The sequence below is a fragment of the Lagopus muta genome, chromosome 3, assembly GCF_023343835.1.
Source record: "Lagopus muta isolate bLagMut1 chromosome 3, bLagMut1 primary, whole genome shotgun sequence".
In the NCBI taxonomy this organism is placed as follows: Eukaryota; Metazoa; Chordata; class Aves; order Galliformes; family Phasianidae; genus Lagopus; species Lagopus muta.
This window is the reverse complement of record NC_064435.1, coordinates 60,825,762-60,897,850: the sequence shown is the minus strand read 5'-3', so window position 1 is coordinate 60,897,850 and position 72,089 is coordinate 60,825,762. Positions and strand designations below refer to the sequence as shown.

The 72,089-nt window shown below is 36.1% G+C and overlaps 1 long non-coding RNA gene across 1 annotated transcript; it reads right to left on the bottom strand.

Moving 5' to 3' along the window:
- Nucleotides 1-18,385: 18,385 nt before the first annotated feature.
- Nucleotides 18,386-45,991, bottom strand: LOC125691454 (uncharacterized). The gene is made up of 3 exons (XR_007376137.1): nt 45,911-45,991; nt 43,742-43,793; nt 18,386-18,690 (listed from the first exon to the last, which is right to left on the bottom strand). It is a non-coding gene; the product is annotated as an uncharacterized LOC125691454 (long non-coding RNA).
- Nucleotides 45,992-72,089: the final 26,098 nt, after the last annotated feature.

The window sequence follows — 72,089 nt, the reverse complement described above, 5'->3', positions numbered from 1 at the left end:
TGTTCCTTATACTTTTAGAGTACTAGTAAACCTTATATTTCATAATCAGATCTCGGTGTTTAAGCTCCAACAAAGTTTTGGAGCAAATTATACTTGCAACATTATATTTAAATGGAGAAAAAAATTGAAAAAAAGGAGGCAGTTGCACCCCCAGTAGTGTTCACTATAAATTGTGATTGCATATGGTCACGTCTCACCTACAGCCCCCGAATGTGTTCCTCATTGAGAGCAGTCTGATAGAGGTACCTCATAGGGATGATTAGCATTGGGTTTATAGATCTACCATACACATGCTTTGAATTCCTAAGAAAACTCAGAAAGATCACCTTCTCATCACACATCATCATCTGAATTTGACAGACACACCACTTTGCTTATAATTAAAAACTTTGAATGTTAATTTCCCAAATTCCCACATCAGGAGGATGAAATTTAATCTCCATATATGTCACAGTGAACTGAGACTGAGATTTGATATGCTGCACCATGTATATGCAAATGAAAAGGAAATGGCAACATTTCAGTATAACACTGTACAATGCTTGCCCATCAGAGGGGGGTTTATATTACAGAGTATTTCAGTAGCATAGGGTCAATTTTGAAACTGACAGAGCATTGCTTTCTTTAAGGTCACAACATTCATCAACAACCTATAGATAGCAATGAGTCAGCTTGTAACACTCAGGAACAAAAGATTGCTGGAACAAGTCAAGTGCCAGGGGCAGCAGCAGAGACCAAGCAGAAACAGTGAGTTAGCAGGATGCCCAGCCAGGTAAAAATCTATTGCTTGAGAATAACTATCCACTTATCCAATTGCCTGCTGTGAAACAGATTTAAGAAGGAGCAAAAACTAGGGAATGACTATGAACATATCTTGGGTCCATAATAGGGAATTGCTGTTACCTAGAAAAGAAGAAGTACTGAAAAATTGAAGCTTTCATTAACAACCTTTAATAAGGTGAACTTTTTGGTAATTTAACAAAGACAAAAACAAAACAAACAAACAGAACAACAACAACAACAATAAAACAAAACTATTCGATTTCTTGAAGTTTACAGAGGAAAGCTAGCATGAGTATTTAACCTGCACCTTGTCAACTCTCCCTATGGAAATTATCTTTCTTCTTTGGGGAGTGAGCACTCAGCAATGGTAAATGACTGTGCTATCTTTTTCCACAGTCCCGTATATGAAATAGCTACATTTTTGCCCATGATTAATGAGATAAGTTCAAATAAAGGTTATGTATTTAACTAAACCTCAACAGTAGAGTTATGAGACACATTTAATATTTTTTTTCATCAGAAGCTACATGCTGTTCTAATTTGCTGATTGTCAAATTATGTCATCCAACTACAGACTGTTTTTGTTGATATTCAGGAGGACTACTTAGATGTCTTATTTAAATAGCAAGATAGAGAGAAACTATGTGATATATAATGGAAAAACAATGATCTAAACTACAAAATATGGTTATCAGGCATTGCCAATAAATCCCCCTGTTAAGTGAACAAATATGATCTGAGACTATCCATATCATTCTTATATGCAAGACCACAGTTAAATTAATAAATCTCCTACTGGTATAGATTTACTGCATAAACAGGCAGTAGACTAGAAAGGTTATACAGTCTTCACCTTTTTGCTTTATTTGGGAGAGAAGTTCATGGGAAGAAACTGTTTTTACTTTTTCTTCTCATTTGCTCTAATTTTTTTCTCTCTCACACCAATAGAGATAACTCAGTAATTTCAATTTTTTCGAAGGGCTTGTCAACTCATGTCATTTGTTCAGACATCTTGCTACCAGATGCAGAATGGATACAAGTAAAAAATGAAACAAATTATAACATTTTCCCTATGGAATGGAGTGCAGCACTAATGAATCAGTTAAGGGTTTTATGATAATAATTTTTTGGCTTATGCCTGCACTGCAATCTACAGAGCTATGCAGGTTACTAGACCAAGATTTATTTGAAACTACTGAGCCATGGCAGTACCAGGCCTTGTAGGGGCAAGGTGAACACAACTCCCTCTTGCTCTACGTATTATCTGTAACAGTATGGAATATTGCTAGCATATCAGTAGGATTTTCAGAAAGTTGGAAAGAGCTAGATGATCTTCTTTCTCACCTATTTATAGTTTCCATTGCTCATGAAAGAGGGTCAGATTATGCATTCCGTGGATTTCTCCAGCTTAACAGGAGATATTTCATAAATGAAAACAGTATGAGCCACAGTCAAAAAATGGGCAATTATAAACATTGTATTTGTGTACCCTTCTGCGTTTGCATGTATGATACATGAATGCACAACTGTAAGTGAAGCATATTTTAGGTTTTTTTTGTGGTAATAGTCTGTTTTGAGCAAGAAAATAGTAGCTTGTCTTTGCCGAAGAACATGGAAAAAAAAACATGTATTTGGGATGGTGATTACACCATATAATACACAATCGGAGTTTGGGATCATGGAAGAAAGATTGCTGAAGAACATCCTAGTGTCACTGAAGCAAAAACTAACTACTCAACTTTGAAAGCTTTTGTTTTAAGTAAAGAATACTTTGTCTTTCAGGAGTGATAAAAAGAGCTGCAAAAGAGTACAAACACAGTATTGAAATAGTCAACTGTTTACACTTTAGAAAATCTTTGAATTTCTATTGTGCCTGTAAAAATATGAGATATGTTCACAATTTCTTTGCTCTAAATCAAAAAGGATGTCAACGGGATAAGACAACTCATAGAATCACAGAATCATAAAATAACAGAATGGCTTGAGTTGCAGAGGACCTTATAGCTCACTCAGTCCCAACCCCCTGCCCCCCACCAGCTCAGGCTGCTCAGGGCGCCACTCAACCAGACTTCATGCACCTCCAGGGATGGGGCATCCACAGCTTCTCCAGGCAGCCTGTGCCAGGGCCTCACTGCTCTCTCAGTGAAAATTTCCTTATAATTTCTAACTTAAATCTCCCTTTCTTTAGTTTTAAACCATTCTCCTTTGTCTTATCAGACCATGTAAAAAGTCAATCTCCCTCCTGCTAGTAATCTCCCTTTTGGTACTAAAAGACCACAACGAGGTCTCCCCTTAACCTTCTCTTCTCCAAGCTAAATGAGCCCAAATCACTCAACCTTTCTTCACGAGAGAGTGGCTCCAGTTCTCTGTTCTCTTTTGTGGCCCTTCTCTGGACCTGTTCCAATAGTTTTATGTGCTTTCTTGTGCTGGGGGCCTCAGGCCTGGATGCAGTACTCCACATGGGTACTCGCAAGGGCAGAGTTGAGGGGGATGATCACCTCCATCTCCCTGCTGCCCACCACTCTTTTTATGCAGCCCAGAATACTGTTGGCCTTTTGGGCTGCAAGCACACACTGTTGGTTTGTGTCAAACTTTTCACCCACCAGAACCCCTAAGCCCTTCTTCTCAGGGTTGCTCTTGAGGAGTTCTTCTCCCAGTCTGGGTTTGACCCAGGCAAAGTGAAGCACCTTACACTTGGCCTTGTTGAATCTTGCTGGGTTCATTTGGGCCCAATTATCCAGCTTGTCCAGCTCCCTTTGAATGGCATCTCTTCCTCTATCACATGAACTGCACCACTCAGCTTGGTGTCATCAGCAAACTTATTGAGACACTCAATCCCATCATCTACGTCATTAATAAAGATTGCATCTTGGCTTTTCCATCACTTCATATCTGGAAGGAATCCCTGTTTTCTTCTCAAGAAGAATATACACAACTGAAGTAGGATAGCTTGCAATTCTGTTATATTTCTCTTTCTGCTTTCTTCTTATTTTTCATTAGAATGAATTTGCAGATTTGAAAGTCTTGTGAGAATGGGAATTCTTTTAGCTAGACTGAAAATACTAACTGAAAATAATCTTGGAAGAGACTTGGAAATTTAAAAATACTTGATAACATTCCATAGGCTTCTAGAAACTGTAGAAAATACAGTCTTGAAAGTCAAAATCAGAAATTTGTTATTTATTCCTTTTCTCTGATTTCTAATTTTCTCCTGACAAAGCTCATAACAACAAAACACTGAGTGCTTTTCATGAAATGCTTTCTTTTTTTTTTTTTTTTTAGCTTTTTGTAAGTATAGCTGGAAGTACATGTGACAACAAGTCTGGCTATTCAGTGTGAATATTTTAAAACTCACAAACTCAAATGATAAAAATTGGAAAAATAACTGCTTTAATATGCTAAATTTTACACTGCTTTGTAGTCTGCATATAATGAGCTAACCATATTTCAAATGAAATTGAACAACTGCAGTTATGTGCACTATTGTCATTCAAACTTAATGGAATAACAATGTGAAAACAAAAATGTAATAGAATTTTAAAGGACATTATGCAACTCAATTCTATATGTATCCTACCCTTCCACAGAATATGGATATTTTAAAAGGCATATTTAGTACTCTGAACATACAGGCAGCATTATACAAAATATTCTGTAAATCTGAAGATATAGTATAAGATTGTCTGGTTCTAGAAATATCAGTGTCTTCTTAAAAGAGGAAAATTAACAGCTCGTCCAAAGGCAAAGAGTGGGATATACAATTATTAACTCACATCACAAATACAAAAACTTCAGCATGTAGAAACTTTAAGAACACAGTTCCATATATATGTATATCAAACCTTAAATATTGATTTCATTGTTTACTAGACATTGTTAATTCTTAAATGCTTTGTCCAATTTCCATTGCCAGTCCCTATTCACTACTCATTGTGTAAGGACTCAGAAGAAAAACAGAAATATTGACATTACAGAGGAGCTTAAGTTGAAAACAGGACTATTTCAATGCATAAAACTATTAGAATATCTATAAAATTCTACAGTTATTACACAAAAAACAGGAATATGGATTAACTCAGGACTTTAGTTAAAACAATCATGCACTGATCAGTATTTTCCAAAATAAGAGGAATCTAAGTTATTTTATTTTCTAGAGAAAATTCTCCATAGACACACATAAAATAGCAAGATTTGAATAAGTCATTATCTAGTGGAGTAATTAAATTCATTGTTTCAAACTTTCTCATAAATTTAAATAATCATTGTTCACACTATTTCAAGTGCGTTTACACAAGAAACATCTTAAAGAACTAATCCCATGTGATCACTGAAGTAAATATAGCTGAAGCTCACTGTAAGTGTGATTTTTTATTCTGTACAACAAAATGTTGTAACATGAAATTCTTCTTGTGATGAATTTAAGAAGAAAACAGCAAAAAAGATTCCGTATTAATGTTGCTATGGTAATTCATTTAGGCATAAATAAAAACACAAATGTTGCTAAGGAGGCCTGTGCATGGTGTTATAGAAGAGAAAAAGTGTGCTATGACCCATACATTAATTTACCCTTTCCAACATGTATTTTTAATAAAAATTACAGATTTCTCTTGTTACATGTAGGTGCATCTTAAGAGATAAATTATTGAAGCAATTTCGCTTGAAACATGATTGAGACATTTTAAAGGAAAGGAGAGAGCTTTAAACCACTAGGTTGGATTGATGTAAATTGATTTGTCCAAGATTATTTGTTTAAATAATAGAGGTAATAGAAGGAAGGCCCTGGGTCTCATGGAAGTGATGCTCTGAGACATCCCATTCCATCATCATACTCAGAGTAGGTTCACAACAGGGCATACCCCATTTAAGCAGGGAAAATTCAATTAGGATCATTCTGTGGACTTAAGGATCCCAGTGGGGATCAGGATAAGCAATATTCAGATTTCATTGTCTCTCAGAACTATATGCTGATGAAAGACTTTTTTTTGCTCTGCCTTGTGCTTTCCCTTGTGTTTTCCCAAATTCACATTATATAATTTTGATATCTGAAAAAACAAACAAACAAACAAAAAAGTCCAAAACCAACCAAGCAACCAACCAAAAAAAAACCAAGCAGATCCTATTTGTTTCTGGTATACTTTATTAAGTAACTTCAAATAATTTAACAAATGGCAATAATTAATTCCTAACAATAGTGCCAAAATAAATGAAAAAAATTTACAAACCCATTGAAAATTGCAAGTTTGACACTGTGTATGTAACTAGAATTAAAATATATATATATACACATATACAGACATAAAAAGTAATTAAGGAAGAGGCATCAATTAAAAAAAAAATCAAACAATTAAATAGTTTGTGGGGTCAGATGTAGTTTTTCCTGCAGTATTCTTTCAAAGAGGTACACAGTTCATCTCAGAAATGAAATTACAGCAATAACTTAGGGTATCTGGGAAAAGCTAAGAAGACTTTATCATTTTAAGCAGACTAAAGAACTAAAGAACTAAAGCTGGCAAAGTGAAAATTCTAAAATCATGAGTCAGATCACCAAAATCATGTGAGTGACTAAATAACTGATTAAATGAGATACTGTGTTTGATCTGTCCTTGTGATTTTTAGCCTTTTTTTCCTTCCATGTCACCATGAAAAGAGTATCAGTTGTTCAAAATATTAAAAAGCTGGTCTTGGTCCCTGCAGCAAGAGCTGTTATAACTCAGTGATCCAGTTCCCTGTCAGACCGTGATTATCAGGTCATTACTTCTCAGAAACACAAATACCAGTTAGCTACCCAGAATTCTTTTCTACCACTCAAGAGCAATGGAGGAAAATACCCATTTCTTGCAGCAATTTTCATGGATACCTCTTCCACCAGAGCAGCATAGGCATGTATTCAGAGCATCCTCTCTTGATGTAAAATCTTATGCTCAGTAGTCTTCCTAGTTCTTCTGGCTCACAGCAAAGTTCTTAAACCTTCTCTGACATTTGATTTTCGAAAGCTGTAGAAAGGGCCAGCAGGAGAATGTGCTGCCCTACTAAAGGACAAAAAATGTTTGTACTGCATATCCAATATTTGAATTCTGTATTCCTCTATCAGACAGGTTTACAGAGACATTAATGGCAGCAAGCCATGCTTTGATATACTTTTCATTGTCAGTACTAACCCTCTGCCACTGGCACAACCTATAGAAAAGAAAGAAATGAGAAATATAAGAGGTATAGCTCTATGCTTTCATCATATGCACAGTTTGTCAATTTATCATTCAGCTATAAATAAGAGCAAATATGAACAGTAATTTCTAATACCCATCTGGCTTGTCATTACCAGAATTTTTGCAAAATATCTATGGTCTTAACTGAGATTTGTTTAGTTCCACTGACTTACCCTCATTAAGGACTTTCAAAACACCCCAAGATAAATTCTCTGTAATTTAAATACTGTCATGCTGCAATTTAGGAAAGCACCTTTAGTTCTCTGATAGGAGTTTGCACTTGTGATAAAAGTAGGAGCTTTTTTACTGCATAGGTTTCATTCCTGGCTGTTGGGTCAATACCCAAAGAAAACAGAGATATAGCAGACAGATAACATTTTGCTTCTGACAGTCTATTGGACGAGCTGGCTGCATAGTGGACTCTGACAGATAAAGAAAACACTCCTTGTGCATTGCATTTTAATTATCTGGGAACTGAGAACCAGTCAATATCTTCAGCCTGCAGCTTTCCATTCCTTCATCCATACTTGCTCACATCACAAGATTTTACTTGCCTGTTTTCTTGTTCTCTTCTTTCATTCCAGAATTACATTCAAATTTATTACACATCTCTAGATTTAGCAGTGCCAGTTTTTGCAGTGACTGATACTTTTATGGAAAGATCTTACCTCTGGAATTTTGTACACAACCTTTGAAATATCTGATATTTGAATCTCAGGTTAGTAAGACTATCAGAGCTGGAACTGAAGATTATCATAAAATCCTAGTCTTACTCTCCATACATTAAAATGGTAAAATAGGTCTTACAGAAAGCTAGCAAGGAGACAAGATCAAATACTTGAGTTCAATATCTGATTGCAACTTTATACATCCCATTTGAAAATTCTCACCGATGGTTTGGTTGATGGTGAGCAAAGGGTGTGAATCCAGGGCTGGACATGGCTGCTCGCAAGGTGAAGCCTCCGCTGTGATGGTGCTGGGCAAGGGGCAGGCATAGGATGGGGTGCATGCAGCCAGCAGTCTGTGGGTTGGCAATGCCTGTGCTTAACGTTTATAGTACTTCTCATAATGTGAACATCTCAAGTTCAAGAGTTCTTTGATAAACGGAAAAGCTGATAGTTTTGTGTTCACAAAGGTTATTACAGTGTGAAAGTAATGGTTTTATGAAAATGTGCTCAAAAACTTGTCTGAACACACTGTCCATTTTCTTTAGACTTCTTCAGCTGTGGTCCCCAGCACCTTTACATTTTCAAATTCAGTTTTTGAGTAACATAGAAATTTTACTACAGACCTAAGTACAATGAATATAAGCTTGCATTGCATAAGCAGTTTATACTTTTATTTAAATTTACTGTAAAAATTGTCACAGAAAGCAGTAGTGGATCTTGCTATAAGAGATAGAATTTTAATAAAGGTCTTTAAAATTATTATAGAATTTTAATAAAGGTCTTTAAAATTATTATTACATTTCTAATAGTATATATTCACTCAAGCTTCAACAACACTTGCACTAGTTTAAGCCATTTCAACTGCTGACTGAAATCAGTCGCAATACTACAGCATGGAGTTCCTTGAAGGCTAACTTACTTTGCTCTCACTACAGTGTACAGTGCAGGCATAACTTTACTTTTCTGAAGTCTTGGGTACATGATTAGAAACAACATTGTATGCAATGTCTGCAATCTATGTGTAGACATCATGGTTAAATGTCAAAAAAAGATGCACAGTTACAGTTTTGCACAAGAAGTCTTGCATCAAAAGTGTGTATCCATAAAGGGAAAGGTTTTACTTAAGGATTTTTCTTTGCTTTGTGGTGAAGTCTTACATGCTGCAACAATGAAAGTTCAGCATATGAGGAAATGGAAGAACACTACTGACACACAAACATGTTAACACAGGGTATACTGTTGCTGCTACTATTTGTGTTCAGTAAAAAGATCACTTTAAAATAATGGTGCACGGCAATAATATTCTTTAAAGAGTAAATGTATTCACCAAGGATATGTAACTTGATATATTTAGGGATATCTGAGCACTTCATTGTTTGCATAGCACATTTTAAACTTGGATTTTAGAATCTCTGTGGGCAGTAACTTGCTGGGAGCAATGTTCCTTTGTGTGTAATTCTCACAAAAACTGCTGAATTCGGTCATTACTGGAGCTAAGAAAAACTGCTGCCTTGTTATTTTTGGTATTTTTCAAAGGGGATGACAGTATAGGACCGAATGACCATATTTTTTTTATATTACTATGGAGTTTAATTGAGATTACAGAGGATTCTTAAGTGATGGTAACAGTACGGGAGGCACTGCTAGTCAGTGTTTTTTAAAAATATTACTAACACACAATGAAAAAAATGTCCAAGAAAAAAAAAAAACAAAAACAAAATGAAGGGGTTTGAAGGAGCAGGAGGGAAAAAAAAAAAAAAAAAAAAAAAAAAAAAAAGAGAAGAGAAAAGAAAAAGAGATTTATAGTACATTACCATGTGGTTTGAATACTTTGCTAATCACAGGAAAAAAAAAAAAGATATAAAACACCATATCATTCCCAATGATGTCAATTATTTACTACTAGGACTGAAAGATATTGTATTTGGGAAAATTTATGACAGATTTACAAAAACTGGACCTACTAGAACCTGGAATTAACTTATGAAAAATAAAAACAAAATATAATTGCTGAAACAATTAATTGGTTCTAAATTTTCTGGTATTTTTTATTACTCCTTTAATAAAACAAATTCTTTTTAGAACTTCTGAAAATGTTAATGCAGAGAAAACACCGTCAACAGGAGCATCCTTCCTACTCTTCAATCTTTCTTTTCAAGTGTACCCCCCCCAAGATTTTGAAAGCTGAGACACTGCCAGGCATGTTATAGCAGCCAGCAACCACAGCATGGAACTGAGACACTAACAGTTAAAAATAGGAAAAGAAATTGTTATCATTTGATTACAGTCCAAAAGCTCACATTACTGCCATACAAATTATGCCCATGTATTTGTCTTTCTGCTTTCCTCCTGAGTTCATCAGAGCAACCACAATGTAAGAAAAAAATAATTCTTTTAAGCTGTCCTTGCTCCTGATACTGTTTATCCCATCATTTTTGATCCCCATTGTGGTATGTCACTTTTGTGTCTAGCTTAGAAGCTCTAATAGATGAAGTTCCTCCTTTCTGTTTCCACAGTATCCCTGTAAAGACTGGAGGAGGAAAAAGGTAAATTCTTTAAAGCAAAAATGTTAACAAAGCTGCTATCTCTGTTCTTTGCTAGCAAGAAGAGGGGGAAGTATGCCAAATGAGCCATTCCATTCTTCCATCTATATTGCTAATCATACTAGTTTTCAAATATAAAACGAAGCCCTTTTATGTTTTTTGGTAGCTCTCTACTTACTACTACTTGAATTAATGGCCATAATGTAATATTGATTGTTCTGCAGCTATAATTTGTTGAATGAAAACAGAAAAAGGTGTGAATCTTGCCTGTTAAAAAAAAAAAGAAAAAGATTTGACTCCCTTCCATTTCTTTTGCTAAAGAGAAACTTTCTGCTGAACAGAGGACTGATTGAAAACTTATTTGGGGACACGTAAGGACTTTAATGTCCTCTTCTGGCAAGTTCCAAAATCGTTGATATCTTCATTTATAGGCCCTGACTCCGCACAAAATATCTCTTCTTTCAGAGCAGTAACCTGCAGTTTTCATAGAGAAAGTATCTTCCTCTGAAGTTGAATTACAGGAGAGAGCCATGCACATCTCAGCCCAAAAGAATGCTTTTCATCCCAGGACAAGCACAGGCCTGGTGTACTCAAACTTGGAGCCTCTCAAGGCCTCTCACTTATGGTCAGAAAAATTATTATGTAATTATGATACCTTTCCATCTTTTTTTTTTTTCCAAGTTTTCAGCTATAGCTGAAGAAATGTTCACTGTTTCATATTCACACATAACTTTTTGGTTCCTTCTTCCATATTTAATTTTATTTATCAACTAGCATTAGAAGAAAAGATTTAAGTTATGATATACTACTGAAGAACTCAATAAATCAGAAAGGACACCTCTCAAGGCTTAACTTTCACATCTTTTCTTCAGTCTGTGAGCCTCACAGCATGAAATGGTTGTTTCTTTCCTTCCTTCCTGACAGACAAACCTGATGTGACTCTGAGGTAACATGATTAACTTGAAACTCTTTGGTGTTATTTTCACAGTCATTTTTACAGTACATTCATTCTTTTTTTCTAGAAAGAACTGCAAACAGGAGGATAGGTATCATACAGTAATTTGAACAAACTAAAAGCCCAGAAATGTTATGCAAAAATTTTGGCAGCCAGGAGAGAAACCTTGCATAAGAGATTCTGAGCTATGTCTGTTTGTAAGACAGAACTTAGAGGGGAAAAAAGCTACACTTTTCTTTGTTTTATTTTTTCAGTTTTCAATTCTCTAGTTAATAGCATTGGATTTTCTTTCTCTCTCCTCCCTGCACTCCCTCCTCCCTTTCATCCCCTTCAACTAGATTCAGGCTGCCTGATCAAAACAAATTACAGGACAGCCTTATAAATTAGTTACAGTAGACTAATGTCTAATGGTGACATGCCTGTTTTGCCATGGTGATGCTCATCCTCCAGAGGTAATGTCACCTAGGTTGTCAGACAAGCAACAGCATTTTCATAAATAATCCATGTGATGCTAATACAGGATGATTTGTGATGCCTTATAATAAGTTTGGTTGGTTTTGATTGAGTTTCTCGCAAGGTACTGTATAGTTAATAGTGACCTGATCTGACTTGATTCTGCTTTCTGAGAAGACTAATCTAAAATATTGGTGTGCAGGATGAAAGCACTATGTTATCCAGACACAGTTATACTTGTAATACACAAGTAAGACTGTAATATTTGGCATGTATCTCTGGTTAAATCAAAAACTCACAAATGCATTAAAATACATATAGAGTTAAAAAAATTCTATCTGATACTTTTCAAGCATAGGTTTACTGGGTGAGAAGAGAAAACAAAGAGAGTTGAATCTCTTCCCCTCAGTTACTATGGCCCCATACAGTTTGCATGCTTCAGTTCACATGACACTGACCTGTCATTCAACGGCACAGCCCTCTCTCACACTCCCTGCCCAACCAGATCAATCTAGGCCCAGTTTTGCCATTTCAAAATTGAAAACATCCAAGCTGATCTCTAAACAACAGCTAAAACTACAGGAAAAGGATCCACTGTGGTTAATCTAACGAGGCTATATATCCTATCTGTAGAATAGCACCTCCTTTTCAACTCAAAAAGGCGAAAGTGCAAATACAGAATTGTAATCTAAACAAGTTTCTAGCCGTGGTTAACAAATATGAGACACATGCTCATTGCAATACTTGAAAAATATTAGGATGTTCCCCTCCAGAAACAATGAACTGGAGATCACCACCAAATTACCCACATCTCCTTGCAGCAGGCTTTAGTTCTACTAAAACTACTAGTTAAAAATAGCCCAGGCTTTTCACATGCGCTGCAATTACTTCTCCCCTTTGTTTAACAGGATATACTGTATAATGTAGAGAAAGACATCCCAGGAAACTGCACTAGCTTCTCTGTTGTCCCACAGAGCTGGCTAATACTATGAAAACAATGTGGTTGTCATTTTGAAGACAGTATTGACCATAAATGTAGTGCTTAGTGCTTCTGCAGCACTTTCTACTATGTCTGAAGTGTGGCATGGCTCAACGCAGCACTGGGAAAGAAATACTAGGTCTTTAAAAGCCATGACATACTTTCTTGAGAGTCAGGGAGTATGTGTGCATGTGCAAGAGAAAATGGACTTAGAAACCAAAAAACAGAAAAAAAGCAGGAAGATAGAAGATGCGAAAACAGAGAGCTCTGTTTAGGAGGATGAATTAGGAAGAATTCAGTATACATCGCTCTACCATATGAAAAGAACCTCTTATTTGTCAGATTTCAAATATTCTCTGTATTTTTACAACACAGTTTATGATGCAAATACTCTAATACTCATATACAGAAATCAAAGGGCTTCCTTAAAAAAAAAAAAACACACCCAAACTGAAAGAGCTCCCGCAAATATGCCCTAGCATTCTTCTCACACTCTGATCAAAGGCAACAATATAATGCCAAAATAAGACAATAATTCAATTCTGAAATCAAGCTATAGAATAACATCCAAGGATGCAGGGATCAGCACAACTGTCTATTTAATAAGAGCAGAAAGAGACTTCTAATACTACTGCAATTTGATCTCTTGGTCATGCAGCTTCCCATATTGGTGGCATACCCAAGTCACAGTGCTTCAGTAATGTATTTGCAATTGTTCACTTTTAACTCATAATTTGCAGTACGTTGGGAGATTTATCAACCAACAAGCATTCCTGGAGAAATGGACAGGAGAAATTTACCCTTTGGTAAACTGTTGATGAAATTTGTTCTCTGAAAAAAAAAAAAAAAGCCAGTGCTTTTTGTGCAGAGGAAAAAAAAATAATTCAAATTTTCAGAATTTGAGCTCTACCATGCTTCCCATCTGGCTCTGGATCATTTAGACTTCACAAGGCAAGTCATGGATGAAACTAAAAAACTTCCTCCTTGAACCTAAAGTGTGATTTCAATTAGACAATATCTACCTCTAAATTAGACTACTTGACTCAATGTGCCCTCCCAGTCTGAGTGCAGGTATGTGAGTATTGTAAAGGAAAACAGTTGTCCCATAAATGTTCCATTCTATGATGCCTTCAGATGATAAACACTCTTACTACAACAACATTGCAAACTGAGCAACCTGAAAAGATTTCATTTTCCATGCCAGTCCAGTGTCAAGACTGTTCCATTCCTGCCAAAGGCACAGAATCCTATTTCAGCCACCAGTCCCTACCTTAGCTATGCCGTAGTTGTGCATCACAGCTCCCTCATAGATCCATCTGTGTCAAACATGGTCACTGTTTACTCAAAACCTGACGATGGGCTGACTTTCTGGCTTGACATTCCACTTGCTTCATCACCATGCAAGAACTGAATTTTGGGGTGCCCAGCTATGCCACAGCTTAATCTAATCCCTGACTGGGGTGGGAGGGCCGTGGCTCATGATGTTTTTCCCTACCAAACACATGATGACATCCCACTGCTCCCAGTCCATGGCCACTGCCCTGCCTAGTTCTCAGGCAGAGAGAGCTTAATTTCAGTGGGTTATCTCTGGCCATTTCTAGTATCTGTGTCTAAAAGCCACCTGTGTAAGTTTTACAGTAGAAGCTCTTTTGAATTATTTGGAAATATTCAGGTCTTGAGTTCAGTAGCATTTTTCTCTTTCTGGGTCCAGGCAGTAATGAGCACCCCTCACAGATCATCCTAATATTTTCCATTTATTTTATCTCTACAGTATAGCTTTCAGTTCCTTTGAAGATCTCCTCTCCAAGTACCTCTGTGACTGAAAACACCAGCTGGAGGGTCAGGCACTTGCTCAGATGATAATTTCTTTGGTCAGAACATGAGCAATTTGGCTGCAACAGGATTTCCCTGAACAACTGGTTATTTCACCACATAAAACTTCCCTAAATATCAGATCTGGTATAAATGATAATCAAGAGAATGAAAATTTCTACTTAGTAAATATTTTTGAGGAAACCAAAGGTTTGCTTTTAGTTTTTTTTGTGTGTATAGACTTGGCTTCCATGGCTTCCCCAGTGGAACAGATGTTCTTTGCTTTGGTCATTCAAGATTCAGCATGAGACAGTCAGCATCATTTAAGCTAGAGCTGATGTATCACAAAGTTAGAGATAACTCTATTAACCAATGTTCTGTGTACATGCAAACAGCCTTTGGAGAATTTCAATTCCTTTGTTATTCCATTCTTTCAATACCGTCATGATAATTGCATTGCTTATTGCACTTTTACACTGGTGATTTAAACCTATGACAAAGATACATAGATGTCACCTACACAGTCATAGAATCCCTCTGTCTACCGATACCCTTACCCCATCATGGAAGGCCACCACATTGGTCAAGCACAACCTTCCTGTGGTGAAGCCATGCTGGCTGTCTTGGATCATCCGCTCATCCTTCATATGTCTTAACATGTCTTCCAAGAGGATCTGTTCCATGATCTTCTCAGGCACAGATGTAAGGCTCACTGGCCTCTAGTTCCTCAGGTCCTCCTTCCTCCTTTTCTTGTAAATGGGAGTGATGTTTCCCTTTTTCCAGACCCTAGGGGCTTCCTCTGACAGCCGGGACTTTTAAAATATTTGAGAGCAGCTCAGCAACCACATCATCCAACTCTTTTAGGACGCTGGGATACATGCTATCTAGCTCCATGGACTTGTACACATTCAGTCTCATGAGCCATCCTCAGACAGCCATTGTGTTATGTATGACAGCAGTCTGAATCAGTAAATTCTTTCTCCCAGAAACAAAACAGATGACATCCAGTGAAAGAACTGGAGATCTAGTAAGAAAGGATTTGTGGGAAGCTGGTCACGTCTTCAAGTAGGCTTATGCTAAAGATTTTCCTGACAGTAGCATACCACAGCCATTCAGAACAAGAACATGGAAGATGACAGTACAGAAATACAGTTACTGAAGCAGAAAAAATGGGCAAGATAGCAAGATAGACTGCAGGCTTTATCCATCAGTCATTAACAGGGCAGCGTTAGCTGTTCTTTGCTAATCGATGATCATTGGTAATGGATTTTCTTGTTTCTCACTATTTTTTAAAAAGAAAAGTCATATGTTAATCATATTCCCAACACAAGTGTTCAACAGTCTTCCTCCTCCTCATTAGCACCCATTCATGAGATGCATATCCATATCTCAATATTAGCTCGACCTTGACAAAGGTATGAGGCTTCTGTCTTTCCCTGACATAATTTAAATACATAATAAAGAGCTACTGATTTCTCTAGCTACAAAAAGCCTCTCATAACAATTAATTAAGTGTTCTAGAAAGAAGCAAAATAGGAATTTTCTGCATGGCATTTGTGTGGCATATTCACAGACTACTCATATCTTCTCTTTTCCATCCCTAGATTAACTTAGATGGGATATTGTTTTCCAATTGGTACTTTTTTGGGTGCCTTCTCAGGATGAATTGAATACAAAGGCCCAAAGCACTCGCATGTCTTCTCATTGGAGAAAACACAGAATGCAATTAAGGTACTGTTTACTCAGGAAGAGAATACTGCTGATGTTTCCTCGGAATTTCTGATTCTGTAAATTTTGATCTATTTGCCAGGTTTCATTTTGTATGTGAAATGGCAGCTGTTCTACAGCAAAGACTGGAAAACAGAAATTTTCCAAAAGAGAGTCTGCTACAACTAAACTATTCAGTTTTATAGATATGAAGAACATCAAATCAGCTATTTAGCAGATCACTGTTTCAAGAAACATCGCAGCTAATTTTTTCTCAGTATTCTTATTGAAATTCTGGGACTAGAGACAAGATAAATCACTGGGTCTCTTCTTACTCCGAAAATGAAATCTCTATATACCAGAAGGCCCGGATTTCCATCAAACTTTTCTAAGTGGTTCTAGAAATTATCCCTATATTTTCTTGTTTTTTTTTCCTTACTCCTCTTTTAATCCTCTCCTTCCATTTCTATTTTGAAGTCTGCAAGATGTTTTCAGTGAGGAATGCCAATAATCAAAAACTCCCCAGTGTAAGTATGGATTTTCAAAATCAGGTTCAGTGCAAAGATAGGTACAACTTGAGTCATTTGATTATAAAAAAATTACGGTACTTTACAGTAATGAAGTAGTAATAGAAGCCAACATAAAAATCCTGATCCTAAACAAGGTATTTTCCAAAAATAGAGGGCATTTACACATTAATGCTGAACAATACCAAATTTATGACTCCTTTTAAAACTATCAAGTATACTGCGCTTTTTTTGTAAGAAATCAAATCAAAATTGAAGAGCCATGCTATATTTATTATTTACTTCTTGAGGGGAATAAAGCTCCTACAGGTTTGCAAAGATTTTGACAAACATAAAGAAAATAAATGCTAGTTTTTCTTAAACAACATTTTTAACCAATCGGAAATCATTCCCTGAATATAAAATATGACTGGATAAAATTGCTTCGCTGTTATTGTCATTTGGAAAAGCAAACAATAGAAGCTTATTTTCAGTCAGCTGTGAGCCAGTGGTTGTTTCAGTGATGTAACCGTATCTTCTGTATTCATGAGTGAAGATAAATACAGACATTCTTAATCCTTTAGTGTAAAATATAATAATGCAGTCTTCCCTCCCTATTTTTGTTCATCTCTGCACAAACACAGAGAGATACCTTCAACTATAAGAAGTACAGTCTTGTTATGTTCCTTTTGCATTACAGATACATTAGAGCTCTGCTTAGGCTTCATAATTGAGTTATAGCAGTCATCCACATATTAGATTCTAGGCTGAGCTTTGGCAAGACTAAATAATAGATTGAAAAATACAATTATTGCTTACCTACAGAATTCCATTGGTTGGGAGGTAAAGCATATATATCAGAAAAGTTGTGTTGTTTTTTTTTTTCCCCAGGCCTATTCAATAAATGAACGTTACACCAGGATTCTTACACAGAGAATCTTTGAAATGGGTTTTGTATTGATTTTTGTAACTACCCTGTTAGATGACGTTATCCCTTAGTGTGTCATGTTTAGATGGGTCTGCCCGGAGCAGGTCACTGAGGTGATAACTGTCATTTGGAGGGACAGAAAAGCAATCATAGCTTTTTCATTACTTACTGTTTTCCCCCTGCAAGTATGGGATCATTTGACATATTATGGCTTCTGTGATTTAAGCTGCATTCTGAAATTAAGTGCTAGAATATCAAGCTGTGGGTTTAGAAAAATAAACTTCATGTCAAAGGAACCACATGCCCTGTAGGTCATAACTATGATCCAGAAGAAGTAAGAGTTTTCAGAATAAAAACAAAACGAAAACAAACAAATGCATTTTGTAAGAGGCAAAATGATACAAAATTATTGAAGTAGTTGCAGACTGTACTTCCGGTAGTAAATAAATAAATAAATAAATAAATTGATAAGCAATTTAAAACATGAATCTCCTAATTTTTCAAGCTAAAACAAAAATGTGAAAACATCAATTCATCAATTTCACATACAATTTTTTGTGTGTATTTTTACAAACAAGTAACAAAGTCAATTCCTCTCTCCTCTAATGATTCTTCTATATTTGCTGCGTAAGAACTGTTCATCTTTTTTAGGGATAGCCCATAAACTGTTGGACTTTTTTCATTTTTTTCTGATGAAAATCACATTCAGTTCAAAAATCAAATCACTTATCTCTTACATAATACTTACTTTTATTTTTTGCAGTCTATAGTTCTCCAAAAGCTCAAACTATTACAAAATGTCATAAAATTGTTTATATATTATATGATCATTGGATAGGTTGCACTATCAATACTGGAAGCAAGAACTGAAAAGCAGTATTTCAAAATACTCTACATATCTGCCAGATTACAAAATTTTGCTCTGATGATCTTTCATTAACATTGAAAGTTTTGCCATATTGACAAAGTTTTAGCCCAAAAAAGGACTGTACCTGTTGGTTCAGCTGCCCTCTTGGAGTAGAATATCTTGATCTGAACTTTAGGAGAAGCTTTAGGAGAGGAATCCTGGTCACATGCAGACTGTGTTAAGGTTTTAACCTTGAGGTTTTGTCCTGCTAGTATGTTTTCAAAGAGTAATTGTGACCTATTTCTAAAAAAAAAAAAAAAAAAAAAAAAAGCTTAAAAGCTTAAAATTCTTTTATGATTGCAAGGCACGTGAGGTTCCTAGATTCTAGACAGGGAAATGTGTATACTTATGCTTAAGCATGTCTGTCTAGGCTAGTTCTTCATAGCTGTTGTCTTAGCAGTCAATTGGAATCTCATGCTGAAAAGTTTAACTTGCCACAGGGACCACAAATCACTAAAATGTTAAAATACTACCAGACAGGAATAGTAGTTTCAACAGAATAACAGCAAGATTAGTAAATCACACAACAATTCATCTAAAATTTCATTTTTCCCAAAATAAGCTAAAAAATCCTAACACAATAATAGATATATTTTTTTAATAGATAATTATCACATTTTTCGGTACTGACGTGGGTATGGGTATTTTCTTCCTAAACTACCAACTCCAAAAACTGAAACATGAAGCATTCTGTTAATCTGCACTTACCCTGAAATGTCTCACTCTAGATTTACAATTAAAAGTTTTAATAGGTGCCATTTTACATATAGACTTTATAAATGATGCTTCTCTCATGTTTGTAGCCAACCTAGTTATAAAACAACCTACCATAAATAAAATAAAAAATTTTTAGAGTAAGCTCAAAAGTACACGACTTAATTGGTACTAATTAAACATTTTTTTGTACGGTGATCAAGCGACTTTTTTTTTTTTTTTTTTTTTTTGTGTGTGTGTGTGTGTGTGTGCGTTGCATATTTGCCTGTTTAGATACCTACAGTATATAAAATCAAAATAATGGATGCTATCTGACTTGAAATGTGACTATTTTTCAGATTTGGTAACCAAACATATTGAGAAAGAAGTTGGTGGCATTATTAGTGAATGCTAGTGTTCAATGTATTCGGTAATTCAGAAGAACACATAATTAATGAAGTTTGTTGATAATGCAGAGATTGATGGACTGAAAAATAATAGCAAGAATAGGTCTCTTATAGTAATCCAGATCACATGGCACTATGGGTGTATTCAAGTAACATGCATTTTAATATACATTTAATACATTCAGTATTCAGCCAGAGGCATGTTTTGAGAGAGCTTAAAACCAGGTTTCTGATGGCACACTACTCACAGTCTTATTAATGATGAAAACGTTTTGTTTTGTTTTGTTTTTACATTCAGAAGGCAGCTTTAAATTTAACTATTTAAAATTTAAAAGATATTTTCTTTTTTCATATTTGCAAAAAGCATATCATTGGCAACTATTCAAAACCAGATTTCATTTAGTATTTTATTAAATTAGTTTTTTTTCTTGCAAAGTCTTCTGTTTTCTGATTGTCATAAAATTCAAACTGCTGGCATACATTTTTCCTTGGAAACAACTGTAATCATTTTAACATTGATTACTACCCACATTTTCTGATTGTAGAGGAGTTCTGATAATCTAAGCTTTTTCAGATGATTTAAATAACACTTACTAGAAATATCCATTTTTAATTACCAGGAGATAATAAAAGATGTACACTATTGTTTTCAAATATTAATATGCTTCCTCCAAAGGAAAACTAAGAGTAATGTGAAAAAAAACTTTATTGTCCCTACAGAAAGCTATCACTGTGGGTTAACTGTCAAGAAAGTATGAGAATACTATCCTTTTCTCACTGACATTATATTGTGAAAACACAGAATATTATATCCGAATACTATCATTCTTCCTTGCATAAATTCAAGCAACAAAAGGTAGTGAAAATTGAGTGAAATTTACATTTTTTTTACTTCTCAAATCTCTTTCATAGTAAAAATAACCCTTTTTTATTATTAAGCACACTTTCTTTTCTACCTTACTGGGTCATAGAATTGCCAAATGACTTTACATTGTATCATCCTAAGTTTGTATTATTGCCTATCATGTCAACTTTCAAAGATATAATTCCAAAAACGTATTCAGGTTGTTTAAAATCCATGCATATCATTCCGATAGACAAACACTATAAGAATCCATTGTAGAAAAAAATCCATTCAACCACAATGTATTTATAACTTGTCACAGACTATTAATATGCATCATCCCAACAAAGACTCTTATTGTTCCAAACTGAAAGTGGAAGAACTGAGTGATGCTGGGAGGATTCTTGATCCACAGGCTTCTGTTATTCATTCTTAAGCCAGCATGGCTCCTTTTTCATGTATATACTTATTTACTTTGTCTTTTTTCAGGAATGTAAAAGGAGTTTAAAGTAGCTTTAGCTGGGCTGCAAGATTGGGTTAATAAGATTATAAAAAATCTTTTCAATTCTTCAGTCATCTTGCTGACTATAGTTTGACTATGTGGTCTGAGAAAGTCTTTGAACCGTCTGCTAGAAGAACTCTCACATTTCTCAAGGTGCAAACTTCTTTCTTAACTCCAAACTTCATTAATAGAAGCCAACATTTAGACAGCTATAGTATATGCACCATAAAATTATTACAGCTACTTTGCAATTCTACTGCAGCAGCATGACATGTACTGACCAGATGACCCTATTATCTCTGAGTCAAGAAAGAGGCCAGACAGGAAGAATTAGCACAACGTACTCGTGTATTTCTAGATCCTCCATGAGCTGAAATGGTACTACACTTACAGGAGCCTTGGGCAAAGTTTAAGCCATGCATTTCTTCTTCTTCACATCAACACAGTGTGTGTGCAGGCTTACTACCTAATTTGACATGGTGCTAATCATGTTCCATTCTTTTTCCACTCCCTTTCAGAAAGCCACATGTTTTTTTAACAAAATATCTGTTATCTTTAAACATAAATGGTACTTTCTGGAAACAAACAAACAAACAAATAAAAAGCACGTATATTTTGAGGAAATCTAGTACCTTTGCATCAAATTCACCTAACACTGCCCAAAAAGACAAAACCGTGAAATAATCTGAAACAAAGAAATAGTGTTGTATAATCCCCTTCAATTTCTAAATAATTATCTCTGTAATACAGAGACACATCATTTCTGTAAGATCTTCTATAAAAACAGTATTTACTATTTTCTTTCTACCCTTTTATACATGAGACTTTCAACACATATTGGTTAAATGCACCATTTTTTGTAATTAACATGTTACATTTTAGAAAAAAAATAATGAAAATAGATTTTCTATAAATAAATGAGATTTAATGCTTTCAGCTGAAAGGTAAGAAATTAAATTGCCAGTAAGTCAGTACTAGTCATTCCAAACATTGATTTACACAACTGTTCTTAGCTTATGTTAGTTTTGTCAATAGTTGTGATCCATACTACCAATTTTTAAATAGTATAACTGTTTGTAAACACTAGATATCAACTTTTAAAAATGTTTTAAATGGAGAAATGTGCCTAGGGAACTCCAAATCATTAAGTATGATACCAAATCTGATTAAACCCGTAGAAACTGCAATAAAGAACAGAGACAACAGACTCACTGACACATATGATTCAGTGAGAAATAAACTTGAATTCATAAAGACGGTCTGTGCTTACAGATTATTTATGAGCTCTGTAGAACTAATGGAGAATATTAATGACAATGATCTGTTTGACATATTATATTTGGGTTTTTAAAAAGTAATCATATCTTATGATAGGTTCCAAAATATATTAAAATTCTAATGGATGAGACAAACATCTATTTGCATAATCTGCAACTAAAAGGTAGAGTAAATGGAGATTCTGTAGGGTAGATCAACAACAGGGTCTGGTAGGATCTTGTACAAGCATCAGCAATGTTCAAAATATACTGATGCTACTAAGTCCATCATGGTTCTGAAGTGAGATGAAATAAATGGAAACTCTTAGTACAAATGTTAAGCATTGTTAGGAGGAAAACAGAATCAAATAGAACATGTAATTATTCACTGATTATAGGTGCTGCTTTTTTTCTATAAAAGGTAAAATAGCACTGGAGAAGCTACAGAAAGAATGTATGGCACAATGCCTATACAAAGAACAGATGATGAGAGAGAGCAACTTCTACCATGTAGAAGAAAAACAAAAAAGGTCTATAAATAGATTTATGAGAAAGTGATGCAAAATCAAAAGTGGTTCTGGGTGAATCGAAATCATGAAGTGGTATGCTTTAAAGGGTCAATATGTTTTTAGATCATGAACACAAAAAGCAAAAAGAAAAAGCAAAGGATTCTGGTTATATAAGAAAAATCAGAAAGGCAGCTCCTCTGATTCACCAAGTCTACATATTGCTGGCAGCCAGGAGGGTACACAGAGGGAATTATCACCGTATGCTTCCCTAGGCATCTGCTGCTTGTCACCAGTGGAAAAGGAAACCAGGGTAAGATGGACTCTTTCATCTGATCCAGCATGGCAGAACTAATGTTTTTATTCAGGAGCCCCTGGCATTGCAGAGGCAAAACAATGTCAATTGGCTGATTAGCAGTATCTTGAAACAGGGAAAAGCAGATGCTTTTAAACTAAATTGCTTTATTTGGAATGCGTACAGGACTGCAGTAGTAGTTCCCACAGAGATCATGCAGGCTGTCCAAATGCAGTGTTTCCACCACAACTCATTGTCCAGCTTGAGGAGAAGGGAGTCCAGGAGGAGGAACAACTGGGGGGTTTATCACATATCTTTTTAATATACTCATTCATACTCACTGTAGGAGCATTTATTTTAGAAGGAAGCCAACCATACAATCCTGAAGCTTTTTCTTCTAATTTACTGACACCAAAACCACAAGGTTTATTTGAGATCAGGACTCTCTAAAACATTATACATGTGAAAAATACAAATGTCAACATCCAACCCTGTCCCTTCACTGGTTTTAGTTATACACTTCATTTGCATTTTTACAGTCTTTGTAACTGTAAAACTACAGCTACCCTACAGAAAAAAGGCTTTAAAAGCAGATTAATTACTGATTTTCACCTAGTTATGAAGAAAAGATTATCACTCAGGAAGAAATAAAATGAGAGAGAAGAAATCTAATGAATTTTAAAAACTTTTAAATATAATTTGGATCTCCAGAGCTAGCACTCTATGGTTATAAGGTTTTGCTCACTTGCCAGGCATCATCAGAAATAAAAAATGAAGTCTTTGAGGAAGCTGTGCTCTAATATTTTTGTTTTTCTCTTAAGAGGAACCTAACTCTGAATTTCTTTGATTATTTTTCATTATCACTGTAATACCTTTTACTATTTTTACTTTACTTTTAGCTGTAATTTAAGGTTTTCTTCTGTCACAATATAAGTTCTGGTTGTAGAATTTTAGCTAAGAACCACAGCTCATAATTCATTGAGCACTTTGAGATTTGCAAAAGGAGTCTCATAAATCATTTTTATAAACAATAACAGAAAATAATGTAATTAAATTAACATTACATAGACATTCACTTTGATTTCAACTGAATTTTCATCATGAGGCCTTTTTCCTTACATATAAATATGAAGCTCTACAATATAGAGAACTTTTCTCATTGTGAAAGAATGCATGTTAAAAGGAAAATAGTCACTTATGTAAGAAAACTTCTGCAAGCAACAGACAAAACCAAACATGTTTGGTTTAGTGTTACAATCAAAACCAAATATGCCTGACAGAAATTGTGAAAAATACTGAGTTGTAATCATCTATCTTACTTGTTGCATTTAGGCATAATCCAGAGGAAAGGAAAGTAAAGTTTGCTTTTGGGAGGGTGAGAGGGGGCGTTGTACAAAATGCTCTACAATGCACCTTTAAGTGCAAGACTGAATGGAGTGTCTGCTGAAGTTTCTTATTGTCATGTTATGTCAATTTTTGCAATAGTCTACACAAGGCCAAATCACAAACCAGGAATCACAGAATCATCACTTCTGTCTTAGAGGCGTTATCAGCTCTGGACCAAAAAAGACTATAGCTGAATAAATGAAATATAGGCATATTTAGCAACAATTTCCAAAATGGCAATCCTGAAATGCTGAGTTTAACTGTAACAAAACACTGACGTGAACCTTGATCCTCCATCTTATCGGTAGCAAGCTGAAATTTTTCTCAAAGACTTTGTTGCTCAACATTTTGAAAGAAAGTGGTTAGGAAACTTCAAGGCCACCAGGCTGTCTGAACGATGACAATTTCTCTACACAAAGTCCTGAATAGTTCTTGTCACAGAGCTTGATGGACCTCACATAGTGGATATGGTTCCTACTCTCCCTGTTTCCTATTGATTTACATTCATATGGCTGCACACTGAGGAACAACACAATAAACTGTTTGGTAGGGATTCTGGAATGCCCAAATCTCCATATAAACTTGAAGTCCTTAGTTTCCCATGAAAATATTCTTTTCTCTAATTTAGTAAAAAAGAGCTCAAATTTTCCTCATTAATTTATCACTTCTAAGCAGTCCTTGGCAACCTTATTTGACTTTGAGGTCAGCCCTACTTTGAGCACAAGATTCAATTTCTTCCTACTTTACATGCTACAGAGGTTGAATGACCTCTGTTAGGTGTATCCCCATATTTCTAATCTAGTAACCTTACAAGATCCTGCTTTTTTTCTTCAGTATGCTAGTTACAATCCATGAACTAAAAAGGAAATGGAAACTTAGGCCTGTTCCCATCACTGCATTCTTCTTCATCATAGCTATCGTAACATGTTGCAGTCATCTTTTTGTCGTTAACAGGACTAAAACATGTTTGCACAACTACATGACCACTAGCTCCGAATTTTGGATGCCTGATAATTTCCTGAGCTTTAGCACAAATATCTGTTCATCAATATCTTCTTTATCAGAACAGCAATATTTCTGGTTTATTGCTCACTCAGTTCTGTCTTTCTCTATAAGTGGAAACAATACAATATTTGGTACCCAACAGAACACAGTTTGTACATAAGGTATGTAACTGTATAAAAAGGTAAATCTGTTAAAGTAAAATAATTCTGAATAATTGGTATGTCTTAAACATCAGGTGCTATATGTGAACTGCTTACAAAATGGGCAACATTTGAAAACATTATTCACAGTGAAAAATCCAACTCTTTGAACAACTGGAGCTATATTAGAATACTTTAGGATAAACTCTCGTCATGTCTAAATAATATTTTTTTACTAACTGCATAATTTTATCATTAGTTAAAAAATCTGGCATTCACTCTTTTGAGACAAACATTCCCTAAACTAAAAAAAAAAAACTATATGTATACTTAGGTACCCTGGATATCTAGTTGCTATACAACTTATAGATATACATCTGCCTCTGTTTATTCATAGCCTTAGCATCAATTTTAACTTATTATCCATTTTTATTCACATTGTATTTTCACTGTATTCTATTCAGTGCATTTGCTTTATTACACATTCCTTTTCATGATATAGTAGGCATTTGAATGAGCTATGAAAAACTACTGCTCAATTTATTATTTGTCTTAAGTGGTTCCCAGAAATCCCATAAATTTACTGATATTATATCTTCATTACCTTTAGGAATACAGGTTTCTGCTAAGCCACTTCAAAGATCACTGCAAATGTGGAGGACAGGTGGGATGACTGGCTTCCAAAGGACACTAAAATATCTACTCTCTCAATGTCAATTCATTCTATCTATTCTGAGTTTAGTTCATTCTGCTTTACTTCTGATCATACTTCAGATAAAGACAATAAGTCATCTCTTTTAAACCAATCTTACGTGTGAAATGATACCATGTTTGAAAAATATTACAAAAAGATTGTTACTGATGACTTTGTTTCACAATACGCCTTCAATGTATTAAAATACAAGGCTTGTTTCAGGGTTCCTTTTTTTTTAGGCAGCACTATTTTAATAATGCATTAGGCTAGCTGTTCTTCAAATGATGATCACTGCAATTACAAATTTGTTAGGTGAAAGTTACCAATTATCTTTGTGTAACCACTGACCATGTTATCCAGCTGCTTTCTGGTCATCTGCTTTCAGGTTGTTTTCAACTCACTGAGACATCCTTCTGATTTCACAATCAAATTCTTCTCCTAAGACCTTCTGAAGACTAAAAATACCACAACATTAATGAAAATGTGAATTACATAAAATCTCAATTTGCTCAGCAAAACTTTCTGTGAACAACATTTTGTTTTTATTTGTAGGCATACAGACAGATATTCAGAAATAAAAAGAAGGCAAGCAGGGCACGAGTGACCAAATGACTCTACTCTAATCTACAGAAATTAAATCTCAGAACTATTTAGAATATTTTAACATAAAAACAACAAATTCACAGAGTGACTATATCCTAAATAGTGAGAGCCAAGGATCTGTTTAGCCAAAGCTTAGGAGAGATTTATGTAAGAGCGAGACACAGAGCACAGTTTCTATTGTGCAACCAACAGATGAAGGATTGTATGCAACTGTGATGAAAACTTTCTGTCCTCACATTAGCTGGGATGGTGATATGCCACACAGCACTGTTCCCAGGAGCCAGGAATCTGTCCATTCATTATTAGACTCTTGTTCAAAGATGAAGCCATAGAAGGATGCAGCTCTGCAAGTCTCAAACTGCAAAGGATACCAGGGGTCTCTTCTAGAGCCTAGAGCATATGGTTTTCTAGTCTGCAGGAGGTGTGAAGTTTTCAGTGATTTGTAAAGCCAAGTGGAAGAGTGGCAGAGAAAATGGCCAGTCTGCAGTGCATCTACAAGGATGAGAAGGAGATCAACTGGACTTTCTCTGAGACCAAACAGCTTCAAGAACCTGAACCTTTAGCTGAAGCAGAGAGGCAGGAAGTCTGTGCCCATGAAGTTGGAAAGTGAAACTTTCATCATGAGAAAATGTGGAAGCTGATGACTTCTCATACCAAGAAGAAGACTCCTGACCTACCTGAAGACTTTCAGTAACTGCATTGGTTTAATGTACTTATAATTGTGAGTGCCATCAAATGAATCATGTTTGGTGGCTCAGCCTGAGCTACTCTGGGCCACTGAGGGAAGAAGAGCTAGCAGGCTACCAGGTGCAGAGGATTGAGATGCCCATCTGCCAACCTGAGCTGTCTTCTAGGAATGTTTGCTATTTGCAGGGGTTTTGCCTTCACCCTTGCTGTTATTGCATGTAGGTGCCAATCATATTGTAAAGGGTGACCTGGAATAGTAAGATTACATGGCTATGGTGGTCATGATCATGGAGGCGCAGGCTGTGTTCTTATTTCTCAGTGGTGCTCAGTGACAGAACAAGAGGCAGTGTGCACAAACTGGAACACTGGAGGTTCCATCTGATTAGGAAGCACTTTACTGTGAGGATGACCATGCACTCGACCAGGCTGACCTGTGAGGCTGTGAATCTCTAAGCCTTGAAATATTCAAAACCTGACTTCCACTGAACACAATTCGGGCAACCTGTTCTACCTCACCATGCCTGAAAAGGGAGTTTGGACAAGAAGATGTCAAGAGATCCCTTTCAACCTCTACAGTTCTGTGATTCTGTGAGAAGATAGGAAAAGTTAGATTCTTCAAGTTAATAGTATTAAACAGAAACAGCAAGTTCTACTAGCTCATTCTTAGGAAACTCAGTTATTGGAAAGTAATACTTTAGGGAAATTAAAACTCTATTTATTCTCTTTCAAGTTTGATTTGGGGTGATTTCTGATGAAAATGACCCTCAAGTAAGCAAAGTGAAAATCTGAATCTTTGTCTTACACATCCTAAGTCAGCCTGTTAAGATATATCAGAACGTTCTGACTTTTTTTTTTTCTTCTTTCTTTTTTTTAATTCACAACTGTGTTAATTCTCCAGTAATTGCTCCAGGGTAATAATTTTGAAACATATAAAAATTAAAGGCAAACAGAATTGCTAGGTGAGGCCAAAGTGGACTTTTGATAAGTATAAGAACACCACACCACATTAGATCTGTAATATTACAGATCAAAGTTGCACCTTGGAGTTCTTTTCTTTTTTCTCCTTCTTTAATCTTTGTATCGTATCATCATTTCCTCAACTTCTTATTAGGTAATTTTTCAGCTACTTTCCCTCTTTCTCTTCAGTAACAATCCTCTTACATGTCATTTTCTATCCCACCTTCAGATATTTTAAGAAAATTGTACATGAGAGACCTTTAAAGCATTAATTTTAGTTTATGCTTAATTAAGAAAAATAAAAACTATTATCATGATCTGACAAAAAATGTTAAAGCATTATGCTTTATTTTGTCACTGCATTTTTCAATGTGAGTATTTTGTCATTTGGGGGCAAGGGTATATTTACAAAGGGTATATTTACTTTTTTTTTTTTTTTTTTTTTTTTTTGCAGAATCATTGGAGAAGGCTGTCCAAAAGTGCACTGAATCATACACTTCAGCTTCTTAAAAACAGAGAATCTTCAATAATATCAAAAAATGATGCCAGAACAAAACAAAACAAAAGAAAACAAAACAAAAATAAAGCTTCCATAATTGCTATTCACTTCTGCCAGGAATGCTAAAAAAAGCTGCTATTGAACTACATTTTATTTGATGCATGACAACAGTTTCAAGAAATATATTAATTCCTCCATGTAAATTAGATTACAAATGTATTTAATGAAAAACAAGTCTCTGCTGAAGTTTCTAAAGTGGGCCTGTTGAATAAGTATCAGCAGTGGCTCATTCTGTTATCCATGGTGCAATTTATTAACTGTAAGACAAGAATAAGTTAATATTATCTCCATTACCTCAGTAATCTGAAATAATCAGGTATTGAATGGATTGTGAAAGTGAATTTATTCTACTGAAATCACAGTAGAGAGTCTACTGAGAGTCTACTTTTGTAGCAAAAAAAAGAAAAAAAAAAGTTTTTATAATAAAATACACCATGGCTTCAATCCAATTAGCCCCTAAAATAAATAACTGCAGCATACTTTTAAATATGACAACTTCACTGTTGCAATACAGTCATCACTGGAATAGTTGCTGATATTCTGTTCTTTTTGCATGCAAATTATCTAGATCAACAGATGTGCACACATACTTGCACGCTGCATGCTCGAACACGCATATATATAAGCTAATGCCAGATAGGATAAACTGAGCTAAAACTAAAAATAGGCAGTAGAGAGAAGCAATTTAAAACAGTTTTTTCAGGAGTATGAAGTATATTTTAGAAGCAGAACTGGCATTGACACAAATGGGAAAGTGTAATGCACCAGTAGGTGCACAGTGAACAGATCACAGAGTTAAAAACTAAAAGATTTGGCAAACTATCTAGTAGACCAGATTCCTAAACAAGTCATTTACCTCTGTTACAAACTCAATTTTTCACTTGTATTCAGCCATCTATAAACACAGTTTCTTTTTTAAATCAGTGTACCTGCAGAAATGGCATTATATATTTCCTTGGCAGTTTTAACCTAAAAATATTCACTCATCCCTAATACCATGTGGTCACTTTTAAACACTATTGTTTATCTCCCATATTACCTTCAGTATCTCACTACTGATGTTTTCAGCTACAAAACAAATATGTATGTCACTACAGGATTTACATTTACAGTGGGTTTCACATTACCTGGTAAAAAGAAATGGGTTTGTGGGATAGATTTGTTGCAAATTCAAAAATACACTACTTTCATTTTATACTTCACGTTAAAAAAGGAAAAACAAAACAAAACAAAAAACCCCAACATTTTAATTGCTTCATATCAAATTCTAACATATTAGACCATACTTTACATTCAAACTGGATGTTGCAGGGATTCCTGTAAGGTGAGACACCCTCTGGCATAGCTGGACACTCATACACATCCCTTCCTTCCTATAGCCCCTTTCTTTGCTGAGAAATGGTAGTCTCCAGTACAGTGCCATTTTTTTTCTTTCACTTATTTTAGAATCCATTTACCAGAGAGGCTTCAGCCTGTATTGCTCAAGATGGCATGTAGAAATTCAATGTATTTTATTACATTCAAAATATATATTGCTCCAAAAGCAATGCTTTCTATTTATTTCCAGGAAACCACAACAGATACAAAGAGAACAATATCACTATTTGATGGACCAAATTCTCATCAACAACAAAAAAATTGTATTTTTCAACACAGTCACCACTAGCTATGCATTTTTATCAGCTATGAACAAAAGATCTGCATCAGCAGAAGTGACCCTCTTTTGCTCGTCACCACTTCGAAAATCACCACCCACTGCCTCTCTTTGCTCACATCCACTGTTTGGTCTCCATCAGCGTTCAGAAGCATCAGTGAATGTCAATGGGTGCCATTTTTCTGCATGGAGGAACCCAGAGATAATCCTTTGCTTTGTGCACACTTGTATACCAGATGCCAATGCCCCTCTGCTGCCATCTGTCACAACAGCAAAATGCAATGGGATATTGGTGGGAAGGCTCAACCTCTACTGCCATAACACCAACATCCACCTCTGATGCTATGAGTTAACATAATAAAACAGGAAGCATTGCTTTCATCCCTCGTAAGTATTCTTTTATTCAACTGTACAGCCTTAACCTCCTTCTACTATGTCAATTTTCATTGTTCAGATATGTTATGTGGAAACGCTAAAGACTGGAATTGGCTAGTGTCAAATAAGATTATATTATGTATGGTATATAAAGTTCATTTTCATCAAACGCTATGGATTCCATTAATATTTAGCTTATGATTACATCTAAAACAGTCATTTTCTTTGAAAAATCTCACGTATGAGCAATGGAGCTGATAGGATATAAATAACTTTAAATCAGCTGAGATTTTGGCCCAGAAGGAGTATCCAAACCTGTATCTGCTTCTTCTGATGCACCCTTTCTCATAACTGTCTATAATACTTCATTTTCTACAGTTATGTCATTATATATAGGCACATGCACTTATGCACACATACAAACAACTGTGTGGATAGATTTCTGATGAGATAACACGTGCCTTTACTTTTGGTCAAAAGCACTGCTTGACATAGTTCATTCTGAGATATGTGCTTTTGGAAAGAGTATTGGAACAGCTTTAAGAAAATTTCTTCTCTCTCCACTAATAAAGGAAAAGATTCAAGCCACATCTGTAATGTCGTGTTTTCTGAACAAGGTGTGCTTGTTCTACCAAGGATATGCCAATAATTCAAGGTAACCAGCAGGATACATTACAGACGAAACTCTGAACCAACAAGCTGTACAAACAAAATAGCAATCAGAAGATTTAATGCATTTCTGATGTACATTTAAGGCATTGACACTGGGCCACAGATGTACATGTGTTGTGTTTTATCTTGCTGAGATATGGCCTGTGAGAGCCTATTATAACACATCATCACCCACAACTACTGGGCCCAGCAAAGGAAAAATTCCATCACACATTACTCCTGAAGATATATTAGAGAAACAAATTGTACTTGGAATTGAAAAGTCACAGGCTTATTCTGTCTTAATAAATTTCTGCCAAAAGGCTAAGTGTAAAACCAGAAATACTTCCCAAACGTTGTAACTGTATTATCATCTTTGACATCCCAAGGGCTGCTCGAGGGATCATCTAGATATCATTTCAGAGTTCTCACAATAAATCTGCTTTTTTTTAACCTGTGCTTGGTGTTATGTAGCCACTTTGAGTTTGCTGTACTTGAAATTTAACATCCCCTTTACCAGAAGACAAAGGCTGTTTCATAACAAGAGCTTTGACACTTTGGTGATCTGATGATACTATACACTTTCCAAAATCATAGATACAACTTCAAATATTACTTTACCTTTTCAAAAGAGACAGACTAAAATCCTGTAATAGATCTCAAGTATCTTAGTATAGCTGATTGTGCTTCTGCACTACAATCTTTCTATTCTATATTATGCATTTTATTTTTAGTCAATTTTTATACTGTTTTCAAAACTTACACTCTTGAGTGATTTCTCTCACACACTTCCATATCTCATTGCAGTATATAAATATCTAAATTACACCTATTATTTCTGTTATCTTATGATTTTAATTCTCTACCTCTATTGTTAAATACATGGGGAGTTTATAACATGCTCATATGATGATGACAATGTTAAATAAAATGTACTAGGAAAAAGGTATGTTTTCAAAGTTATTCCAAGGAAACCAATCTTTCATGTCAATCAGCAAAATAAAAGGTCCTGTTTTGTTTCATTCAAGCAAGAGGAAAAAAAAAGAAGAAAAAAAAATGGGGGAAATATAATGAAGAACATGCAGAGGATGTGTCTATGCTGTTGGCTTAGTGGCACTGTTTCAAACTGAGCTCCTGTGTCTTTGACTTGCTGTACTTCAAGCTTGCCGGCTATTTCCTGGGACAGAATAAAGTGATCTTTACCCTAAGCCCAGGCCTTGTTGAAAATTTAGATAGTATGCACACTGACTAGTCAACTTCTTTCCTCAGCCAGTCTGCCACCCTTACATTGAAAAATATGTACACATAATCCTTCTCTGTGCATAGTAAATATCAGCAGCATCATGCATTAGAGCAGAAATATGGAATACAGAAGTCATCACAGTGATCATCTTGGTTCCAATGTAAAGAAATCTTTCCTTAAGGAACCTTAAATAACTTTTCTAAATGTCTTGGTCCCAGCAATGAAAAACACTCTAGACTGAGGAGAAGAACCAGTCTTGAGAAGGGCTTATATCTAACCCATATGTGGGGCACCAGATGACATAGTAGAGAAGATGATGACATGATCTCTTAAGCATGCATAGAGGAGCCCATCAGGGTGTTCCATGTTGATAGTCACTAACAGTGCAACCTCAAGATAAAAATCCAGACCTGACTTCCACGAAGAGAGGAGTTTGTATGACCAGGTAGTAAAACAAACACATGAACAGCATATAATGATAGAGAGTCCTATGGGTACAGATATAAAGGCCTACGAAAGAGATACCAAAGAAGAGATCCCTTAGAAGTTATGCTATGTAAATCAATAAAAATGCTGTTGGAGAAGCAGACCATAAGCAGTAAGGATGCTGCCCACCATCACTCAGTACCAGGAAAATGGAATGACTTGGAAGTAATTAGAATATGGGGGTGTAACCAAATGGCAGAAGAAACCTAATTTCTGCCTATGATAAATCTGACAAGAATCATGAAGAAAAGCTGCAGCTGATAATCTGACACAGTTAGAAACAAGCTAGATTTACTTTAATACAACAGTTTCTAACAATTTCTGTGGGTGTTTTTAAGCGGACACTTCTGCTACTCTTACTACATGAGAAGCAACCCATAGAGGAGAGGAAGACAGTGGCTGAAAGATGCCAACTCCCATCTTTGTTTCAGCCAGATACCAAATGAATTCTTCATTCAGAGCCCTCCATCTTGCTGGGTGATACCTAAGGAGCAGTGTTGAGAACAGCAGTGGGTATCTTTAAAGACAGATATGAATGAAGGCACTACCAAGGATTTGGTACTTGATGTCTCCCATCTATAAACATCAGCAAAGGCATTCCAAAACAGACCAGTGTTACATTGTGTCACATCTCAGCTGTCATAAGTACATTTTGGTGCAATGGAAAGTGAACTGATCAAGCAAGAAACAAACATGCAGTAACTACAAAAAATATAGGATTCTAGTCTAGTTTCTGCAGTTAATATTTAAGTATGAAACAAGATGAGGTAGGTTTTCTCTTACAAAACATAACTGTGGACATTCATTATCTACAAACATACTCGTTTTTAGATTGAATATTTCTTTCTCAAGTAATTCTGGCTTCTTGATTTCAATGAGATCTTGAAGCAACTAATCAATCATTGTATGTATTGTATGTATCATTGTATAAAATTTGTTGCCTTTTGGTCCAAAACGTACTAGCATGATGCTCTTATTTTAGGAAAAAGGGTAAATAGCAGTGGTCAACTTACTTTTTCTCATTCAGGCATCCTTTATGTTTCTTTTTATGTATTTCTTTTTTTAAAAATTCCAGCCTTCTTTTATATGAAAATCTTGCTAGTATTGGATTTTCAATGTCTTTTCCTCACAAGCAATGTTAGCTCTCATATCTTTTCCACTAGCCATTCATTTTATCCTTGTCCATGTCCTCAATTGTTCTTTTGAAGATGAAAAATTAGAAGCCTATGATGAGTACTCTGGGTGAACAGTATGACTTACCCAGCATCACGCTTACTGGAGGATGTCTGTGTCTGTCCTTTTCTTTCCAAATAATATATTTTTTTCTGACAGAGTTAGAAGTCAGTATGTTTACTGCTGAGCTTTATATGAGTTCAACTGCAGTATATCAAGAGAGCTCCAGACCTCTCACAATATGCATGCCTAAGTTGTCAGAAGGAAATCAACAAATATTTCTATCTTTTCTTCAGTGTTTTGCAAAATCAGAACAGCAGAGTACTTCTTGCTATATGTAGGCTCTTTCACACAGTAATTTTACATCAGCAATAGTTAGGCTTAGCCAACTACAGATAAAGTAGCAACTCATCTTTTCCACAGTGACGAAAGTTAATAACTGTGGTGTGAGATATGAAAGTGCACTGAAAAGTATGATGTTCTCATTTTTATGGAATCCAAGTAAGACAAAGAAGACAACTGGGTTGCACAGTTGTGCATCAGTGCCTCATAGTTTAAAACTCATTAAAGTTACCAGGCTCTGGTAAATGAATGAAAAGCAAATTGATCATTAAATGGTGTGATAAAACGTGAACAAGACAACCAGATTCTGGGAGCTTTCTACATACTGGATGCACCAGTCTTATAAGCAACAAGCTTACAGTGTACACCTGCAGACCCCACTAAATTGTTTAGATTGCACTCTTTACTGTAGGTCAGGGCTGTTAATCACCAGTATGCCCCAGGGCAGCCACATATAGCCTTATTTATGGGCGAATCAAGAAACTGAAATACTGAACCGTGCCTGATTAGCTGCACTAATATGCTACTTGTGGCTAATTTCTGAGCTGCTTAATTCGCAGGTGTTTGCCCCAGCCAATAAATCATGCTTTCTACCTCCTCTTTGCACTCATGGACCTGCCATGCATATATGCAGCCTGTTTAAGTGACAAGCAGGAAATAATTGATGGTGCATTAAATCACTCTTGTGTTTAGTGAACTAGCTCCCCTTTGAAACAAGCCTTGCTACGTTCCCACTCCCAGGCTCATTTCAAATGTTATTGTAACCCAAGTCTTCTGTGTTTGCAACCTTTCAAAGGTACAATGTGTACATTTCCTCATTTTTATTTGTTTTACTTGTAGAGCACACTATTTGCATAAGACATGGCTATTAAATTTTCCACAACAGTTAGTCGTCAATGCAATGAAGCAGAACAAAATTCTGGCTGAGAAGCTGAAGAAAGGCACCAGAAGTCCCAGCAGCTCCAGTCTTACAGTTTCCCTTCAAATAGTCTTAAATGAAGCTGTCAGTAAATATGAGTTCTCAGTCATGTTTGATATTGATCGTCACTAATTTGCTAGTTCTGATTATTTCTGAATTAATAAAGATGTGACATGGGGATCCAAAAAATGAACTTACGCAAATTCTTAGCTCTTAAAGTCAAAGCCAGGCCAATTCACGTTGGGTTTGTTGTTGTCGTTGTAGTATTTTGACACAAAAATGTGTTTTCCTCAAGGTTTAAACAGAGAAGCTGAACAATGTCAAAATTTTAACTGGAAATACTGTCTACTGTGTAATGGGAGGCCTGAAATTAGGGAAGACACATATTTTTTCATGTATCTTGCAAGATTTTGGCACATCTCAGTATGTATGGATACCTAAAGCAATTACTACAGTTGGAGAAATTTCTGGTCTTCAGCTTGCTGAGATGGGCACAGTTCCTTGAGTATTTCTGTATGACTCTCACAAATCTTTTCTATATTTATGACGGTGAATTCTCTTTGGAGCAAAGGATAAGAGCCAGGACCTAACCACTTCTTTCTACATTAAGGAGTCTATTATCAAAGTCCGTGATAGAATTCCTTTGCCAGTATTCAAGGGCCTAAGCTAAATAATCTCTAAATAAGGGATATCAGCAAATAAGTAAAGATTCCCTCTTTTGAACATTTCTACTGGCTGCCTAGGCCTTATTCTGAGATCAAAGAGAAATTGAAACCGATGTGAAATTAGGTTGTCTGCTTATTAGTGTATAACAATAAGAATATTACTGTCCTGCAAACCGCAATGTTGCCAACAGTTTTCTGGTTATAGCCAAAAGTGGAGATTTCTGGAAAAAGATTTCATGGAGATACTTCAAAGTGTTAATTTTAACATAACAGAGCATCAAATTGTTTGAGGTACATTTATATAAGGCCTTCTATCCTGCTGCAGGTATGGCCAGCAGTAAAATTTCAGCTCTCTAAAAGTAAGGAAGCTGGATAAAATAAAAGAAACAGAGAAGAAGAATAAAAAATGCTACAAATGGTAGAAAAAATGTTTAAATTGAATGTGTTGGGCATCCACAACAAATAGGAATCACCCTCATAATCAAAAAATATTTCTTATACACTACAAGAAGTCACGTAGTGCAGTAAAAAAAGGTAAAGGACAAAATGGTAAATCTGAAAAAATGTTATCCTGTTTAGAATATACATACATCTTGAGGAAGTTTTTAAACTTGAATATGTTTTTAAAATATTAGAATATTAAATGAGGCATATCAAAATAATTTTTATTCCTTTACAATATAAAAATAATAACATTACCAAAAACAAAACAAGAAACTGTTTTGTTCAGAGCAAATACAGGCATGAACCTTGATATGTAATCTATAAAGTGAACAGAAGGTCAAAGTTTAAATAGAGAACTTAAATGCCCTGTACTAGCCATGGATGAAGACACAGCGCTTCATGGTCATTTAGCCTGACCTAATATAGAGATCTTATGTTCTTATCTTCTGAGGCAATAAAACAAAAGTTCTGTTGTCAGCGTGTTAGCTTTTGCCTTTCCCTGCTTTCCTCAGATGCCAAGAACAGGATCTGTGAGCTTCTAGGGAAGGTGTTGTCACTTTTTGCCACAGACTTGCAAAAGAGTTAGGTTATGATCTGGATTATAAGACATTTTTAGTACATTTGTAAATTTTAAGGCCAGAAAGAGCCAATATGCTTGCCCAAAGAAATTTCTTTTGCTATGCAGTAGTAACATTTTTTTCTAAGGTTCATCTGACATTAAAGGAATCATTCTTTTCCATTAAAAGAGTTTGTTCAGATTCTGAAACTAGTAACTTAACCTCGGATATATATACATGTATATTTTAACGTGGCATACATTTGCAATCTTTTGATGGTAATTCAATTATAAAAATTGAATTTGTATTTCAATTTATCTCAAGCACCTTAAGAAGTTATTAAGCAAATTTTCTAACAAAGTAAGATAAGTCATAATATATAACCCAAAATCTTTAGGATGAGATTTTCAAAGCTCTTCTACATTGCATTCTCATAAACCACCTAGCTGGCACAGTGTAAAGAAGCATCCATTTCAATAAAATGGTACAGCACTTTTCACCTATTTATCAACTGAATTCTCTGCTTTCTCTTTAATGTTTTATTTGCTAAGAAGGGTGGTAAAGAAAAATAAAATACATGCATATCAATTAACCTCATTTCAATATAAAATAATGCACTGCTTTGACTAAAAAAAAAATTCCCCAAAAAGTCTTCTCATGAAAGTGAATGATTCAGTGGTTTTTGTTTGATATAGTTAAAATGGATTTCTTTTACTCCCTTTTACATTTCTTGAAAATTCCACAAACTTCTTATCATGAATTTTTAAAGATTGTTCTCAAGGACTAGGAAATGGCTACTGAAACTACTTATTTAATCAATATCACACTTTTGTGAAAGAAAAGTAATGTTTTCGGAGACATTCAGTGGATATCTGGAGATAAGTAACTATGCTGAATTGAATGACATTACTCATTATATGAGTAATGAAGTGCAACAAATTTAAAATTGATCATAAGATCACAATAATTGTAACGAAAACAGAGAGAACAAATTTGTTCAGAGCTTCAGCTCTTCATTTATAACCTACTGGAAAAATTAGCAGAAATAATATATAATTTTGTCAGCTTAAGTCCAAGGGAAAACTCCATCTGTATTAAATGAAGATAGGAAAAAAAATATATATTCGCATTGCCAATATTTCGAACCTGACCATACCAACCTGACTTGGTATTTTGAGCGTCTTATGGTTTTCACGTCAGTCTAAAGAAATCCTAAAGAAGCATAATGGACATTGGCTCAGTTCTGAGTACATTTTTCAGTCTGGGACCTTGATCGTATGATGAATTTGTCACTGAGAGTATTTTCTGAAAACCAATCTTTAAACAGATTTATTTTTATATTCTTGCAATTTTCACTACTTTGGAGAAAGCTAGTGAAATTTTCATTGAAGTTTCACACAAGGTTCAGCTCAGAATAATAAAATTTCAGTTATTTTTGCAAACATTTTTCTTGACCCACTCAGCCTGTTTAACAGCATAGATAAACTTATGCCTCACTTATATGAACCTCAAACTGAACAGATAAACAACAGGAAGCAAAGATTATTACCGGTGATTTTCAGACCAATTAGTCACACTTCAGTGTTAGTCTGAAAATCTAGCCTGAAGTTTCTGTTCTTTCAGAAAAAAAAAATATATATATATATATATATATATATATATATATATATATAATAAAGTAAAATATAATATACTTGGTAGTATCTTTATAGACTAAATGTTTAAATTTGTTTTCTTTTTACCAACATGTGTCCCAATTCAGATGTTCAATAAAGAAATTCAATAAAGAATTCACTCTTAAATTTGAATGGTTATGAACAATCCCAGGCTAAAATTACTAAGAAAGCACACATTTTTAATAATAACCTAATGTGAAATTAACAAAAATCTAAATAAAGGGTGAAATATTCCTCTTCAGCCAAATAATTCCTAAAATAAAAATGTTTTAAAGCTGCTAACCTACTGAAAGAATATAAATTCCAAAAGTCAGCTTCCAACTTAGGAAAAAATACACTAAGCAGGAGTAGAACACACTTAAGATCACCCAGAAATCCTTACTCACAAGATTAACTACAACAAACTTCATGCAATCCTGGAGAAGTCACTGAGAGTAGCACTGACATGTAATCACCACTGGCTACATACTACAAACATTCTCTATTGAGTTCTCTGAAGTTTCACTGTTATTATTAAATAGTGGTGAGAATAGTGCTAGGATTGTTTCAGTTCCCTTAATTGTTTATCTACATATTAATGATGCTCTGAATGTTTTACAAAGTGAAACTACACCATGTAGTTTCATGCTTAATTTCTGATTTTTTGAGAATAATTCTGATAATAAACAATGAAGTGATCTGTGTTGGAAGCAACCAAAAGATATTTGCCATTTAAGCCTATACTAAAAGCAATTCTTATTATCATTCAATTTTGTTTCTGTTTGCTTCATTCACCTTGAATTATTTTTCAAGTCAAATAGCTACTGTGTATTTCTTCACATTCTGATCAACACCAAAGGAATAATGTATGACAATTCAAAAAAAAGGAAAACAAAAATGTATAATGCAACTTAGCAACACTATGTCATACTGCTGAAATGTGAGGGATATGGGAATGTCAAGAAGTGTAGTTTCTGCATTTAAGAATTGAAGGTGTGCCAGCCCTCACTGTCAGAATACACTTTCAGGAGGCAGCAATGAAAGTTTATATTACAAAGGTCACTCAGAGAAGAAGAATGTCACAAAGTTAAGTACATCCAGGGAAGATCAGATAATAAGGAATATCTTTTTCAAAGCTAAAATGATAGATTGCAAGAATGGTAAAATAGAGCACACGGCAGATAGAAAGGGAAATCAAGACAAGAAAAAAAAATAGAAGGGTAATATAATATAAGTGAAGCTGTAGAAATCATAAAAGAAATGCTTGGAAACAAGGGAGAAACTTATTGAATAAAATAAAATTTATTCAGAGTATTCAGATGGCAAGATTCAGAAAAATAACCAGCAGAGTGGCATCTTAGGCGACTGCAAGATGCTTGACAAATACATTTTTTAAAAATTGTCATGTGTTTTCATATAACACCATATGAATAATTTAAGAGCAATGTCAAGATTTATGAAATGAGTATTATCAGTGAGATGTTAATGCCTGAGACAAGAAATTGTGGGGGGTTAGGGTGACTGTACAGTTCTTTTTCATATAAACTTAAAGCATTTAACATAGACTCATAAAGCCAGAACAAGATCTTTTTGGTTTTTCACAATATGAACTAAGATGAAAGCTTGATGATATTTGGGAATTCTACGATAGATATCACTTAATAAAATCTTTGTCACCTGGAATATGTATAATACTGTCAAAGCCATATTTATACCACACAACAAGCTTAATTATTTTTATTTAATATTTTGCTTCCTGCTCATCATAAAGTGTTTCCTTGTGCTGAACAAGAAATTTTATGATGTCATTAAAATGTTATAGACACAATTATAATGTAATGTTAGTCATTTTGTCCTTGGAAAATCTATAAGGAAGAGTTGCTTGCTTGCATGCCCAGCTACAACATGGGACAGGCACAGTACGTCTGTTTCCTGTGGATGGCATCTGTTGAATTTAGATCAAAAAAGGCAATGTTTATATTCAATATTTATATTCACCATATTAGGCTGATGTCTGGGCATGATCTGGACCACAGAATACCTTCAGATACAGAAATATTAGCCTTGTGCCAGCCTAAGAAAATACATCTTGCTCTGCTAATGTTGATTCTTAAATGTTTAAAAATTCTGGGGTTAACCCACTGCACCTTAGAAATCTGGATATTGCAATACAATTGACTCTGTGTCAATTGACACTTCTCTAAACTATGTCAAGCAAGATAACTCTAGGATAACTTCAAGTAATCTTTTCTTATGCACCATATTTTTTGCATTTCTGATATTTCCCATTCCTCGACTAATTAGATTGACCTCTTTCTGAATGCACAGTATTAACAAACTGAACATGGTACTCCAGCTAGGACCATTCCAATACAGAGCAGGCTTGAAGCATTGGGTGAAAGGTCTTTCAGGCTATATTCTTGACAGCCCACAGTGTTGGTTGCCTTTTCACAACACAACTGGAATTGTTGATCCAGGCTGAGTTCTGTTAAATCCACTCAGATATTCTTCTCTTGACTAGCCAGCTTGTTTTTGTGCAAATATTTATTCCAATCTAAGCATAGTGCTCTCCTGATTCAGAATATCTATCTTTTCAATTTGCCAGAAACATTTATTTTTAATTCTAATTATGTCCAACAATGTACCTCGAGCCTAAGCATATCCACAGATTCCTTAAACATTTTCTCAACTTTGCCCAACTTTCTAGTGACAGACTCTTCTAGTGACAGACTCAAACCAGGACACACCCCTGTGAAGTCTCACGTTAGTATTTCACTTTTGCAATGAACCATCAATAACTATAAATAGGATATGGTTTCTTATGATTTTTTTGCTAATAGTTTAAACCACATTTGCCAACCTTTCCTGTAAAATCATAGTGCAATGTGCCTTGCCAAAGGACACACAATGTCAATTTCTTCTCTGCTTTCTGAGACTCCTTTCACCTATCATGCATATGCTTTGATATGATTCATTCCTCTCAACTCTCTGTTGGGTTTTTATTCTTCTCTGTTATCACTCAGGTATCCACAAATTCTTTAATTATTTGGTGTTTGTTTTTTCCTGGGAACTGAAAGTACTGTAACAAGCACATATTTCCTACTTCTTCCTCCTTTTCTCGATCGTATCTACAGACTCATTTTGCCATCTTCTTTCACAAGGTCTTAGAGAAAATGGCTACTGCACTCCAATTGCTTCAACCAGACCAAAGAGCATCACTGTGATCCTCGGACTCATGTGATCTGTAATACCTGTAGAACTGCTCTCTTTCCCTACTGTTGTCTAATTTCTTTGCATCCTGACACAGGACTGTGTTAAGTGGGAGAACACAGTCCTACTGAAAGCTAAAACATTCTGCCTTGTGTTGTGCTGTCATCCTTCCCAGTTGCCTGTGTGTTACAGCAGATCCATAGTTATTGAGAAGGTAGAGGAAGAGTAGCCGAGTGAGCTATTACCAAACTACTAAATTATGTTCCTCTTTTCTAATTGAAAAGCATATTCTTTTATATTAATGTTTCCTATCTTTGGTTTGAGGTATTTCTTACAGGTAAAGGGAAGCTCTCTCCTTCTCCATCATCTCTTTCTGTAAGTCTGCATTCTTTCTTTACTTCTTGATCTTTGTCTGTTTTGGGAGGGTTACAAATCTTGTATGATCTAATGAGATGAATGTCATAAAGTGAATGGGAAGCTGCATGCTTTCACTGACTAATCTCTACCCTGGTCTAAGGGGCTTATTTGCAGCTGAAAGTCCCGGCAGTCTAGAAATAAATGCCTCATAAAGAATTACTTAATTTAGTTAATAATGTTTGAATCAAGTCATTCTTCATTTTCCATAAAACTAGAATAGGCTAGAAGTAATTCAATTATTTTTTTACAAGTACTAATGAATAAAGTAAATGTGTAATTTCCAATAAATTACATAGTTACTCATGGTGTGAAAAATTGTGCACTCAAAACAAGTAAAAAATGTGTCACTTTTATTTTTATAGTATGTCTTTTAGAAGAGATATTAAACCACTGTTTACTTTATCCCAAGGTACTCTATAGAAAACCGTAGATTAATTTGCCCTCAGAGAAGCCATATAGTATTTCAGCCCTGAAAGAAAAAAAAAATGCCTTGGAGAGAATCGCTCAGGTACCTTGTATAAATTCTTCAGTAATAAGAAATACCTATTTATGCACTTCACACATAGACTGTATCTGTAGAGTAAATATATTCTTGTCCTTAAATGAAAGATTTGGATTTTTTTTCTGAGTCTTTTTGCCCCGGTTCTAATTAAAATGCAAACTTGGGTATAATCCTGCCCTTTCAAACAGTGATTTTTTGTTCCAAAACATGTGGTTAGACTTTCTTTTCTCCGGGCGGTGGACAGGACAGAAGAGTCATGAAAGGAAAATACGGAATGAAATACCACTCCTGCCATGCACTTCACTTCTCTCCTGTTTTCCTTCCAAAGCTCAAGAGAATCTCTGTGTGTTCACGGAAATGACAGAAGAACTGATTTCATATTCTCAAATATATAAAGAGGCAACTTAGAAGAGTACAGTATTTATAAAAATGTGACTTACTGCACGCTGGGATCGCTCTTGGCATACCTGCATGCAAGGGCTGTGTATGAGTAATGCATCCACTGATTGTGCTCGTGCACTGAGGGGAAAGAGGAAAATACTGAGATTCAGAAAATACATATCTCACTAACCATAAATGAAGCAAATCCACTTTAGCTTTGCTGTGACCTCCAGGAAGCAGAGCATGAACTGCTTTGATTTATCACAAAATTGGTGCTTGCATCCAGAAATGTAAGTGTGAGATCATTTACTTAAAGCTGTAGTCACCACAATAATCTTTAAGGTGCCAGATCCTGAGGCAAGCTGATGATGTGCTGATGTGCTAAGGCCTAGAAAGCAAGGCAGACTTCCAGGATGCTTTACCAATACAGTAATATTGACAGGCTGTAATTTTTTTTTTTTAATTTTTTTTTTTTTATTTTATTTTTTTTTTTTTTGCATGCTTCCTAGCCAAATAACCCTTAAGGAAAGTGTGATAAAAGCATAAGTCACCAAACACATTTCACCAGGTTTCTATGCCTGAAGAGCTAAGACTTCAGAATAAAATAAGCCAGCAAAGTTAGTTTTGAAGACAAGGTATTCTTACTTAGATCTGAAAAAAATCACCACCTGTCACAATACAATCTCTTCTTCTGCAGTTGGTTTTGTCTGTAGAACATGAAACCCACACATTCATGGATGGCATTGGGACCAGTGTTGGTGCAGGATAGATAATGATTTAGTAAAAAAATGGCAGTGGTTACTATAACAGTTCAGAAAAAAACAGTGCCACAGGTTCAGATACAGACAGAGGAACAATCGTTTGTGACTCTAAGCTCTACGTGTTTCAGTGCTATGGATGTGAATACAATTTTTGCCAGAATTTTTTTCAGTGTAATGTCCCTTTGGCTCTACATCTGCACTTCTGGTAGACAAAAGTTAGATTGTGACCCTTGCCAGCTCCACTGGCCAGTGACCCATTACTTTTCCCCATGTTTATCTCATTACTGCATTTCCTGTTTTAAAGCAAAATTGCCTAAATAAAGAACTGACAGTAAAACATTAAATAAATACTGAATGACTGTTGAAATATTACAGTAAGTTTCCAGTATCATCCTTACAGTTATATACAGACCAATAAAAATGAAGTGTGCAGGGAAAGATCTTTTACTAAGGAAACAGGATAAGAGAACTGTAAAATAGTTATGAAAATTTTTTAAAAAGAAATGTTTTTTTTACTTTTTTTTTTCCAGTAAGCAGATTCAGAACAGAATCTCCAAAACTAAATAACATATGATTGGCATTTGCACAGTTATACAATAAGAGTCCATATAATAGTGTTTTTTATTAATAGAAATGCCTAGAGTACTTTATCTCTTGTAATATGCTAATGGCACATTCTGATTCTCAAAACAGTAACTGGTGTAGTCCAACCACTGGAAGATATAAACATTTGCATAGATGAGCAAACTGTGTGTGGTAATATATTTGCAAATTTATCTTACAGATGTCATTTCCAGGCACGAAGACATGATAATTGCTCTGTAACTAGCTCTAATTAATTAGGACCCTAAAAGGCTACAAAAAATTACCATCAACATTTCTGAAAGCACTTTAGAAAGATATTTCTGTGTTTTTTACTCAGTATAGAAACGTGGTGATAATTCAGTCATTCGTACTCCTCCTTAGATTTCTTTCCACAGCACACACTTTATCTAGAATGAAATAAGAAATTATTTTTCTTTCTTACAAGTATCAGGGCTTTCCAAGTTTCCAGTACATATTTACTTTTTAATTTATTTTCCTATAGGGAGAGTAAGGGAGCTCCAGAGCTATTTAAAATTTATTTTTGCAAAGTCCTGCAGCAAATTAAATCAAAACTGAACCACCCAAAATTAAAGGAGTCACTTACATATCCTGTGTACATAGAAAAATATTTAACATTTTAAAAGGAACTCACACACACTAGAAACTGAGCAAGCAAGAACTTAAACTAGACGGTAAGAAATGGTAAGAAATACAACGTTCCCCATCCTGGGCAGAAGGCAAATGAGACCTGGGTACCCAATGCAAGAATCTCAGAAATTCCCTTCTGCCAACACAGCTTTCTGACTCCCTCATATCAAGTCATAATACCCTCTTGTTTGTACTTTCTCTGAATTTTTCAATCGTGGCTGCTCCACGGTCAAGCTTCAAAAAGAAAACAGAGAATCAAACCTTTCCAGCCACCTCATGGAGCCTGAAGGTGTGACATGAAAGCTGTGAGCCTGAATCCACTCAGGCTGAGCTATGTTTTGGTCCTGCTAAGTCACTTGTTGTTAAAGCTTGGTCAGGACAAGTAAAAACACCTCTGGTTAATACAGAATAAACCTAAGCACCTAAATCTACCCCTGGAAAGTGTTACTTAATTCCAAAGCATTACAGGGCTGAGGTTTTTTTTTTCCTAATAACTGTATCCATCAAAAATGTCCTCTTCCCAATGTCTGCATTTTTAATGTTCTGTAAATATTTTTTCAGTTCCTCACATTATGTTCATACAGCATAATATTTTAGTATGCTATTATTTTTCGTGGAATTAAATTACAAGCTCTTAAGAAGTCTTATATACTAAGTTTTGTGCAGATATAAATCTTGGTAAAGAAAGCACAACAAATATGAATTGAACAGTTTCAAACAGTGTCAAACTCAATGTTTGACATCTTAGAACAAAGTTCACTCTAACTTATTAGTGCTTATGAAACCTAGAAGGTCTGAATTGAGATAGAGAGCAAAATTTCTTTTCAAACAGGGCTATTTTCTCATGGATACTGGCTCTTAATATTTCTTTTAACCTGTCTTTCCTTAAAAACAAACTGACAAACAAACAAACAAAAAATAATATGAATAATGGCAAAGAAAACAGATATGACAAAAATTTCAACACACTTTTTCACCAAAACATGATGCAGGAACTTTATTCACTAAGCACGTATCACTTCAGCTGCTTTGCTGGAGAACTTCTGCTGAGGTCATTTTGGCCACCGCAGAAGAGCCATACTTTCTCACAATATTTAGAAGATAATCATTAAGCAAAAATTCTGAAAACTTTGATGTTCTGTTAGAAAGGAGATCAGGATTCTTGCCCACAGCTGTGCTGCTGTCAGGAAATGGCACATGGAAGCAGTGCATGCTTTCCCTTTCCTGTGTCTGCAGTACCTAAATATCCATGGTTCCTGCTCCATCCCTGTGTCTGGGCTCTAAGCACCTCTACATAAGAAAGTTACCTTTGCTTGTCTTATACTGCTTGGTGGAAAATATTGCTCAGGGCCATTAGCTGCATAAGAGTAGGGGGGAAAAAAAAAAAAAAGGCTGCTAGTGCTTCATCTGAAACACAAGCAGTACCTCAGTCACACTACTCAATGTCCAACTGCATCAGTTTGGTGATGCAAATCATTTGGTGATGCTGATTGAGTACTGTTGCCAAAAGGCCAATGGAGGCGACCCTTCTGGTGAAGCCGCAACTAAAGTAGCGTGTCCAGTTCTGGGCCTGCTCATGCAAAAGAGATGGATCTACTGCAAAGGGCCCAGGAAAGGGCAACTAAGATGATAAAGGGGCTGGAGTGTTTCTCCTGTAAGGGGAAGTCATGGGATCTGGGATTGTTCAGCCTGGAGAAGACTCAGGGGTATGTATATAAATACCTGAAGATGTATGAAGATGAAAGTGCCAGGCTCTTCCAGTGGTACACAGCTACGGCACAAGAGACAAAGGGCACAAATTGGAACACGAAAATTCTGCTTGTGAGGATGACAAAGCACTGTGCCCAGAGAGGTTATGGAATACTGCTCCTTAGAAATATATAAAAGCCGCCTGGAAATGGTCCTGGTCACCTTGCTCTGGGTGTCCCTGCAGGTGTTGGATCTAACAGACACAGAGGACTCTATCAACCACAACAATTCTGTGATTCTGCAAAATACATACTAAGTCAGCCGTCTAGAAATGTAACAAAAGCGAACCATTGTATGTGTACCTGAGTGTTGGACTCAGACAGGAGGGCATTACCTTAGAGTTTATATACATGTATGTGGGAAGAGAGTTAGTGTGTCCTTGAATCCCCCTCTACTGAAGCCTTTTCCTCACAAGGTTATGCACTCACTTAGTGTTCGAAAGAATTCATATTTTTTATGTCCTTAACAAAGAGATTGTGCTCTCTGAAAATTTCCCTTCATTTCAGAAAGATGTCCCTTTCTTGTTCCTCATCTCATGAATGTCCCCGATGAATAATTTCTCTTCCTAAAGTCAGTATTCCCCCTGAAGGCTGATTCATGGAGAGAAAGTCTTCCTCAAGTTCTGCTCTTCAGTGATTGAGGTCCCATGTTTATGGAAAAAAAATAAAAATCTTTTGAGAGTCTTGGGGCATTGATATCTTGCATCTCAGCAAATTGCCATAGGGTAGAGCATTCTGGTGTTATCTGTTAATACCAGAAGGTGCAGTCTTATAGATTTTTATGTTAAGATGCAAAACAGTGGCACCTGGCGACTTCAGCTCCTTGAAGAGAAACAGCATTTTTGTATTGAGTCTGTTCCATTCCTGTATTCATCAAGTCACTTTGCTGAGCAAGAACAGATCAGTTAATTTTTTGGCCCAGCTTGCTGCATAGCCATATTAATTGGAATTTTCCATGAAGGATTTATAGGGCATAGTTAAAATGAAATATACTTGCTAACACCTCTGCAAAGGAGTTTATATTAGAAAATAGATGAGGACTAACAGAGTTCCCTTTAGAAAACAAATGTACATGTATACATTGCACAATGCAAACCAGGTAACATACATTGTTCAGGGTATAAATTAGGCACAGGGAAAAAAAAAAGAAAAAAAAAAAAAAAATGAGGAAGAGAAGATCAAGAACTTAAATCTAAAAAGCTTCCAGTTGTTTTTTCCCTTTTCCAGAAAAATAATAATGCAAAACATTTTTCTACTTGTTTTTTTCCCCACAAACCAGCTACCTCTCAGCCACCGGGTGGTAAAGTTTCACTCTAAATAAAGCATTGATGGCACGAAAAAAAGAGCTGCAAAGAAAAACAAATGACAGTCAGTTCTGACTGTCAATCTACACATTTAATGAGAAACTCTGCTCAATTTAATGAATCCTAGTGCTTCAGTCTACCATCACTTTAAGTAGAACCTGCATACACAACTACGTGGTGTCAATTTGGGGTGTACATTATGGCAGTACAATACACCTCTGAAAGGAGAACTTCATTTTCTGAACTATTAAACATATAAGCAATTGTTACTAATTTACTGTGAGAAACATGTCTGAAAATGTGCCCTTGATTGGCTTGCCAAGACAGACTGGAAATGTTTAATCAAGACCAAATAACTCCATGCCTACAGTAGCAGTTAGATTAAAAACAATCAAAAGAAAAAACATGCAGTACCACTTCACCAGCATGTCAGGGGTGAAAGTCTAATTAGCTTTAGTTGAAGATAAACTAACTTTGCTGTGAACCGATGAGTTGAAAACTGGGGGATGTTCATCCTCTTGGGCTCAACCTTTGACTTCTGAATATGATAAACCCCGAAAAGCAGTACTGTTCCTCGAAGTGTGTATTTTATATTTGGGAAAGGAATAAAAGGGAAAAAATAAAATAAAAATGTCTTTGAAAGCTGCTATTTGACATCAGAAAGAAGAAGCTGGTAACAATGCCTCATTTAGGACTGTTCACTCATTGCAAGAATATGGGTGTACAGTAACCTCGAACAAACTCCTGTGTTTATTTACCCATGGGAGGTGCCAGCACAAACAAAACCCTCAGATTGTTTGAAGGAGTCCTGTGAACAACTGGTCTGAAAATTCCCCGTGCTCTTGCTGACTTTAACAGTTCTGGTGACTAAAGGCCATTAGCAAGCCCCGGCCTCACCCCCTGGACCCACACACTCATACAGCCCCATCCTCACAGCTTGAGCCCCGATTCGCATGAGCCTCAGAACCGGTGCAAATACAGGCTCGAGAATTTCAGTTCTGGCACGTAGAAAAAACAAGGAGTGGAACAAACGAGAGCTGGAAATCCCTAATTACCGGACCCGGTCACAGACAAACACTGACAGAGGGGCAGGTTGCGTGCACGAGTGCCACTTAACGAGGGTCACAAGGCGTTTGGGAAAGGTCGGTCGAGGAACTTTCCACGGGTGAAGTCGCAGTGAAGGAGGCGGCGGGGCCCGAGGCTGTGGCAATGCTGCCACCTGCTGCCGCCTCGCTCCGCTGGGGCTGCGCTGCCCGCACAGCTCCCGCAGGTATCTCGGCTCCTGGCTTTGCCCTCCGCACCTGGAACATTTCCCAGCTACTCGCTGCAATTACAGCATTCTCTTGGAAATTTCTCTTAGTCTCCCTGGCCATCTTCTTCGCAGCCGACAACCCACAGTCCTGCATGCTGCTGTAATATCACTAATAATATTGTGAGCCATGTAATATTGTGCAACATCTATATTAGCCTGCTACTACTTGCCTTTGTTAAATAGAGCCTCCTATTCTAAACAGAATTCCTATCATTTATATAGCTGTGGAATACGATGCTTGTGGACATTCCCCTTACTGCTTGGTTATCAGACAGTCAAATATTGTTTTGTTATAAAAATTCTTCTCCCATAAATAAAAAAGGACTTCCACATCACAATATCTTAATGAAACCCCCATACTAGCAATGAATCATAACTATAAAATTTACACAAATACACATAAAAATGTATACCAATGCACACATTCAGGGAAGTAGAATTAATAAAAGGATTTGAATAAATAAATACAAAAATAAATGTAACCTAACCATGATAAACAAATATTCTGCCGGTGATATTACACTTCTGCTTTCTCTGGACAATTCTTCTGATTCAATCTAAAAAGTGGAGGGGAGAAATACAACACTGTAACAGTTTTTCCATTCCTTTCCTACTGATTGCTCTCTGTTCAGATATAGTACAAGACTCGAGCATCAAAAAGAGCCAAATTAAGCAATGAGCTACTCTGCATCTGCTCCTGCTGCCCAACTGTATGGCAGGGCAAAAATCCTGTTACAGCACTTCTGACTGCTCAGATCCATTACAGGACTTGGATTCTACGAACCTTTTGGGTTCCTTACAACACAGCATATTCAGTGCCACTATGATTCTAAGAACTGTGCCTGGACAGCAAGAAGGACTGCACAAGCCACTGAGGCAGCAAAAAGCAGATCATGTCTTTTCATGCTCCTGCAGTCTCATGGTGAAGAAGAATCTGAAGCAAAATGCCTTCCAAAGAATTGTTCAGGTAGGACAATATACAGTTGAACTCTCAAAATCAGCTCAGTAACTATGTCCTTGAACAAATATTGCCCTTCCCCATCACATGCATACACATAAGCACATGTACATTTTCAAATAGCTGTTGAAAAATATCATATGGTATTTTGGGAAGAATGAGTTGGTCCTTTTCCTTCAAAATCCTGATTTTATCTAATTGTATGCGAGAGACTGTTCAGGACAGCGGTATCCTTATTTCATTTATCTCTCTTCTCTGCCTTTTCCTACAAATATGTCAGAGTTTTCACATTCATATGCTGCACATACCATCATTGTGCTTGCTTGTGTTGCAACTACGACTGGGCCACTGAATGCTTTTGTCTTCCAGGAGTTGCAAGAGTCACCCCACTTCACATAATCATATCACCAAGTGAATGCTCCTTTTAGCTGTACAAACGCTTGCCCCATCCAAACATTAGCCATCACTGGAGTCACCCAATGGCCAGACTCCAGAGGAAGCACATGGTAGTGGCACCAGCATCTGAACTCAGATAAACTGGCAGCTCTTGCAAGCAATCAGCCCAACACAACTGTAACTTATTTTTTCTGCTTAATTAAGGAATCTTCACCTGAGTTTTCATTATGAGAAAATCACGTTCAATACAGAGCAAACATAAGTGTGCCCTGGGAGGACCTCCTGCAGCAATTATTTGGCCTAAACCCCTATGTTTCTTACATTATGTTTAATCATTATGTGACAGATAAACTAAGGATAACAGCTGCAGTGGTGGACAAGCTGTGATGATTAGATAAGGTACCTAAGTGTGTGCATTTTAAAAAACATAGTATAATGATGTGACTGTTTAAAAATTACTTACCTACAATTAAACTGATAGAGAATGGCACAGCTCATCTGCTATTTAGGGGAGCTGATATTATCCTGAATCTCTTTTCTCCTGCTTTCTTCTCTGAACTGCCTGCCCACTTGAAACATAAAGGCATGCTTTCCCATACTCCAGTGGATCTCACAATTTTCTCTTACATACAAAGTCTCTGGTGGGCAGCACACTGTTTCCTCAAAGGAATATTTCATACCTGAAACATATATAAGCATCCTAGGGTCACCGTCTAAAGAAAATCAGTTTTTAAAGTTCTCTTTTATCTGCTGTTATGAAGTTGTGGACTGTATATTGCTTTCAAACATATATGATAATACAGATTATGTAAAGAAGTTTTTTTTGTTTGTTTGTTTGTTTGTTTTTAAGGGGAAAATATTGCCAGCCCCTTGCTAATCTCTAAATACATCTTAATAAATTAACTGAACAGCAGACCCAACTGTTATCACTAATGGGTTCAGCTTCAGCACTACTACTTATGATTTTAAATATGCATATAAATGCCATTCAATTGTGATATCTAAAACTGTTGACGAAAGTGTTCATAATTTTTCCTGTTGAGGTAAGAAACCTGTCAGTACCTGTACTTGAGTCACTATGAGCTGGCACAAATCTTGCCCGCTTTACCAGTCAGGATGACTTCCCTCGCCTCTGATTTTCAAGATTTACAGAAGACTCAGACCGAAAGTCCAGATCTGAATACTTCCCTGTTCAGATAAGACTGATCTGCAAGACCAGCTGAGTCTAAATGTTGTGTCCATCCCCTTTCAAAATATGAAGCAGTATGGGAAGGAACTTGGCAATGCAAGCACACTCAGTGCTGAATTGTCATGGCATTTTCCATCTCTAAACCTGGAAACATAAGAACAAAATTAATCTGTGCATCGATCTACATCTCTTCACTGCAACAAGACACTAACTTTTGATCACTTATTTTTGCTAGGAAATAATTAAACATTAGAGGAAGATCAAGTGTAATTTCATCTCCATGTCTGAGAGACATTTGGTTTCATGTGGTCCATTAAAAGTTATGCACAACCAATGACAAATGAATTGCCAATAGTGGAGTTCTTTAACAAAGCACTGCATAAATGTGAGGAACTGAGTAACTAAACAATTGTTTTCTAAACAAAAAAGTGCTCTATCTCATCCCAATTTCATTTTTCCAGAAAGAATTTTGGTACCATGAATTCTGAGTTGCTGCCAGGATTATTGTTTTGTAGAAGTCATCATCATTTTGTATTGAAATTGATGGTTTTTTTCAAGAGAAGTTGCAAATTGTCTCAGAAACATCCTTTTACTTTTCTGACCAAATGAATGCAGCTTCTGTGACATGTGAGAATGTCTTGCAATGGATGCATGACAAAATATCTCTGAGTGGACTTTCTTCAAGCTAAAAAGATAAAGCCATTCTCGCTTAGCAAAAAATTCCTCATTGTTTTAAAGAAGCAAATGAAGAAATAAGAAAATACATTGCAAGCTCTAAAGCAGCCTTCCCTCTACCCCCCTTTCCTCCCTCTCCCCCCCTCCCTCCCTAAAGAAAACACCAAGAAAGCACAGCCTTCAGCTTACAGGCAATGCTCTGTATGCTAGTATTTACTCTATTTACTATTTGCAAAGACAACAAAGGGAAGAAGGTAGGGGAAGGCAGCCCTTCCTCCCAGTATAACGAATTGTCCAAGGAACAACATTTTTCAGTAGAATGAATATGAAATAAATAGGCCCAGGTACTCCATTAGCAGGTAAGCAGACATTTCAGATGAAATTTGTGGTGGCAGGTAGAGAGAAATACAGAAAAGGAGCATTTGCATTTTCTAAGTCCTGAAAATAGAAATATTTTATAGCTATGTCATAACCACTGTAATACCACTTTCACACAATAGTTTATAAACTAGGCTATTATTAAGTGATCTGTGAGTAGGCAGCTGCCTACTATTTTTTTACAGTGTCAATATAACTCTTTCCTGAGGAAATGTACACTGCAGATCTAAAATATTCTGTGAGTGAATGAATCAGAAAGCATTCTTAGATGGCTGAGGACAAGACATAGTTTTGCTTCCTCTCCCACGTTTGGCATTTAATCTGTTTTGAGCACATTAGCCTCATCTCCTCCTCTATGAAGTACGTGGAAGCTGAAATATGCTGATTCCTCTTGTGCTTTAACTATAGTCCAGTTAAGCTTCTGCTTTCTGTAATATTTCTATGAGCTGGAAATTACAGGGAAAAGTGGAATGGCATTCTCCCATACCTCTAATGAGGATAAATACAGGGTTAGGAAAAGATATATATATATATTTAGTTGAGAACTATTTTATTTTTTGTAAATTAATGGTGGATGCTATGGACATGGAATGAAACAGATACAGGAAACAGTTTGCACGTACAGTTATCACACTGAACAATAGGAAGCATTTTAAGAAAAGTGCTCGAATTATATTTACTTAAATGGAACTGTGTTATTCCTATTGAGAAGATAGACTGGAGATAGGTCTATTAGAAAGAAACAGCATTTAAACCAGTTGAAAGTGCAGCACTTAATTGCTCATCTCCAGTACATGTAAGATCATAAATTATGGGTTTTATCTATGTACTGCTTAAAATGAGTTTAATCTATATATTTTCTGGAAAATCAACACAAATTAGTTTAAAAATAAAATATTAGTTATGTTATTTTGCTGGTATCAAGTGGGGGAGAATTATCTATGATTGAAAAATTCACTTATTCAGCAAAATACACTGTGACTCTATGCATTGTTTTAAAGTTTGCTCATGTACTATGTAAAGCAAGAAAATGCTATTTAGCAACACAGATCTTCCTTACACTTGAGATACTGTAAACAACTATTGATTTTGGTGGAAGCAGGATCAGGTTCTTAGAAATTGTATCAAGCTGACTCTGAGTTCTCTTGTACTAAACCAAAGATAGTTGTCACCTTTGACAGAGATACAGAAATGGCAAGAGTATCTATTCATGCACTGTAAACAGTGACTGTTAACAGCAGAAAAGAAGATATCAAAGAACCCGGCTTTACAAGTGCGTGCAAGAGCAGTATGAGATAGATGATTATTCTGGACAAAGGTTTGCACAGTCAGGCCAAGTTTCTTGTGAGGTTTTCACATTGCTTTCAGAGAGTAAGAAAAAAAAAAAAGAGGGAAATAGTTACTGAAAAGTATTTCAGAACTTGTTGCAACATACTGACTGGGTTTGAACTAAAACACAGTCGCTCAATACTCCTAAATTAGTACTTTTTATTAACAGACAAAAGGCACTCCATTAAACTTCTGTTTCAAATCACATAATGTGTCACTGAGCAATCAGAACATGTTTTCTCTTTCTTTTGACCTTGCCAATTAACATATAAACTTTCAAAGCATTACACTCAGACCTCTGAAAAGAAATATGATATAGAACACAATTAGTGACATAAAGATGAAGGAGACAAATAAAGGGTATCTAAATATAAAGAAATTTCCTAAAAAGTCTTCCTGAAAATGAGACACTGTTATTAGAGATTAGACAGTTTAAAGTGAAAAGACATCTGACATTTGCATTGATGCTGTAGTAATGTAGCTCTGACTTACAGTAGGTGTAATTAGAGCACTCACTCTATGAAGGAAAAAAAACCTGTCATTCTGCAGCAAAGCCCCAAGCAAGGCAGAACAGCTAACAGTGTCTTATCCTTAAATTACGCTTCTGATTTGAAAAAACATTTAAAAAAAACAAGGTTTGAGGTGGATTGTGTGGTGTTAGTAATTGAACCTTTCTCCACTTCTCTGTTAATATTATTACAGCAAGATATTACATATTTTTTGAAGCCCAGAGGACAGCTCAAGGTTCGTCTGCTTGAGTAAATGCACTGATAGGATTATTTTGGAACAGCGTGATGTAAGCAGGCTCTTTCTAATAGAAAGAAACCCCTCAAGATACTTGTAATTAAATTGATTAATTTGGCTTGTGAAGGTGCACTGAGTCATCTGATTTTGGAGATAGACCAATATCCAAGAGATAGAATATCACTGTCTCTTTTTTCTTTAGAGATAAATGTACTACTACAAGCCAACATGGGAAACGCCTCAGACAAAAGCTCCTTTTCAGCTGAACTGATTGAACAGAGTAGTAAATTATAATTTTCTCTGACTCTACACAGGAAAAGAATTTTCATGTGTTGGAAATAGCTTTGAATGTTCTAAAATACCTGAAATGCAAACAATTTAATACCCATTCAACAAGGAAGACACTCCCTGCAAACCTCATCATTCATATAAAACTCTCTTCTGCTAAAAGGAGTTCAGACAAAGCAGATAATGTTCTCACTCTTGCATGACGAGGCATAGAGTATGATGACACCTTCCTCTTTTCTTGCAACACTATTGATCTTTCTGTCATCTGCCCCCAGAAATGGTCTGCAGTTATTTTGTCATTACATTGCTTGCTGTGAGACACACAATAAACAAACAAGCAAACAAACAAAAAAGCTAATGGTGATCTCTGAAATAGTAATTGCTTTACAAAATTCAAAATACAGATTGATACTCCATGCCAGAGAGTTTTGTGGAGGGTAGCTTACTTCCAGGTAATGGCCTCACATCCATTCTTATAAAAAGTCATGAAAGTTTTATCTAGTAGGGATCTGTAAACCTTCTCAACTTAGAGGTAACAATACTTTTCCAGGGAAGTGGAAAACAATATTAAAAATTACTGACATTTCAGTTTGTAAGAATCCCTTAAAAATCTACAGCCACAATGGCAGAGAATGATGTTCACTTGTCAAACTAAAGAAAATCCATTACTGAAATCTATGCCAGCAAATGAAATATAAAGTGCATAAGCAAATACAATGCAATATAATAGAAAAATCAGCAATTTGGCCAATAATCAATTTAGAACTGCTGGGAAACAAAGTAAACTGTCCCATCAAAGAAGAGTCTCTGAATAGTTATCCTACTTCTGTTGACTAGGCATTGCATTAAACTTGATCATTATTTGAACTATGTATGAAAAATTGATTTAGGAATACTTTCACCAACAAAAATCTTCAGGTTCAATTGGCTATGGTTAGTGGAACATATTTATGTCTATTTATAACAATGCTAATCGACAGCAATCCAAACTTTGGAACCCTTAAAAAATTAATTGAGCATCAAAACTCAAATACAGTCGATCAACATAATCTAATAGAGTGTCTCCCATAGATTATCTAACAAAGATCAATCATAATCACAAGACCCTCAACTATTTCTATCTTCCTGTGGTTATTGAAATAGATGGGATTTTCCAATACGTCTAGAAGATTAATGAATCAGATTTCTGGTAGATCAGAGAGAGAAAGTAAATTAGGAACACACAGTTCTTCAGAAGAACTCACAGAATCACAGAATCACAGAATCACAGAATCACCCGGGTTGGAAGGGACCCCAAGGATCATGTAGTTCCAACCCCCCTGCCTAGCAGGGCCACCAAACATACACATTCAGATCAGGTTGCCCAGGACCCCGTCCAACCTGGCCTTAAACACGTCCAAGGACGGGGCATCCACAACCTCCCTGGGCAGCCCGTTCCAGGGCCTAACCACTCTCCTAGTAAAGAACTTCCCCCTAACATCCAACCTAAATCTTCCCTCCTTCAACTTAAAACCATTTCCCCTAGTCCTGCTGTTGTCAGCCCTTTTGAAGAGTTTACTCCCCTCCTGGGTGTAGGTTCCCTTCAGGTATTGATAGGCTGCAATGAGGTCACCCCGCAGCCTTCTCTTCTCCAGGCTGAGAACTCCTACCATTGCCTGTTCTCACATGCAGTTTTTGTCAACATAGTTCCATTTGGAATATCATTGTAGATCACAATGAAAGTAGCATGATTCAAAGGTGCAGAATATTTATCAGTCCCTAGATTCTTACAGGAGAATCGTACCTATATTTGCAGCCCTAAATTACAACAGCAATCCTGAAAAATTATATATTGTCTTCATGGTTTGTTTGTTTTTTAACTATTATTCTCTTTTTTTTTGGAATTGATGAGCAAATGTCACATGAGTAGACTTCTAGTGTCATATTAGATATGGACATGCAGACAGCTAAACAGAAAATGAGACCACATTAAATGCAAACTATCTTTCCAGTTAATGCTGTTTAACTTTTTTTCTGGCTTGAAACCTCCTCTCTCATCCCAAAAGAAATGAAACTGCTTTCACTGTAAAAACATTTTTATGTACAAGTACATGCATCTTGCTAGGTTGGACAGAAGCACAATGACAATAAGAGCTCACATTCAAATCCAGAATAAACATGAGAAGGGTCACTAGTACCAGAGCATACACTACACAATCAAGAAATATAGACTGGAGTCCATCAAGTGGCAATGCAAAGCACTGTGTCCTCTTTCACCTTACAGGTTCAGTGACAGCCATAACCTTCCTCCTATTAGATCTTCCATACAACGATCACAGAGGAACTCTGGCACTGACCATAAATTTTGTCTAAAATCTGACTCTTCCAAAAAAATTTGTTTTCAATCAAAGAAGTAAATCCCAAAAGAGATCTCAATAGAAAAGTCCAATTTTCACTACTTCTTTCTTTCTACCTAGTCTGTCTTCCTAGTCATTTTTTCTGGTTTTCTATATAGCTTTATTCAAGAAACTGCAGTTACAAAACATGAGAGAAACTGTGTACAAAATAGTTGTATTTATCACACATTTTTGCTTCCTTTCCGCTGCATACCTTCTCCATTGTCATAAGCTGGCATGAGGGTTAACACCACACTGTGGGACCATATCCTGGAAACCTCTCATCTGTGCACATAGGACATTGCAGCAGTTCTACTTTCCTGAGACCCTCCAGAAAAAAATCCTGTTGTGAGAATGAAAATCATAGCAGCAGAAGCTGTGCCTGAGCAGAAAAAATAAATGTCCTGGAAAGCAACCACCATCTCAAGTAGGCCTGTAGACAGCAAGGGATATAAACTGGAGTTTTACAGTCCCTCTCAGCAGGTTCTTTCCTTATACATCAATCTGAAAAAGAAAAAATTGGGCCTACGAAGGCTGTGGATGACATAGTTATATCTTTTGGTCATTGTTTCCAATTGTTATTCAAAATACTTAGAAATATACTTTTTCTTCATGATCACTCATAGTTTTTAATGTTACAACATGATACACAAAGTGGTAGGAGTTTCAGATTCTCTTTACAGAGAGGAAAACGTGGAGCTGAATAATTCAAGAAGTTGCAAGACTTTTATTCAGGGAGTAATGTGCACTGGCATGGAACACCAGGAGAAGACTTGGATTATAGGTTTATCTGTCCCTTTTTATGGGTGACCTTGAAAATGCTTAGAGAAAGCTGGAGAGAAAAGCAATTACATTTTTGAAATTACACACCACTGTTCTCATTCATCTTGATAAGCACTTTTAAGGAATCCAAAAAAGGCTGGAATAATGCTTTTACAAGAGTTATAGAGATCTTGGCTCTACAGAGTCAGTTTTAAAATAAATTTAGATGTACAAAGATGAATTTTTATTTCCTTTGTGTTGCTAAATTGGCCATTTCTAAAATACTGCAGTCTGATACTGGGGCCTTTGGCAAAAAAAAGTGTACAGGTTATTTTTTCTTGTTATGAAAAGATATACAGCAACTCAGTTTGTGCTGTGCAGTCATCCCTACTGTGTCACAAGAATCTGTATTCGTCCTTTTCTGTGTGTTCATAAGTGTGACTGAAGTGTTGATAGGAAGCCACATTCATAAAAACAGGATGTTATGAAAACAATAGACACAAGATCTTAGTTATTCTTATTCCTGCTGGTTAAGCACCCCCGTGTTCATTTAGGCATGATCTGTCTTCGTGTCTCTTTTACTCTCATTATTATCTTGCCTTAGCAATTAGGCAAGGTACTGAACGGCCTGTTATTCCAGCCTGGGAGGGCCAGGGGTCAGAAGGAGTCATGCTTAGAGCTAAGTAGCTATGAAATGCTAAAGGCTGTAAATTCGTCAGGGCAGTTGGCTTGGCCCACAGCAGGGCAATGGGTGTAAGCGCTTTTCTGCTTGAATTACGCATCGAACAGCGCTAGCTTTGAAATGCCAGAATCCACGCTGAGCTCAGCGAACTCTCCACAAGTGCATAGCGCCAGCCTCCACTCTAATAGCAGGAGCAATAGGGGTTTTATTTGGAAGCTCTTGGCAGTAAGATAGAAAAAGAAACTTCAAAAATCATTCTGCTTCTTTACTGAGGACCCCCTTAGGAGTAATACTGGGAAGAATTGTGTCGACCTGCCACTATTAATAGTCACTCAGCAACACAGTGTAACCACCACTCCAGAATCAATGCGCTGCAGCTATTCAGTAGTACCACATCTGATGCTTGAAAGGATGGAAAACACGATATGTGACAGCTGCTTATGAGTGATAGTGATAGTGAACAAAAAGCCTAATGGGTACTGGAGTCTTCCCACCCAGTGTACAGAAAAGACGAGGAAGGGAATGATGACTTTTCCGGCTGCACTCTTCAACAGGCACCACCCTGTGTGCCAGATTGGCATCTCCAGCAGCTCAGCAGCAATTATTCACATGCCATCTCTGAGGCTATGTTTGCTACTCACATAATCCGCACCATATCACATACCAGACTGCTGACTGACTGAGAGGTTTTCATTTCTCAAACATGAGAATAAGAGACTAACAGACCAATCAGAAAAGGATCAAGTCTGTTTGTCTAGATTTGTTCAGAGGAACCAACACACAAAGGTTAAAATATAAGCAGGGCTAGGTTAGCTTTACCAAAAAGGGTTTTCTGATACATACACACACACACACACACACAAAAAAAAAAAAAAAAAATAGCCAAGCTTTGTGGTTCGCTATTTTTACCACTGGCTTTGCTGGGAACTTGGTCGTACATGTCTTGGCCTACTTGAAACTTAGCATTTGTAAACATCTAAATTATTCCTGGAATTATGGATTTCTTCCTGGAATTCTATAGTCTCTCAATTTGATGTGCAACAAAACATTTTCCACAGTAGCTCTGCTTAATGTAGATGGCTTAGCATAACAAACTTTAACTACACATCTGAGTAGATTCTTATAATAAATATCTTACCTGAGTGCCCCAAAGAAAAATATTCTTTTTTTTTTTTTTTTTCTGAGTGAGAAGAACATTTAGCAACATAACTAATGTTACATTAATGTTACAGTAATGTATGTAATGTAATGTTACATTAACTTAATGTTACATTAACTAAATGTAACATTTCAAAACTTTAGAAACTTTTCAAAACATGTCCTAAAACAATTGCTTTAATTATTAATTGTGACAAGCTCCTACAGAAGAAATCTTCAGTGTAAAACAATAACAAATTTCTAGCATGCAGAATGGCATAATACCTAATCAAAAATTAAAAAAAAAAAAAAGTTGAAAAGAAGGAATTTCATTAGGAGATGATCTGTTTATTATAAACACTGTAAAAGCAGAGGTGATAATAAAGTTCGGGAAAAAAGATGAGTGCCATCTGTCTACTAGAAAATTCTACCCCAAGTTGTTAGCAGCTCCTCTCTACTTTTTAAAAGTCCTAAGTGAATATTCTTTTACATATTTCAATTAGAAAGATTCCATTAATATTCTCATGTGTGATAATAATTATGACCAACTTTTACTAGTTACTTTTCAGTCATCTTAATAAATCTTTTCTAGCATTATGCTCAAATTCTTATACAATAATGTACTTTGGTTTATAGTTCTTTCAAGTATTTACCAAGGATTGTGTTCATTTATTTTAATTAGTTGTTTTTTTTTTTAATTTATTTGTTTGTTTGTTATTATTATTATTATTATGCTACCCTCATTCTAAGGAACTCAAAGGTCAAGATTTTAATCCACCGCAAAGGTTTTGTTTGTAGGAGCTGGGTCAAGACAGCACTGAGCCTATTTCACCTGACTAAAACACAGTGAGTCTTTTCCAGAAAAATAAACTCTTTACTTACACACAGACCTATGAGCAACATCAGCATTAACCAGCTGATGATCCTGCCTATACTATCTTGTTTGCAAACATGCTCTGTGTGCTGAAAGAGCTAAAAGGAACATGCAAGATTAGGAAAACTCTCAGAAGCTGGAAATAGGTTTTAACTCATCTACGGGAGGAAAAAAATCCTCTGTGCCAAGTGAAGAGCTTTATAGTCTTTCTTGTCACCCCTCACACTCACATTACCCAGAATTGCCCCACTTTATCAAAGAGAGGGTATGATGAAAAGTTCCTTAGAAAAATCGAGCCGCAAGGATTATATCCTACTTTAATTTCCCTAAGAACAAATAAATCAGTATACAGGCAGCTACTTTTAAATTATGCCTTTCAAAGATACACAACACTGGTTAGAAAAAAAGATATTAGACCGAAGCAAATTAAACAGTCCCCAAATGATTTGGGAAAACAGTGAACCACTGCTCAAACTGTTTCAACTTTTGCTTTTTAGCCTAGGAGGTCCCAAAATGTTCAAAATTTCATCAGTTCTCCTTTTGTTGTTGATGTTGGATTTTGGTTGGCAGCATCTATTGGAGAATTACTGTGCTGTTTGTTTAAGGACAGCATCTAGTATTAGCCTGCAGAGGAACAGCTGTTTAAAAACGTAACGGAACATTACACAGCAATTTAGGATAATCATTCTGCTTTCTTTACATACTCTTCCAATGACCCAAAGTGTACTTAAGATAGAATATTACTTTCGTTGAAATCTTCAGCTTCTCAAGACTGTACACATCCAACAGTTTTCTTCAAAAAGTTTCTGTGCCAGTATTTGAAGAGACTTTGTGTCATGGGACAAGTGTCTTCATGCCAATTTCTCAGCCTTTATAGGCTGTTTATCATCTGGAATGAATACAAAGCCCTTGGAATTTATTAAAACTGTATAAATTTTCCTCTTACATTATGAACATTAGCAGCATCTCCATTGCTGCTTTTGAGCTAGAAGGCTATATTAGCTGTGTCACTCAACAGTTCTTAATACCATCATTTTAAAACCTAGGTTTCCTACCAAATCTATCTGACAATTGGGCAAATGCAGTTTTCTACTTTGTTAATGGGTATGTAATAAAAATTCTTGAAGAATTTTCTTCTCTGTAAACTAGCTGGCACCACAGAGTACAGAATGACTGAGGAAAGGAGAGAAATGAGAAGCTGGCCTTCCCTCAGGGCTATAGTATGTGGAAAGCATACAAGAATTCCTAAGTGTTGCTGCCTTCCCACTTCTAGTAGAGAAGCCTACTAACTTGTGCTGATGTTAAGGATAAATAGGTGGCTACAGGGAAGCCTGTACTTCAGTACTGGAAACACCATGGTCTGAGACTCTATATGTCCTATATATGTAAGAACTCACTGTCACACACAAAGAAAGAGATGCATTACCTCAGGCTTAGACTGAGCAAAGCCCTCTCATCACATCTGAAGTGATCCCGTACTTTGCTATCTTAAGATTGTGCTTTTACCCAGTTCAACAGCTGCTAACAGGGGGGATTGTAAGATGATGCCCTCTCTCCTCAAGGGTAAAGATCACTTGCAAACAAGGAAAAATGCCTGTCTTCAGCTTATCTAAAATTACCCAGCTTGTTTGTCATTCTGAGGGAAAGGGGCAGGGAGGAGAGGGTGACAAAAACTTTGCTCAAAAGCAAAATATTTGGGGACTTTCATGGGTATTTCAACAAACTTCATTATCCATATGTAAAACTCTGATTTTCTATCTGCTGCTCTTCAGGCTTCAAGCTCTCAGACCTGAAGTGAACCCTGACTCTGTAGACTCATGGCAGGCTCAGGGCTTGCAAAGCCAAAGAACAACCATGAAATCAGGGACTCAGTTTGTCTAAAATGTTAGAAATTATTTCTTCTTTTAGAAAGCAAATACACAGAAGATTCTAGGTTAATTCTATCACTTCTGAAAACCTGGGATTGTTTCAGATTTGTCATTTTTCTAGAAAGAAAAAAGAAATACAGCTTCCATTCTTGACTAGCTGAAGCCCCCATCCTGATATTACACTGGGTACCAAACAGTAAATTGTAACTCATGATAGAGGCAGAAGAAAATAAGTTACATTCATAGAAAGAGGCCTCAACTACTACTCATAGGTAAAAATGCCACTTCCTTATGAAAGTTTATACTTCTATGAACAAAGACTGTTATTCTAAAATACGTAAAAGAAGTTGAGACAGAAAAACAGATGTAGCTGTTTTTCCAGCCTGATGCAATCACATATCTATGTTTATCATTCCCATCCTTTCAGTTTAGTTAGGTTGTTTGAGGCTAGGAAGGTAACCTAAACTCCTTTAATCATGTCTTGAATGCTACTACTCATGGTTACGATGAAAACAGTTAGCTTTACTTCAAAGCTGTAACACAGGAAAGAAAGTCTGGCACAGTCTAACCTTAAAATCCAGTGGTACTATCTCTACTTCTACTATAGATCAGAGTCCTGTGCATATCTCATTTTTCCTTTAGCAATTGGCAAAGTGTTGAAAGTTGCTGCACCATTACATCCATTTGAAACTCAAAATGTTCACCTGCCAAAGACTTTGCAGAACTGACAGTGGAAATATATTTAATAACAGTAGTATAAATTAGTATGTCAGCAGCAGGTTTTTCTTTTATTTTGTGTTGTGGAATGTCACAAAAAAAAAAAAAAAAAAAAAAAAAAAAAAAAAAAAAAACAGGTAAAAAGTGCCATGCACCTGAATTTTTGGGTACTAAGAAAGTAATTCTTATTTTCACCTTCACTGGGCAAATCTATGGACATTTATGCAACCTCAGAATTACATGCATATTTAGTGTCTAATAACTGTAACACTGTGACAAGTTACATGCTTTTCCAGTTAGAGTATTTCCCATTTAATTTCTTTAGGCTAAATCATATTTCTGAAAGATATCTCAGTGAAACAGTCCTAATATTTCTTCTCTCAGTCTTCTGCTGTATGCCACTACATACTCATACACACAAGTGTACACACGCAAACACACTCATGTTTAATTTCAAGTGCACATTTCTCCCATAATACTTTGCAGAAATCTGGTCTGACTCCTCTATTTCTGTTTAGTTATCCAGTGGAGTAGTTTGATTGAAATGAAATTACATTTTCTCTGAGAAAACAGTGAGATAAGATCATGGTTTAACAGAAACTGCATCACTAATACCTTTAATTCTAGAAATGCCCATGAGGAAGACAACTTATTCCATACCCAAAGTGCATGAAATATTAAAGCTAAACTTAAACTTAACCACAGTATTCAGATAACATGAGTACAAGCCTGGACAAAGAAAGTATGAGCCTTCTATAATGGCTCACTGATTTTCACCTGGAGTGCTAACTGTAGGAAGAAAATGATCACCTAATGTGTACACTCAATCAGCCTGCAGTCTCTCCTCCAAACATTTGAAATTCCGTGCTGACACCTAAAAAGTACTTTTAATTTGTGGTGTTCTCTTCCCAAAGAGGTGAATTGGGAATGTGTGATTAACAATACAAGTGTCAAAACCCACCCTTTCCCTAGAGTTCATTTTATGAAACATTTAAGAATAAAATGTTCACTTTCCTAAATACAACTATATTATTACACGGCTGCAATAAAAACAATGCTTTCCCTACTACAAATTAAACATAAGTGAGACCTAGCAGAGCATCTGCATGTGGCATGTCAAGAAACAAAGAGAGCAAGGCAAAGAACAATCACATGGTCTTCAAAACAGAGAAGAAAAGCGGATCAAGAAAAAGAATGCGATGCTGCTAGTACTCTGTGATCATTTGGTCAGGAAATATTAGAGGTCCAAGAAAGTCATCTGGAAACATCATATATTTCATTTGTCACATTTCTTTTGACACAAAACCTCAGGCTATAGCTGGAGCACAGACTGACAGAAGTTTGGCTCTAATGAAAGTGAAAGGTTTGAAAACTGATACATAACTGTTACTCCTTGCACTGAAAAAAAAAAAAAAAGAAAAAGAAAAAAAAAATTATAGTTCCATGCCAGTTTTGCACAATGCCAAATGCACAGAGTACTCTTTTTGTCTAACACAGAACACTACATTTTGCTTATTGCCAAATTCAATCACAAAATCAACTAAGAAACACAACCCAAAGATTTTTTTTTTCCATTCACTGTCTATAAATATTTTCAGTGGAAATGGTTTTGTAAAACTGAGATAAACTTCCTATATAATATATTGAGTTGGAAACACAGGTAAGACACAGAAGAAATTCTTCCTGCAGGGGAGAAATATAGGTTGCTGTGCATAGAGCAGTAAGCATACTGGTCTTTGAAATCTTATTGACAAAGGTGAACCTGGTGTCTTCTTCATATTCTCTTTTCAGATTCAAAAGAATCTATCTAAGACTTCATGGAAAATGGGAATTACATTAGTGACAAAATACTTCAGATTTGAATCTGCACACTCTAATAAGACACAGTGTTAGAAAGTTTCTAACTTTCTACATGCATAGAGATACGCTTTCTCTAATAGCTATGGGGGGAAAAAATGTGCAGTCTAGTTGTTTCACATTTGCACCTAAGCTGTAATTTTATTTCCTATGAAAACAAAGAACTAAGATTTTCAGCTTTCATCATTTCTCCCCTTATTTTTAAATCCAGTGTCTAATTTGAATTAAATTTGAAAAGATTGCAGAAGTCCCAAATATAGTCACTTTCCTATATGCAGTATAACTCAGGATTCAAAGAACTTAGCCAGACAACATTCTTTTTGATAGTGGCAGTTTGCACAGGTCAATTAATCCCTGCAATTATAGCAACAGACAGACCACACATATCATGACTGGTCAGGCTACAGAGTCATTTAGGATTAGGCAAATGAGGTCAGATAAAAACAACAAAATTGTCAATAGATTTCCTTACACCATTTACAAAAATAAAGGATGATTAAAATGATTGTTTGGTATACAAATAGGGATATTCCAGTCAGTTAATTTGCCTTTCTACAGGAAGCTTAGCTGTCTAGGTTTCCGTAGTGTAAAACCACCTATTCTTCTACTGAGTACACATTTCTAAACACAAAATCGCTATGTCATTGATTAAGAACAACTTCTGCAGTAAAAATTCCTTTTCATAATACATATATCAAATAAACATATGGATATAAACCACCACCATTTCTGTCATCAGCAGTAGTAACAGGAGGAAACAGTGATTTCAGCAAGTGAACCTCAAGCATGATTTTATAATACTTTGTCAGGATTTTCCACTGTCTGGTTAGAAACATCAGCCACTTTTCTTGTAGTTTATCAGTAAAGACATAAAGAATGCTAAGCAGTGTTCATATTTTTAGATTGTTGACGCTTCTATAATAAAAATTTTAGTGTAGATTTATGCATAAAATACACATTCACTCAGTATATGTGTTCATTTAATTCCTTCAAATGGATTTACAGGATCAGGATTCTATTCTTATAAAAAAAACCTTCGACTTCTAAGAAAATGGGGAGAAAAATTATACTGCTGATGAAACACACACAGTGTTCACAAAGATGAATCAATATATAGGCTGGCTAATTAGTGGGACACTAGTTATATGGGCTTGCCAGTATTCATAGAAGAAAATAAATACGTTTAAATCTGTGGCCCTAAAGCTTACACATAAGTAATCACTACCCAAAAACTAGATTCATAGCTAACAGCAATATAAATGTTAATCTATTTCTAATCCTGTAGAGGGCTGTTTTCTCTAACAGTTAGAGAAATGGAAATGAAGAAATGTCAAAAATGAACATACTATATTTTTCTTTTTCTAAGGCCAAGAATTTAAACTGAATTGCTTTGGATAAGTCATCCAACACATTCCGTGCCATAGATACTGGAGACATAAAATAAAATAAACATCCTAAACAGAGTATCACAATACATTAGAAGCCTTAGAATAGAATACCAGAAACTATGATACTGGCAGAAGTGGGATTTCTGTTCCTTTGGACCACAAATTCAGGAATACGTGTTCTGATCTTTCATACAAGTATACATTTCTATTATATTTGTTCTCCACTATTCACTATGCTTGGATTGGCAAGCAATCCACTTTGCATTGACAAAAGAAGTACGGAGAAGTCTTCTAGAGTAAAGTTCCATATCCACTGGCTTAAGGAGAGATAACATCTTCCGTCAACTATTTGATTATTACAAAACAGTTGTATGTCCAAGTAAAGAGTTGCTATAACACAATCTATTTCACATATTGAATTCTGCCTATATTTACACCCTAAATTTGGGAATTTTTTTCCCTTCAATGTTTAACTCCTTCTTCTTCCTAAAATCCTACTGCTCTTATCTGCATGAGTAGACCCAAGATATATTTGGCACCTAAACTGAGGAAGATGAATTTCAAAATAGTTGGAAATGGAGAAAAAAATGGAGAAACAGGAATGAAAATTCACAGAACTGGGGTGGAGAATGTGAAAGGTATTACAAAAATAACATTTGTTGCCTAGGGATTTACTGAACAGTTTGTTGAATTATGCATATGCTTACACATGATTTAAATAAGACAGAAAATGACAAAATTAGTCATAAATTTTCCATTGTTTCAAACTACTGAATTCTCTGAAAATAATTTTTACTCTCTGAAGCCTCATTATAAATCATTTGCTAAAAATTACTCCAAATATATCTGTTCTGTTTTAAGGAAGGTTATAGTAAAAGACTTCCCACTACCACTCAGAGAAAATGGGATAAGAAACTTAGAGCAATATCTGGATTCCCAAAACTTCCTTTGGATTCCTTTACCTCATCTGTTTTTGAAGTCTCTTTTGCAAGAGACAAACAATATCCACCTACCAGAGTCAGATGTGTCACACAGTGTTTTCCCTTCCCTTTTCTAGGCCTTTTGACACTTGCTTCTAGCCTGTGATTATCTGAAATAACCCTGAAACATTCTTCCATGAAGTCTGAAGATTCAATTCAACTCAAAAGTCCAAAGACTTCTTAACATCAAATAAGAAAATGGACATTTCCTTACAGGAAAGGTGTGGGCTGGTAAAAGTCATCATAAGGGAAATTAGGTCTTAAAAAAAATAATAATAAAATAAATCACTTTTATGAAGGTTTCTGTTATCTCTGCATCTTACCTGTGACCTTCACCCAAAACATCTCTGCAGTGTACCTTCCACACAGGGCACTGTTTCAGCAGAGTTTCATGTTGACCAGACTCAGCAGCCTGAACATTTCCAAGCCGGCAGTGGTGATGGAGTCTAAGATCTGTGTTCCATTTGTGTGCAAATACTTCAAAGACACAAATAAATTCCACTGCTCATTTATGAAACACTTTGAGCTGTGGCAATGGATAGATATTAATGTACAACCAGGGACTCATTTGTTTGAACTTCCATTGCCAACTGTAAGGTGATATTTGTAACAAAATTAGATGATCACTGAAGGCAGTGACTTGAGAGAATGAATCTAACACTGAACTTTAGAAGTTACAAGAATGCAATTGTTTCTGGCAATCTAAAATGTGTCTCTTGTAGTTGCCTTCCTAGGCTTCCAGTGTTGGAAAATGGGGAGATGTGACTGGGGGTCAAGACCCAAAAATCAGACAAGGAAGCTTTCTCAAAAGATGGCTTATCTATCTCTTGTCATAGAACAACGGAATCATAGAATGGCTTAGGTTGGAGGGAACCTTAAATATTATCTATTTCCAAACCCAATGCCATGGGCCGGGCTGAAAACCACTAAACCACTCTGCCCAGGGCTGCATCCAAACTGGACGTGAATACCTCCTGAGATGGGGCAACTGCAGCCTTGCTGGGCAACCTGCTCCAGTGTCTCACCAACCTCAGAGTAAAAAATTTATTTCTAACATCTTAACTAAATCTCCCCTGTTCTAGTTTAAAGCCGTTCCCCCTTGCTCTGTCATTATCAGATTGTAAAACATCAGTCCCCCTCCTGCTTGTATAGTTTCTTCAAGTACTGGAAGGTTGCAATGAGGTCTCCCTAGAGCCTTCTCTCCTCCAACCTGAAAAAGCTCAGCTCTCTCAGTCTTTAATCACAAAGGAAGTGCTCCAGCCCTCTGAGTACCTTCATGGCCCCTCTCTGTACCCACTCCAACAGTTTCACATCCTTCCTGTACTGGAGGCTTCAGGATGGGATACAGTACCCCAGTGGGGCCTCCTCATAAGTGCAGAGTAGATAGAGGGTGATAATCATCTTACTTTCCCTGCTGGCCACTCCTATTTTGATGCAGACCAGTAGACTATTGGCCTTCCAGATTGCAAGAGCACACTGTTTGCTCATATCTAGCCTTTCATTCATCAGGACCTTCAAATCCTTCTCTGCAGGACTGCTCAAAGTGAATTCTCCCAGTCTGTACTCATATCTGGGATTGCCTCAAAACAAGAGCAACACCTTGCACTTGGCCTTCTTAAACCTGATTAGATTCTTCTGTGCCCACTTTTAAAGAGTGTCCAGGTCTCTCTGGATGCTGTCCCTCCTTTCTATTGTGTTAACTCCACCACTCGGCTTGGTCTTATCAGCATATTTACTGAGGGTACACTCAATCTCATCATCTATGTGATCGATATAAATATTGAAGAGCATTTGTTCCAAGGCAAATGGACGCTTTTGAGAAGGACATAGAGCCATTAACAACAGCCCTCTGGCTTTGATCATCCAACCAATTCATTATTCACCTAATAGTCCAGCCTTCATATCAGTATCTCTCCAATTCAGAGGTAAGGATGTAGTGTGGGACCATGTCAAACACCTTGCACAAGACCAGACAGACAGCATTGTTTACCCTTCCTTTGCCCACTGATGCCATCACTCCATCATAAAAGGCCAGCAGATCAGTCAGGCATTATATGCTCTGGTGATGAGCCCTGTGAGTTCACTACCTAGTATATTCATCATAAGATGCAGGAGGTGAGAGCCCCCACCAGCACTTTGTCCCTCTATCTCATCTATGTTATCCAGGATCTTGCCATGGGCAGACTCCTTATCAACTCCTCCCCACTCAAATCTAGTTTGAAGCCCTGCCAATGAGCTCAGCCAGCTCCTGGGTCAGAATCCTTTTTCCCGTTTTGACCCAGGTGGAGCGCATCCATAGCCATCAGGCCAGGTCCTGAGTAAACTACTCCATGGTCAAAAGAAACAAAATTCCTGCAGTGGCATCAGCATCTCAGACATGTGTTTATAACATGGGTTTTCCTGGTCCTCTCAGTATCGCTCCCAGGCAGTAAAAGGATAAAACAAAACACTACCTGTACTTCCACTCTGCCCACTATCTGCCCCACTCCCCTGAAGTCCCTTCTGATAGCCTTTAGCCTTCTCTCTGTGATGTTATTGCTGCCAGCCTGAACTATCTAAGGGATAATAATGAGAACAATGAACCAGACTAGGGAATCTCTTAGTAATGCCTCTGATCCCAGGCTCCAGGGAGACAGCACATAGTAGAGTCTGGGTCTAGATTCTCACATCATTCTTTTTCAGATTTTGAAGACAGTTGCATGGCTAAAACTCAAAGTTTCTCCAAAACGTGAGAACGATTTCCGAATTTTCCCAGAATTTTCACTCTTTCCTAAAACCAGTCTGTAGACCTGAAGAACTTTCTGCATTCTTTGTCAAGACAGCTGATTCTGAAAGACAATGCTAGCCATTTTATGACAAAGGATAGCAACATATTATAACTTCAGCCTAAGTCAACCTATCCATTGGAAATAACTCCTAGAAGAAATCACCATTGCCTATCAGTCTTCGTTACTCAGGAACAAGCACCCAACATCACTGCTACTGACATTTCTGTTCATTCTTCCTATACATTTCATTAAATTTAGAAAGTGTTACATCTGAATTCAGTTACAAGTCAGATCCCATGTTACTTTTCAGTACGTATGCCTTGCTAGGTACCAGCACCACATAAGGAAATAAGGTGCTCTGATTCTTGGGCTATATGTTCTTGAGTGAAAAGTGAAAGTGAGAATATGGATTAAGAAAAGAGAAAAATTGGGCAGATTCATTAAAGTTATAGGTTTTATCTTTTTATCTGGCAGTAAGCTCTACTAGATATTTGATGTAAAATTAAAATAATATAATAAACATCACCATTCCTATCCATGCCACATTCACCACCCAAAATGAAAGTTTTTTGGCATAGCACACCAATATAGAATAATGGAATAACCTGAGTTGGAAGGGACCCACAAGGACAGAATCATAGAATCCTCAGAGTGGGAAGGGATCTTTAAAAGCCATTTAGTTCAACTCCCCTGCAATGAACACAGCTAATC